At 32.3% G+C, this 51,615-nt stretch overlaps 1 protein-coding gene and 1 long non-coding RNA gene across 5 annotated transcripts; both read left to right on the top strand.

Annotated features, from left to right (window-relative positions):
• The first annotated feature begins 1,045 nt into the window (after positions 1-1,045).
• On the top strand, positions 1,046-42,470 carry LOC148300163 (uncharacterized). 2 transcript variants are annotated; one of them, XM_088275162.1, is made up of 13 exons: positions 1,046-1,501; positions 2,765-3,915; positions 5,213-5,339; positions 33,462-33,665; positions 34,164-34,512; positions 35,509-35,728; positions 36,204-36,387; positions 37,038-37,165; positions 37,351-37,533; positions 38,114-38,441; positions 38,763-38,894; positions 38,977-41,580; positions 41,673-42,470. In XM_088275162.1, exons 1-13 carry the CDS (start codon positions 1,476-1,478, stop codon positions 41,830-41,832), a joined length of 5,796 nt encoding a protein of 1,931 aa, XP_088131288.1. In that variant the 5' UTR covers positions 1,046-1,475; the 3' UTR covers positions 41,833-42,470. The 2 variants fall into 2 exon arrangements, with proteins under 2 accessions (XP_088131288.1, XP_088131289.1); XM_088275163.1 differs by lacking the exons at positions 1,046-1,501; positions 2,765-3,915; positions 5,213-5,339 and adding an exon at positions 26,898-27,038.
• A 1,448-nt stretch (positions 42,471-43,918) lies between these two features.
• LOC148300162 (uncharacterized) lies at positions 43,919-45,597 on the top strand. 3 transcript variants are annotated; one of them, XR_015838968.1, is made up of 3 exons: positions 43,919-44,218; positions 44,516-44,646; positions 45,284-45,597. It is a non-coding gene; the product is annotated as an uncharacterized LOC148300162 (long non-coding RNA). The 3 variants fall into 3 exon arrangements; XR_015838970.1 differs by having other exon boundaries at positions 43,925-44,386; positions 44,516-44,959; XR_015838969.1 differs by having other exon boundaries at positions 43,940-44,386.
• Positions 45,598-51,615: the final 6,018 nt, after the last annotated feature.

Raw genomic sequence — 51,615 nt, 5'->3', positions numbered from 1 at the left:
GACCTGGCGTTTGGATGGTTTCAGCGATCAATATATACTTTTGTGTAAAGTTCACCATTCTGCATTTTTAAACATCCGAATTGAGTTATTTTTCGAAAGATGTACATATGCAATGCTGTTGGCTTCCTTTCGTATGTTAGCTGTAATTTTTGATGTGGAATCTTCTTTCCCATAGTAAAAAGATAGACGCTTTGTCTCATTTAAGACATCTATGATATAAGTACCATAAATAATATATTGATGTATCATTTGTATGGTAAGTAATTGAGTACCTATATTTAATAAAATGTTTAAGTAATAATTTAATTTCATTGTAGTAAAAATCTGTTTTAATAGTTTTTCTCTTATTAAATAGTATCATAAATCTGTTCATATTAATAATTTTGTAATGATTTTCAATATTTAAAAAATAAATTATTCACAGTTGTTTCATTCTTCACACACCGTTACCATGTTCGGTACTACGAACGAGTACATAGAAACGTCAATAACATAATTATAGTTCCTACTTCCATGGCGAAAATGGGATCCATCATCAATTATTATTCCGCCTTTTTCCCATTTTGCCTGAAGCGTGTTCGTTGTAACAATTATCTGAATAACAAAACGAACTCCAAACTCCACTTCAAGAGACTGCCATAATAATCGACATTCTTATATGTATCTTATTAATTTGATAAGGTTTGTAAATCTAGAAATTTTTAGTTTTAATTACAAAATCCTTCTCAGTGTAATATTGTCTTTTCTACGTATCATTTTAGAGATTTTTTTGATGATCCTTGATTTTTGCGTGAATATCGCTATTGTAATTCGATCTCCGTGTCTTAATGGTTTCTTGTCTGCTTTTTTTTCTTTCTTTTGTCACACTTTTTTCGGATCGAGTTTAACGACATGCGAGATGGTTCTTCCTCTTCCTCTGGGCAGTGCAAATCGCAGCCAGAACAGGATGAGACATAAGATGGCTCAACACTAGAGGTCGGATAACTGTATTTCCATATCGGAGCGTCCGGCGCTTCCTCATCTGGAGAAGTACCTACTCAGGATCAATTCGAGTCAAACTGCTGTTTAGATAAGTCGCATCTCTATTTCAAGTTCAAGTTCAGAATAAGAACGCGGACAAAGAAGTGAACGTCACGGACGCCGAATTTTGACGTTTGGCTTGGCGGGAAATCACGTACTATTTTGACATTTCTCTCGGCGGGGAAATTTGCAAATTGAACGTTTTATCTTCCGTTTCGTTTAATTATTTAACATTATTGTAAAGAGAAAATGCAAATATATAATTTCTCTTCTTGCGAAAAAATGTCAAACAGTTAGTTTGTTTATAAATCAATTATTCAAATGGTTTAAGCTTGATTATTCAGTTAACAGATTGCGCAATGTTTAACGTAATTTTTGTTGAAGTAAGCAGATGATGTAATTAGTATTTTAATTTTAAAAAAACTAAAAGATTTGTGAAATAGTTGTGTGGCATTATGGATCTGTTTTGTATTTTAAAATGGTGAGTAAATTATTTAAAAATGTCCACATAAGTCTTGTTTTTCTCAAATGTTACGTATTTCTTTCGTGGATAATATTTTCCTCACACATATATCGTTAAAAAGTAAGTGATATGTCAATATACTCTATGGAGAAAGTCAAAATCTGCATAATTTCTACACACAAAATTAATTTTTAAATGTAAATAAATGACAAGATGTGTCAAATATTTTCTTATTGTTGGTTTTTATTTATTTTTGGTTTGATTAATCTTTAAAATTCTTAATGTGTTTTTTTTTGTCTTAATAACAGTTTTTTAACAAGATATTTCTTAAGCTTTGAAGGATAAAAATTGAATTAATATTTTCATAAAAACACTTCGTATCGTTGTTAATAAACATGTCGATCATGATAAACAAACATTTCGATGTACTGAATAAAAAAATGTAAAGGGGGTAAAAAAGACTGCACTTTATATTTACTTTTAGGTTTCTATTCTTTTTGGTATTTCTTAATATAAAAAATGTGTTTATCAAATAAAACACAAGATTTTTTAAAACATGTTATGCAGTTTTTTCTGACTTTATATGGGCGGGTACATGTGTGTGTGTGTGTGTGTGTGGGGGAGAGAAATAAATGAAAAAAAAAACAAACATATCACACACAAATATTTATGTACATATGCACACACGTATAGAGATACATATTCATACATCGATTCGATTATAAAATATTGTGACTGATTTAAAAAATAAACGAAAATGCAAGAAGGAAATAAAAAAGTATAACATCGAAGTGTTATACCTATACAAAAAAGAAAATTAAAAAATTAATGAAAAAAAAGTATTCTTTTTCAAAAAAGTAAGGTTTTTAGCCGGTTTTCCGCTATGTCAAATTCAACGTATTTATTTGACTTAAGCGTTGTGAATCTCAAAGGTTTGTAGTTTAGTAGCTGACATTAGATTTTAACGTCTCTTTTTTAAATATTATCTATCTTAAGTATTTCCCCCTTTTATAAATCATACTACTATAATAAATTTGAAAATACCAACACCAAAAAATAAAATAAAGGTTTCATTTAAAAATGGTACCACATTTTAAAATGAAAATAAATATCCCATTTATATATTGATATGTCATCCGAGGGTGAATAATTTAGCGTATTTAATAAAATGTGTAAATAATTATTTTATTTTACTGAAAATCAGTTTCAATCGTATTTCTCTTCCTAAATCTTCATATTATTATTGAAATGTAGTAATATTCGTTTTTTTCTTTCTTCCAGTTCACCACTCTTCAGGATCGCTACGCTGTTTGCTGCCTTTCTTCTCACTTTCCCTCCAGCAATCGGCACGTCTATCCAGCATCCTGACGCACCAACACTCTCTCCTTACTCCGACCCCGACATCTCCAATCCTTCGTCGCACCAGAGCGACACTAAAACAGAAAGTACCACAGACGACCAAAGTAAATTAAGTCAAAAGCAGAAGTTGCAACACGCTGGTGGCAATCTTTATACTCAGTCAACCACAGAGAGAATTGGCGATGATTTTTCTACCGGAAAAGATTTGACACCAAGTTTCGTAACCACACCTAGCGTAATATTAACGGAAGATTACACAACACAAAAAATACCGAACGAAATCGTTCGACGATTTACAGTTGCAGAAGATAAAACCGAAGGTACCGCTTCAGAAACCGATACATTTTATCCATCTCGCTCCGTTCCGACAGATGATGACGCGCCAATTAAAGCGAAAGAAAATCCACATCACGCAATGCTCAATGGTACGCGACATGTTTCCTCATCTGAGAGAAATGAAAATGGCGTTTTTTCCTCTAGTTATAAATCCCACGATGACACAACTGACAAAAATTATATTACAACAAAACGAGGTGAAAAAACATCGAGACCTGATACGGATATTAGCAATGTCACAATACTTCAATATTGGACAACTCTCTCCAGTGATGTACGAAGCAATGAACACACCGAGAGACCGAAAAATAATAAAAACGATATTAAAAACATAACTAATTTATTTAGAATAGTTAAGGATAATAAGCATTTGATTGGACATTTGATAACTCAGGCGTCTACGATTGTTTCAGCAGATGATGATCAAACAACTAACGCTAGTTTAGATAAGAAAACGCCTAAAAATAATACAAATGAACAAATAATAAAATCACCTGACGAGACATTTAGAAATATCACACCATCTCCAAATATTGTAAATAAAAATAATGGTGATTCATTAATGTCTAAGGAATTTGGAAAAATTGATAATTTTAAGTCTAATGGATCCAAACAAGATTCAACTACTTATAATTCTACCATAACTGAAGACAAGAACGTTCTCGAAGCAATTGACTATGGTTTGAATAAAATGAATCAACTCTACGGTGTTCAAGAACCGATGCTGTACAATTTAGGTAAGTTAACAAATCTCAGCAAACGGTAATTTTTGTGTATTTTTTTAACCGGTATACTAAATATTACTAACGATAAAAAGTACGAATATAAATTGTGCAATAATTTAACATGTACGTACTACATTAGATTATTATAAATTATTACATGGTTTTCTGCATTTTTCAAACACAGCTTTGAAAAACTAATTTAAATATTTACCTTACGTTTTAACTTTAAAATAAGTTTGTTGGAATAAAGTCGCTTTTACTGAGTGAGAAGTAGTTATAAAATGAACGAAAATGTGGAGGAAGATCATATATATATTTTTTTAAAACCCTGTTAAGCAAATATTTCCTTTATCCACATTAAGTGTGGGTTGGACAATACTAAGCACCATATATGACCATGCCAGACATTGAACTTAGGATTTTATTTCAAACGATACTTCTAGCTATAGGACTCAGTCAGATTCTTCTCGATGAAGGATTACTTACATATTTTGTATGTTAAAAGCATTGTTAACTTTGTGGTATGGTAATATAACACTCTCTTTATCATCCATCGTTTACTTTGTGTAATAATTTAAATGTTTTTAAGTGATATTACACACAGTGAACGATGATGTGTTTTTTTTTTATTATTTATTTTTTAATATGGTTACAAAAGTTTTTTTTTAATAATTCAAACTAATTTGTAGACATTTCTTCTTTTACAATCTTAAAATTGATAGCGCAGTTCCCTCCAATAAAGAGACTTAGCTCTTGTGCTTGGAGAGGGACTTACACATATTATTTATTGCTTATGTTTGTTGGTTATATAATTTATTTTTATTATAAAAATTTTAGTATTTTTTTCGTTCTTTCTTAGATTAACATTAACATATAACATATAATCTTTCTTAGATTAACTTATACAATTTATTAAATTTGTTTTTTAGCGTTTTAATGTCTTCATTTTTTTATATCTGTAGGAAAATGATTGAAAAGTTCAATTTCGACCCAACATGACATTGGGTCGGAATTGAAATTTTCTCTACATTTAAATATTATAAACTTTATAAAATTAAACAACTTTGTTTTAACCACTTTTGTATTATAAGTACACTTTAACCTACCGGTTTTGACAAGAACCTTGTCATCATCGGGGTTTATTAAATTCTAAAACATTAAAATACTCATAATTAATTACATTCCCTTACCAAAAACTAAATCCTCAGTTGGATTTAGTTTTTGGTAAGGGAAAAATGTGCCACAAATTATCTGCGAAAAACATTCAAGAAATTAAATAATATAATCCATTTGTATGGTACTTTTCCAGGATTATGGCTGGAGCCAGACAACCCTGCCCGTTACGTGGCCACATTCAACTGGCAGTCGGAGGAGGCGAGGAACCTCTCCATGTATGGATATGCAGCACTGCAGGCCTCCAAACACCTCAAGGACAAGTAAGATCTTTTTATTATTATAACTAACGTTTGAAGCATTTACTTTGTGATTTTGTACTTCCACTTTGTTATAAAATCGGTATAATTTAATTATGACGTCGACCGGTTTTGAAGCAAATAGCTTCTTCATCTATACTCATTAATACGACAAAATATATACGTAATACTTTCCTTCAAATGGGACCGATGTCAATCTTCCACCAGCGATTACAAGATGTAATGAGTAAGATGATCTAGAGAAAAGAAAAACCTAAAAAGCATTTGTTTTGTTAATCATTTCCTCAATATTATTTTCGAATTAATCACAGAGAAATTTCACGAAAATGGAGCATAATATACAATGAAAAATTATTATTTATTATGACTGTTTTTGCACAAATATGTTCGCCTCCGTGGTGTAATAGTCAGCATGTTTAGCTTCCGTGCTGGAGGTCCCGGGTTCGATTCCCAGGGAGGGTGAAAATAATTATTAGTGATTTTACGCTGTAATATATATTTAATATATTACCCTGGACTGGTTCTTGAAGCGCAAGAATGATCACCTTGACTTCATGTAAGTAACTATCAAGATAACACTGCATAAACTCGATGCAGTGCCCTATGCATCATTGGTCACGGATAAGGGTTAAAAGTAAAAAGTTTTTGCACAGATAAATGATTTATAGTGTTTAGTTTTCTATTATTTAAACACGGTTTTTTCAAGCGGAAAAATTATTTTAAAAAAGTAGACACATAATATAAAAAAAGTCACAAAAAAAATTAACGGATGGAAAAATCAATCATTTGAATATTCGTTTTCGTTTTCATATAGCGCCTAACCCACTTAATAAAACAACCATGAAGCATTGTAAAAACAATGAATTAAATAAAAATAATATATTAGATCAATAGAAAAAATGCAAGCGATGAAAATGTATAATAATGGAAGAAATTTCAATGAATTATTATGAAACTGATTGTTATTTAAGTGGGAAATCACCGGCCAGAAAATTGAAGCGTATTAGAATAGATAGCTACAGAAAATATTTACTCGCATTGATAGCTTTGCGTCTATCCAATGCATTATATGATTGAGTGAAAAGTATTTATTTATGCATATTATATGGTATTTCAATGTAATTCTATCCATATTTTAATGTCCGTCCACGGTTGAAATCATATGAAACCGATACCTACAAGACGTTAGCAAAAACTACTTATGCGATATTTACTACTTTCATTTTATCAATTTCAATTCAATCATTTTATTTGTTTTAAATATATTGTATTTGAGAGTGTTTATTAACGGGCGTATCGGTGTAATCAATATCCTTCAACAAACCAAAATATTATATTTTCTTACTTTAACTATAAGGAAATTATATTAATTTAAAATGTATCGATATTTAACATGTTTAATAGATGCTATTAGCCGAAACCTTTTTTAAAACAATAAAAAAATCCATAATTAATTTTACAATTTCCCAGTCTGAGGTCTACCCAACTACGCCAGTGCGCCTGTAATGTTTTGATGGTATATAAGTTGGTTTTTAAAATTATATATTAACTCACTGGTTTTTAAAATGAACCTTATGTTATTTTTTACCAGCTTTAGAATCACTGGTATATAAAATTAACTTTAAACTCAATGTTTACAAAGTTAACCTTATATTATTTTAGACCAGCTTTAGACTCACTGGTATATAAAAGTGACCATACACCCACAGGTTTACGAAATAAACCTTTTATTATTTTAGACGAGGTTTAATCGTAGTATATGTACATTGTGGTATTGGTATATTAAGGCAAGATATTTTAAAATAAATAAAGTAATAACAAAAATCATGAAATAAATACGTATGTTGGGAAAAAAACTAGTTGTATGTAAAACTATTTAGCAGATTAGCGAGATAATCAATTGATTAAATGACCAAAAATTAATTATTTTTTAAATTCACAAACAGCAACTTACTAGATTATGTATGGATTAATAACTTTTAACCCTGCACGTTGATTTCGTGAGAAATGAAGAGAAATCTGTGACAGTGTAATTTCGCTTAATTTATATATTATTTTAAAGATGTTTTCTTTTTCATTGTTTGAAAAACAAGAGACATAACCATAGAGAAAGTGTTACGCACAAATTGCATAACGTATTGTTAACTTATTTTTTCCACGCTCCATAGATAAACGTTTTATTATTCTTCTTAAGAAAAGAGGTAGCAGCTTTCTTTATTACGAAAATGCGTAAGTTATAAAACGTGTTATAGAGGTAACGATGAATTACCGTGAAAATGAATATATTTTTTTAATAAATTTAAGCTTTTTAATAAGTGCACAATACAATGATTTGTATTTTTTTATTTCGGCTAAAATACATAATCTAAAATGATGTAGGTGATTTATACTCCAAAATTTATTTAATATTACCTTAGACTGGTCCCTGAAGCGCAGGAGTGATCACCTTGCCTTTATGTAAGTAACGATCATGATAACACTGGGTCAAAACGATGCAGTGCCCTATGCTCCATTGGGCTGCACCCAAGATAAGGATTAGAAATACCTGAAGCGTAAGACTGATTACCTTGCCTTGCCTAATAATTAACACTCAAATTAACATTGCTTCAATTTGATGCAGTGCCCTTTGCAGCATTAATTAACCTTTTGGTATTTATCATCTACCAAATTGAATGTTCCTAAAAATAAATTTATGTTATTTAACCTTATTTTTTTCTCTTTATACGTAGGATTAGAAAATAAACATACGAGTACAAACGGAAATTCCCTGAAAAAATATTACAAAACTGCTCCGTACAAAAAAAGTATCTTATTTTTTTCTAATATTATCATTATTATCCATAAATATCAATACAAATATATTTTAATTAAAACCATTAACAGCTCGTGTTGCCTTTCATTGCCATTTTTACAATTTTCCGTTTTTTGCAATCACTCAAGAAGTAGATATGCTTTACACAACAATTAAAGTAAGATAATGAAAAACAATCAGTTACGCTCAAGATTAACAAACTCTCAACAAAATGGTCAGTCATTAATCAGAGAACTCTATTGCCGAGTCAGTTGGACTCATTCTGTCAAGATTAATTTCCTGTGAGAAAAGTATTCAAAACAGTCATAGAAAAAACTGTCTACCTAATTATATACATTCGTTCAGTATGTGACAATGAATGAGACATGGATCCATCACTGAGGATGGCAACCGGCGAGAGTCGCCCAAACTGACCAAAATCCATATCGCTCACTCCTTTCAAGAATATCATAAATCAAAAATCGTCAATTTTTAGTTGTGCATGTTTTTGGAATGCCCAGAAAATATACTATATTCCAGCAAAAGAGGCATATTTTTAACTTAATATTTACCCGCTACAGGGCAGAAAGTGCTGTTTTTTGCATTTTTAAGAAAAGGTATTGTTTAATTATTTTTTTAAATATTGAAAATATTTTTTAAATTGAGAAAAAACCTTCAGGTTTTACCTAAAAAGATCTGTTGCACAGTAAAAAGTTCAATAAGTGGCTTGATATTTATTTTTAAAACATTGTATCATATTTTTAAACTTTTAAAATGTTCTCCTGAAAAATCAAGTTTTTTGATTTATGACGTTCTTGAAAAGAGTGGGCGATATGTCAACTTGAATGCGCACGGTATACCTATTGAAAAAAAATAGTAAATATAAATATACAAAAAAATATATAAATTACTCGTAAATTCACTTATTCAACTACAAATTACAATATATTTTACAACAAAAATAATATTTTTCACATCCCTTATACCCTGAGAAAAGAGGAATCATTAATAACAACAATTGATAAAACCTATTTTGATTTCCTAACCGTATTTAATCTTGTAGGTATTTTAGAAGGTTAGATGGTAAAAATAATCACTTGAAGGGTTTTAAGGTAATTGTTTTCAAGATGTAAAAAGCAATTCAACTGGAAAGTGTAGAATTCCCTCTTTTATTTTCTTTAGAGCGCCAATTATGTTTTCTTTTATTTTCTTTTTTTGTGTGTTTAGTGAGAGGAAGACTCGTGTTTAAGTTGATAGACAATGGTTGACAAGTTACGGGAAAGGAAACCATTTTAGAGTAGATAGATACGCCCGCACATAACAGGTATGCTTTTATACAATGATGAGAACCGAGCATTAATTTAGTTTAGAAAGTATTTACTATTCTCCATTCTCGTATGGCATGCTAAGCGCTACGTTTTGTGTAAGCATTACATTAGTAGAAATCATTATACAAAGGAACACGATTTTACGTTATTTTCTTTAGAAACGATCCATTTGACGAATTCGATTATCTTTTTTTTTTCACACGTATGAGAATATATGAACGAGAGAAACGCCTCAAGCTCCGAGTCAATCCTATTCAAACAAGTACATAGTAGGCACAAAAGATCTATATTTTATTATAAAATATATTTTTGATGACCCTTGTACTTTGATAAAGAATTTTTATCATTCAACATCTCGGAGAATCCAACAAATTTATTAATATACAACATTTTGAGTGTGTCCAAATACTTGTTCACAAAATCTGGATTATCTCCAGTTATTATCATATTATTTTTTGACATGTCATCAAAGATGAAGAAGAATATGGAAATCTGGGCATTTACGGGGCTAACGACCGTCATAGGTTTCTGCTCAATAAAAAGCTTCATTTCACCTCACCAATATATATCTCTAGTGAAGTTCTAGTGATTCAAGAATAATGTTTCAAAATTGGTTCATATATATATGTAGAACTTCCAAGAATTTGAGTAGTGTGGTTGTCAATAATGGGTAGAATTGGTGAATGTTACACGTGTGTAAAGTGATCACTTAAACCAGCCTATGACGGTCGTCAGCCCCGTAAATGCCCAGAATTCCATATTCTTCTTCATCTTTGATGAGATGTCGAAAAAAACAAACAAAAAAAAGATTTATTTTAATAATTAAAATATAAGTTTGTTTTAAAATCACCATAATTATTTATATTGATTTGAAAACAATGTTACATTTTAATTATAAACAAATATTGGTTTAAAAACAAGGCAGTGTGTAATCAAAGTAGGTATCAATTTCAATAACATCTGCGTAATGTATTATAGCTGTTCCCAATATATTTCTAACCAACCCATTTGAAAATAGGACGCTGACATTCATTTCATACAGTTGACATTGAAAAATGACAGTTAATTAAAAAATCTTTTTGAAAAAAAGTGAAAAGTCTTTAGAGAAAAGTGAACTCACAATACCAAGATGAAATATAACTTGGTATTGTAAGATGAAATATAACTTGACTCCACTGAACTGCATTCAATGCTTTCATTTCTTTTACTGACAGCCACATCTTTTATTGTAGGATTCATTCTTTTTTGATTGTCAAGTTTAAAAACAAAACAATGGTAATTTGGAATTGAATGCATTTTCTCTTACAATTATTTTCTCATGTTTTTTTTTTTATTATACTCGCTTTAATTTACTTTTTATTTTCAATTTTAAAGATTGTACTTTCTCATGGTTTATGTTTATTATGTACAACAGAAATATGTATGTCGTTATCCACCATATTATTCAAGGTAAGTTGTGAAAAATTATATGCGAATTTTTCTCGTTTAAATTAAATAAACTATTAGGTGTATATTGACATCTCAACAAAGATAAAGAAGAATATAGAAGTCATGCATAGATGAAAAACTAGCTTACGAAAATTTCATAGGCTGGTTGGCTGGGTGCTAAAATTCACAATTCTACTCGTGGTTGCTACCACACTAGTTTTGAATAACTTTAGAGATTTAAGATTTTGAACAAACGAACATTTATGTTTTATTTTTATAGAAAGAAAAAAAACGCATGCATTTGAATCCAACGTTATGTCGAATTTATAACAATCATAAGTTGACTTTAGGAGATATATCATTTTGAACAAACAAACACTTAATTATTTTTTTTTTGTATATTAAAAGCATTGATAACATTGTGGTATGGTAATAAAACACTCTCCATATCATCCATTGTTTACAATGTATACTTGTTTACTTCTTTATACAAATGTCAAATCGTAATAATCTTATTTTAATGACCTGATGATGGAATAATTTTCCGAAACCGGTAGTCACAAATAAGTGTTTATAAAAGTTGTATTACATAAAGTAAACAATGGATGATAAGGAAAGCGTTTCACTTACATTTTTGTTTATATTGATTACCCTGGACTGGTAACTGAAGCGCAGAATTGATCACCTTGCTTTCATGTAAACAGCACTCAATACAGCAGTACCCTATACACTATTAGGTGCGGATAAGGGTAAAGGAAGAAGAATAACTTGAAAGTAATATAAATAACCATATATATAACTTGAAAGTCAAAAAATTCCCCACGTTTGGGCACTAGAAAAACATTTTTATATAACACATATATCGGTGTATGTCCTCCTAACATCACGAGAAAACTTTACAGTGCCAACTCGCTTGGCGAATCCGAACGCTCGGTAATCTGAAACGCTTTGTAATCCGAACGATTTGACGGCTTTGATGACGTCGAGTAGCTAATGCCAGTTTAAAAAATTCCACCTTCTCAAGTCGTGAAAGCTTTCGACATAGCATCAACTGGGCTGAAGAAGTCGTCCAGAACACTGAGGAATTTACGGTTTTGAGACGAATGCGTGATTTGTCCCTTGAACACTAGTTAGGTTCGTTATTTCATAAGAGCATTTTCATTAACTGATGTTTTCTTTTTTCTCTCATTTTTCTCAAAACGCTCTGTAATCTGAACGAGCATGATTTACGTTTAGATTTTTTTAAACGTTTCAAAAAATAAGAAGTAGTAAAAAAGTATTTTGAAAAATAGTACGACGACATTAAAATCAAATTAAGTATTTGATTTTTTTTCATTGAAGTTTCCCATTGTCGATATGGTAATGACCGTGAACGGAGTTGTCACCGATCATAAATTATTTACGTATAATCTATTGTCGGGTCCAAAGTGTCGGCTTTTTGTTATGCAGCGAGATGTGGTCCGCCGAGAATCGGGGACGACCAAAAAACGAGATGGAATAAGAAAGTCGACTGGTGAGATACAAGAAGCCTCGCATAAGGTACTGGCATAAGCGCAAAAGGAGAAAGCTATCGGGACTCGGTACTGATGGTATGATACAAATAAACTGATACGTAAAACAGTTTTCAGTTTGCTTTTGCGGCAAAAAATGGAAACTTCTTATTGAACTTTAAAAACTTTTTTTGCAATCGGTGACCGTGTCTTCAAACCCGACTAATATTTTTTGTTGTTTACCTTTTTGCATATTTATTTGTTACAAATCTTATATTAACATGTACTATCATTTGCCATTAACTTTGTGGAATGTACTGGTGGTATAATATAAATAAACCGAAAGGTAAATCAGGTTTCAATTTTCAATTGCAACATTAAAATGGTGAATTCGTCTTGAACTTTAAAAACGTTTTTTTTATAATTGGCAACCGTGTCTTTAAAACTCGACATTAGACATTATTTTCGATTATTTTTTTTTATATAATACATATTTCGTTGTGAGAAATTATATATTATTTATTGATTTGACAAAAACTTCGTGGAAAAACATTTTATTTACTATAAATGCTCTAATATATGTTTTTTTAAGTACATGCGTAAAATATGCTTATGAGTTGATTAATCACAATATTTTTAGTGTGTCCAAATCCTTGTTCACAAGTTTGGGATTCTCTACTTAGGAGTTATTTATATTAACATCTCTACACACATGAAGAAGAATATGGATGTCTGGGTTAGCGGCCTATCGTAGGCTTGTTTAAGTGATCACTTTACACAAGTGTAACATTTGCTATTCTACCCGTGATTGACGACCACCAACATTGAGTTCGCTTTTAAGCTACTCAGCTTAAGTATAAAGTGATACTTTTCATCTATGTTGTGAGTTTATGAATGTAAACACGACTAGTTTCTAAAACTACAGATTTACTCATCGGAAACAAGTGAACAGCAGTGATAAAAGAGTTTGTATTTTTACCTGTTGATAGGGGTATTTGTAGTCCTCGCAACTAGTCGTTTTTCATTAATAAACATAAAAATGATCTTATAGTATTTTTTTTATATTTGAGCGACAGATCAAAATAAAGCGTGATAAATGTTTTTTTTTATATATTTTACTTCATTATTACATTTCATTTAAAGTAAAATGCTCCTAAATTACTATTATTATATTATTTTTTGACATCTCATCAAAGATGAAGAAGAATATGGAAGTCTGGGCATTTACGGGGCTTACGACCGTCATAGGCTGGTTTGAGTGATCACTTTACACACGTGTAACATTCACCAATTCTACCCATTATTGACAACCACACTACTCAAATTCTTGGATGTTCTATATATATGAACCAATTTAGAAACCTTGTTCATGAATCACTAAAACTTCACTAGAGACATCTATTGGTGAGATGTAAAGAAGCTTTTTATTAAGCAGAAACTCTTATATTATTACTATTTTTATTATTTACTTGACTCTTATCCGCACCCAATGATGTATAGGCCACCCCAATGATTCAATACAAAACGTTAATAAAAATATTTTCACAACAAAAAAATAATGCTAATATTTATTTAAACCCCTCGAAAGTTGAACCATTGTGTAACACACTTACAATACCATTATTCACGATGATAAATATTATTTGTAAAATAACTTACTGGTTAAAAATAATTATAAAAATTAATTCTACTAAATTTGCAGTCTTGTCTTAATTGGGCAATTTATTAAACATCGAATAATAAAATGAACATAACACTATTCGTTAATATATGCATACATACAATTAATTATTTTTTTGTAGAATGTAAGAATTAGGTAATGGATACACAATGGTGCAGATTTATTTTTTTGATAGCATACTAACTTGTATTTAAAAATAATAATGTTTAATATAACTAGCACAATTAATTGTGCAGTTATCAATAATTTTCTAATAGTATTCGAGGTTACACGGCAGGTGTCAATCACGCCGTATTATTGGCCAGCGGTTCTCAATTTATGGTTCGTGGAATCTTCATTACGATGAGGGACTTTAAAAATATCTGGAAATTAAATGGCGTAGTTGGATGGACGCTTGACTGCGAAACTAGCGTCGCGGGTTCGATTCCCGCCAAGTGCAAAATAAAATCAATTAATTTATTTTCAATTGATCTGGGTGTTTGCGATGTATTTTAACATTTACTTTCCCTACCCTGAAGCAATTGTGCGCCTCCGTGGTGTAATGGTCAGCGTGTTTAGCTACCGTGCTGGAGGTCCCGGGTTCGATTCCCAGGGGGGGGTGAAAATAAATATTAGTGATTTAACACTGTATATTTATTTAATATTACCCTGGACTGGTTCCTGAAGCTCAAGAGTGATCACCTTGGCTTCATGTAAGTAATGATCAAGATAACACTGCGTCAATTCGATGCAGTGCCCTATGCACCATTAGGTGCGAATAAGGGTTATAATAATCCTGCAGCAAGGCTCTTAAAATAAAATCTTTTTAATGACTTTTTTTCTTAATTATTTTTTTCTATTACTTGATCAATTAGTGTTAACTCGTTAAGCTTTTTTTTAAATATCGTTTTAATTATTCATTTTAATTTTAATTTAATAATATGAAAGAATTCTTTAAAATTTCTTTGAGTTTACTCTCATTTAAGTTAATATCCTGATTTTGTATTTGATAAACCCATAATAAATTTTAGAATTAAATGAAGTCCTTAATCTGGTTTTTATAAAATACGTCAATAAAATGAAATGCAAGACCTATCATTTAAATAATTCATTCGACAAATTACATCGAAAATAAGATAAAACTTACTTTGTAAACAAATAAACTCTGATTATGTCGGCATTGAATTCAATTCAATTCAATTTCGCAAGCCGCAAAACTCACAGCGGAGAAAATGTAGTACTTCAAGTAAGTTTTGTGAGAGCTAAAACACAAGAAATTGATCTGAAAATACCCGTTTAGTTCTAGAAAACAAGATGAGAGCAATGTGAGACTATTTCATGCCGAGTTGTGCTAATGATTTCATCGGATTTGAAGCTCATTCTGCTGAAGTCACGAATAACAAATTGAAATTGGAAACAAATCGTGTTTCAAAGAAATACATTTCGTCGATCTAATTGAGAGCATTATTTGTATCGAATACAAAAAATTGCATTCCTTTTTTCATATATTCATTTAAAACCTTTACTAATCATAATGGGAAAATTACAAAGAATGTTTTTGAAATCTGAAAAAAATGCGTTTAAAATGGTTTACATTTCACTTTGATTATTTATATCTAACCACACATTTCTGTGGCTTGTTTTAGTTAAATAAAAAATAAATAAAATGGAATAAACGCATTTCTAAAATGTTTTATTTCACAATCCTTGTAAGGCATTGAAAATATTATAAATCTATGAAACAACAATGTAGGTAATCGAAAATATTGAAAACGTTTAATGACTGCAGGTATCAATAGAATCACGTGAGTTTCTGTCACATTTAACAGATGGCGCTGCCATTGCGGTCAAAAAAGTGTTTTAAAAACATGTTTTTACCTAAAAAGACGTGAAAATTCCAATGGAACGTTGTGTCCAAATTTCAAAGCAATCAGTGTATAACTTTTGGAGATTAATTATGTTGAACAAACGAACGTGTATTTTTTTATGGATTTAGATTAATATTGCGCATTGACAACCCTCCATACACAAGACCATTGGTCTATATCAAATCCACGAACAGCAAAAAAAAAACATTTGCATATAATCTCAACAAACTTTTTTTCTATTAAATATTAATATTTCAAGTGGTGAATTCGTTAAGTAATTATATTTAATATCTCTACTTCACTATAGATCTCTTTATTTTAATAATGATAAATTGGTATGTGTGGTAACATTGATAAGTTTGACCTTAAGTCGTATCCCGCCGGAACATCCGGCACCCAGTTCCACGCGGCTCCCATTGCCTCATAACACATGTATATTAAATTGATAAACCAAATTCACGCATTCTATTTATCTCAGGAAATACAAACGCCATTTTAAGTAACATCAAACTATAGTACCTAACTTCTTATCGCGTGAAAACTGTATTCATCAAACCATACGCAACGGATACATATGAGTAAACCGCTGAACTTTCAAGCGACGTTTTACAAATAAACAAAAATAAACAAGTAAAAATGACTAACCACAAATTAAATGCTTTAAATATTAATAATATGGAGAATATAAAAATATATTTATAGATTTGGCGTTTAATTTGTAGGACTTAATTTAAATTTATATATTTAATGTTAAAATCAAACACGGACTTTTAGAGTCTACTAAATTGTATTTTATCGTTAAAAACACATTTAAATACAATTTGTGACAATTGTTTCGCCTTGTTATGGCATTTTCAAACTAATGTCATTACATTGTGTCGGGTTTTGATCCCATGATTAGTGTCGCGGACTCTTGAGTTTCTCGGTTCGAACCCACTCTACCACAATTTGATACATATTTCTAAATGAGCCGCTTAGGCTCACAGAAATCGTATGAAATAGAAGTATTTTTGTAAATAATAAAAACACAAATATTTATCTGTTTATTCAAAATATTAAGATCTTCGGTAAATAGCCGAGTAGCGGCGCGATATAAGCTTAAAAACGCGAAATACCTCCGAATTTTCCACCTGCTTTTAACGAACTCTTTTTTTTTAATATAATTAGGTTGACTTTAAAAATCAGTATTTGATTTTAACATTTAACACATAAAAAAGAAGCTTTATGCGAATCTTAACCCAAAAGTAAAGGGTAAAGATATAAATTTTGTTCAAACGTAAACGTTAATTTAAATTAGTTTTAATCATCGTCGCCAATATTGGTACATATTTTACATCTATTTTCTTTATGAGCGAGGGAAAGCAGAGTAGATACTGTGCAAGTCCTACGTACACCGATAGTATAAGAACGAGTGAAAGCTTTCATTTAATAAGAAAGTAGAACATCTGTTATTGATCACTTTCTCGAAAGCTCACCATAGAACAAAACAAATCGATTCTATAAAATACTTATTGTTGATTTTTTATGTCTCATAAAAATGAAAAATAAAGATATGACATCCGTTTTTCTTTTTAATTTAATCATCTGTCATTGTTTCCCCACATCAATTAATTAATTACCTATCGTTGTCACTTTCTTTTTAAAAAGAGATATTTTGTGAATTAAAAATGTTTTTTTTCATAATTGATTCTGGAAATAATAACGTATTCAGGAAACGATTTAAAGATTTTGTTTTTAACACGAAGTATCTTAATTTTTAATGATGTCGTCGTATTAATATGTGAAGTATCTGGGTATTAACAGGGCTTATGAGCTGTCGTAAACTAGTTAAAAGATCACTTTACACACGTGCAACATTCACCATTCTACCCATGATTGACAACCACACAACTCAAATTTTCGCAACTCCTAGGAGTTATCTAGATATATGACTAATTTCATGACACATTTACTGTACTTTCATCTTATATCTATGAGTTCCAAAAATTTGAGTAGTATGGTTGCCAATTATGGGTAGAATAGTAAATATTGCACGTGTGTAAAGTGATCTTATAACTAGCTCACCACAGCTCATAAGCCCTGTTAATCCCAGACTTCCATATTCTTATTCATCTATGTGTTTAAAAGGAATTATTGTTGTTATGGTTCTACTTCGTGAAAAACTTAGAAATATGGGGTGTGAGCCAACTACATATATATGGTCACACTGGTCACCAAGAAAATGCGATTCAGTTGGCTAAGCCATGTATTCCGCATACCTTCCAAAAACCCCATCAGGATGGTGAGAATTTTCCAAAAATACCTCAGAATCTACTATAATGGAAAATTTTAGTTTCGCAATGAATATCCTAAAATATTAAAAATAAAAATAAATATATAAAACCCTTATCCGCACCCCAATGGTGCATAGGGCACTACGTCATATAAACGCAGTGTTATCTTGATCATTTACACATGAAGGAAAGGTGATCAGCCCTCCGCTTCAGGTACCAGTCCAGGGTAATATTGAATAAATATGACAGTGAAAAAATCATTTATATTTATTTTACCCCCCTTGGGAATCGAACCCGGGACCTCCAGAACGGTAGCCGAGCGTGCTGACCATTACACTACGGAGGCAGACTAAAATATTACTCAATAATATTATGTATTTCTTAAATATTCGTACATGTATATTAAATCAATTTAAAACTATCCTCTTTTTAACATTTTTGATGAATATTACTTTTTTTATAACACACGCTTGTTCAAAAATGTATATAAGTATTTAATATTTTCAAATATTCTCCAAAATTGAATTAAATATCATATTATTAGCTGCAATAACCGTGAAAGTCTAACACTACTTGCCATCACGCTAAACCCAACGAGGTCACAATCTGAAGTTTATAGAGTGAAAGGCTCATAGATAAATATGTTTATTATTATCTATTTGCAGATATACTGTCCTAACGACAGAACAAAATCTATTTCAGAACATCTAAGTAAACAATAAGGTAACTTTTTGTTTATTCAGGTGTTTTGAAATGGGTTCTATCATTTAATTTTTCACTTACAAAATATTAAGTCCTAAGTCAATAAGACCTGTGTTGGTTGGGGAAAAAACACAAAATTAAAATAAAATGAATTTTATGATAAATGTAAAATAAGTTTATTGTTAAAATGTTTAAATGTATTTATTTATATAAAAAAAAGTATTTTAAACCGTATAAAAATCATACTCGTACAAAAAAATTATTTATAATAAATATCAAAGGAATGCACGAAGAAGTAACAATATAATATGAAACAAAATACATAATATATTTTTTTATTTAAATAAGACGTTGAGTTGTGGTCCCATAGTTAGCGTCGCGCTTTAAAGCTTTAGATTCTGGGTTCAAACCCACTCTACCACAATTCAATACCTATTTTTTATAATGAGCCGCTTAGGTCACGAAACTACAATAGTTTTGTGTCGTGTTGTGGTCCCGTGGTTAGTGTCGCGGACTCTTGAGTCAGATTTTCTGTATTCGAACCCACTTTATTGGATACCTATTTTTTTCTAATAATGAGCCACTTAGGCTCACAGAAATAGTATGAAATTGAAGTATTTTTGTAAATAATTAAAACTGAAATTAAATTAAAAATTAATTTAATGAATTTATTTTTTAAATTAAAGTACAAAATTAAGAAATGTGTACATACATAACAAAACATTTGTGTATACATGTTTTGTTATGTGTAAACAAATGTGTAAAAATTTATTGTAGGCGTATAAATGTCACCTTGAAAAGGTACCTACCCACTCAGTTACTTTGAACAACTGACCTAAAAATGACTTTGGACTTTGAGAGGATCAAAATCACTCAAATTATTATCAATAATCACTCAAACTATTCAAGGATTTAATAATAATAATTTTAAATAATTTTTTTATGGTAAAACTTACTTTTTCAATCAAACACCGTGATTTTTTTAAACGTAGCTTTAAAAACATTTTAGTAGAAAGCGGGGCAGTTCTTAATAGGCGCATTGTAAAAAATATTGTTTTTCGATGAGTTTGCATTTCCTGCGTCAAATTTCTTGTCGATCAGGCATAAATTATTAACTTTCTATGATGGCGCCATTCTAGATAAATCTGTGTATTTCATATTCCGTTGTAAGCACCTCTTAATTTTTAAACGGGTTCTATTCTCTAAGAAAAATGTGTAATAAAATGAAACAAATAAAAAATAATGATTTAACGGATATTCTTCTACCACATAACTTCTTCATATTTGTATAATACTAAAATTCATACACTCTGTAGTGCAGTGAATAGTGCTTTGGTTACTATACATAACTTCTTAGATTCGATTTCCGATCGGGTCTAAATAAACATTATTTACGAGTTTATTTTCACTCTTATAAAAATAAATTTAATATTAAATTGATCATGAAATGTAGAACTTAAGTAAATAAAAGAGTGAGTTACAGAATCGCTCCATGTATTTATGGTTTGTGACGTACCTAATAAATTTCCGATCAATCCTACCGAATTAAGCTCACCGATAGGTACCCGACATTAAAAAAACTCAGCACACATTTTGTCCCATTTTGGAACTAGTTGAGAGACTTTTTGTACATTGAAATTTATAATGACGACTGGTTTTTTGTAAACGAAAACGAAAACATCTGAAATGTTGCTAACACTCCGACGCCGATGGGCGTAATACACAGCGAGATACGAACGATAGCAATGTACTCGTATCTAATAGACACACAATTTATTATTACTATTGTAATACTTATCAGAATTATGTTATAAAGATATTTTGACCTTATTATTCTGAGGAATATTAAACTTATTTACATTTTAAAGAACATTGACTGATTTATCAATTAAACTTCTTTTAGAGAACATATGTACATGGCGGGCTTATTTCTAAGAAGAATATTTTCCAACCAACCAAATTTAAAAGTAATTAATCACATATATCACGACAATAAATAACATATTTACTCTTGTTTCCACGTTTCAAGCTTCGATTATACATATATATATATATATATATATATATATATATATATATATTATTATATATATATATATATATATATATATATATAAATATATATATATATATATATATATATATATATATATATATATATATATATATATATATATATATATTTATATATATATATATATATATATATATATATATATATATATATATATATATATATATATATATATATATATATATATATTTATATATATATATATATATATATATATAAATATATATATATATATATATATATATATATATATATATATATATATATATATATATATACATATATATATATATATATATATATATATATATATATATATATATATATATATATATATATATATATATATATAAATATAAATATATTTATTTAAATACATGTATAAATATATTGCGCAAGCTGAAGCGCAAGATTCCTTGCCTTCATGAAAGTAACGTTGGAAAATAACACTGCGTCAATACGAATTGGTTACGAATAAAGGTTAGAAGAAAAAGAAGAAATGTACGGTCAATTAAAAATTTTGATTGTAAAATCTAAAACATTTCAATTAACAATATACGAAATGTGTTAAATGTGTTAAAATTGTACACATCAACTCACTCTCAATTCCAGATTCATTCCACATTTTTTAACTAACAGAATGCCTATCGGCTTGACTTGGGAAGATATACATAATAAGAGATGAATAACTTTATTTATCGGAATAAATAACGCAAATAATAACTAACGGCGTGTCAGAATAAATAATAAATAACTTTATGTATTTAATTAATACATTGTGCCAACAGAGGGTTAACATCCATTTGACTTGGAGTCAAACCGTGATCAAGTGATTACAATTATAAATTCAGATAGTTGTTTGTTATTTTTATAATAAAATTCAGTTTGTCACGGACTGTATGCTCAATTTGTCATGCTCTCCTGATAATAAAAAATGGCATAAACGGGTTTTTTAAGCATGTATATTAATAAGCGATGGATATTTATGTCTTTATAAAACGTTTCTAATTCCAATAGTCTAATTAACATTCTCTTTCAATCAAATATAATAATATTATCGTGATTAAAATAGTTAATCTAAAGTAGAGTGAGTCGTGTTTCAGAAATATTTTCGTACAGCTAGTTTTATTTAAAAACAAAACATTCTTTCCCCACTCTGTTAAAATGTGTCTCCATCAGCAGGTGGTATCTAAGTGTTTAAAACTTGATAAAAAACGATTCATTGTATTTATAAGTGTGATTCTTTTTCGATTAATTTATTTCTTTATAACCGCTAGGGAGAATGAATTCAGCATGATTTCTAAGCGGTACAAAGTCGAAATAGAAGACTGATATCGTTTTTACATGCAACGTCATTGTAAGTTATTTTATTAGTTGAATTAATTAAAAGCATGTCTTTTTACTACTTTAGGTATTTATTAGGTGCATTTGAAAGTGCCGTTTTTTTGTTGCTAAATGTAACCATTTTTTTCGATATCAAAGGGAAAAAATACATTTATCAAAATAATTACCGTCGCTAACTACTACTTTCGCCCATTTTTCTGGCAATGAACGGGATATGTGCTGGAAGAAGTCATGGTTATTTAAGGAAATCCATTATTGGACTGTCCAATTTTGAACTTCTTTGTAGGAACCAATGCGAAGTAAAATAATATCCCATATGAAATATTGTTTTATACCATCGGTGTACAGTCCTAAAATATCCAGCGTCGGTGACGTTTTTTTATATTAATTTTTCAAACGCAGTAACACATTCTATAAATAATAATTATCTGCTCTGTTTTAAAAGTGAGTAAGTAGATACCTGTTTTTTTTAATGCCTGGCTGCTAACGTGCGTTCTCATTAACCGATATGAATGGACATATTATTATTATATTCAAAACGTTCGAATTGCAGCTGTTTCCCGCCAATCAAAGCCGTGAACTTGAAACTCGAAAACGAACGTGAAAGTAGTTCAAATATCGAATTTTCAAACATAAAAAAGAACGTTGAAAAAATCAAATCGAATAATCGAACGCTGCGGTTTTAGAATAAAAAGTAGAAAAAGCGAATAGCTTTTTCATAAACCTACTTTCAACGGTGACTTATTGAAACATTATTTGTCATTTTTAGTCTTATTTGACAAAAAATTAGAAAACAATGACATCGCGCCAAAATTATTTTCTATATTACCCTGTATATTTTCCTAAATAAACATGTGAATAAATTGTTGTTTGCAAGACATAAAATGCATCTCATAAATATACAATTCAATATGCCAATGTCAGCTTAGAATCCTCCTCGGCATTTTCGCATTTTTGTATCCATTTTTAAATTTTGTCTTATTTCTTCAATAAATATGGCCTTGCCTTTTATTTATTCAATTATTCAATAAAATCTAGCTTATAAATGATTACTGTTGAAGATAAGTCGAAAATTTAAATGATCAAATCAAATATCAATAACTGTAAACGAAAAACGCAGTGTTAATTTGTGTATTGTATGTTGACCTTATTAAAATAAATATAATTCATTTTATTTACAGTCACACCTTTTTTTTAAGCCCTCCTAAATTCTTATCTCTATTTTCTTATCTTGTTATAATAAAATAATTCTTTATCCTTTTAAAAAAACACACGTTTTATTATATTATCTTGTGTCGTATTTGCGGTTCTTGTAATATTTATTTTTCAAATCCATATTACGCAAGAATTCAACAGCATGAATATTTTTTAAATGTAGTAATAAAATAATATAATATAACTTAACTGACATTTCTAGATCGGTATTTTAGGGATAAGTTTCTTTACGGACTCGAATGAAAAAGAGTTTAATTTAATATATCCTAAAGACATACTTATAAATTATTTTGAATACACAAATACAATACAAAACAGTATTGACAAAATTAAATATACTTAGGAAACTGATAAAAATTCAACATTTTCCTTTAGAAATTAAAAATGTAAAAGACACAAACACTCCAAAAAAGAAACTTTACGAAGACTATAAGCATATACAGACTATATAACAATGATAAAAAACTAAACAAGATAACTTCCTTTGCACCGCATAAAAATATATGTTCCCCAGTCACACATTTTTTTGATGTTTAAATAACATGTTAATATCAACAACAACAAAAAGAGTCCCTCTCCAAGCACAAGAGCTAAGTGTCTTTTTTGGAGAGGCTCAGCGCAACTAAAATTACAAGATTGTGTAATAAAGTATAAATGTTTAAAAAATGTCATTATAAAACACTCTCCTTATTATCCATTGTTCACTTAGTGTAATACCACTTTTATAAACACTTTTTCCTGACTACCGGTTTCGGAAAATCATACCATCATCAGGTCATTAAAATAAAATTATTACGATTCGACATTTGTATAAAAATAAAATTTTGAAAGAAAAAAAGAAGGCAAATGAAAAGATAAAGAAGAAAAATGTGATCATACATATTTTTTAATGAATTAAAAATTAAAGTCAACAAGACAGCCTACTCAACTGAATTCCCTTTTCTTGACGTCAGCGTCGGTTGTAACCACGGGTGGCTGCCATCTGCGCCTTATTTCCTGGTTTCTCACAAAGTCAAACGAACTCAAGGATAAAATTCGTCATAGATATATACTATCAAAGATATATGACAGCTCTGGGCCCTTGTAAGTTGTACCATGCTTCACAGCCGTATAAAATAATATGTAAGTATAATCCAGGCATTGATTGAGCGGTACTTGGTCTTCAATGAGTACAAATCCGATCTCCAGACAGTCTTCGGCTGTCCAAACTTAAAACACAGTAAGGGACATTTTTTGTAGTACGTTTTTTTTGCATTTTTGGACTAAGTAGAATCTACTTAGCCCAAAAATTAAAAAAAAAGTACTACAAAAAAAATGTCCCTTACTGTGTTTTGAGTTTGGACAGCCGTCTTCATACTGTTGAATGTGGTGCTTCAAATCTTAAATGCACATTTTCTATATTGTGATGGTCAGCACGCTTGGCTACGTACCGTGGAGGTCCCAGGTTCAATTCCCTGGGAGGGGTCAAATAAATGTATGTGATTTTTCACTCTAATATTTATTAAATATTACCCTGGACTAGTGCCTGAAGCGGAGGGCTGATCGCCTTTCCTTCGTATGTTAACGATCACGATAACATTACGTTTATATGATGCAGTGCCCTATGCAACATAGAGTGCGGATAAGGGTTTGAGGAAGAATTTTCTGTAATGTACGCTCCCAACTTGAAACTCTCGAATCTTTTGATGAGCTATGCTAAGCTTAAAATAGAAGACATAATTTGAAATAAAAGAAATAAAATGGAACAAAAGTGCCTTACCTTTTACAAATTATTTTGGAAAAGGGGATATTTTCTTATCATAAACATTTCTCACTTTGGTATAACAGAAATTTAAATTCTACTAGACAAAACGTCAAACTGTTCATAAAACATCGCTCGCTATTTTCCGCTCGTTTTTATAAGAAATTCAAATCAATTAATCAAACACATCATCAAATCTTTGTTCAAAAGGCATTGCATTTGTGTCTTATTACTTGGTATTTTTCCAACCGACCGGACAGTTTAATTGTAGTAATCAGATTATTGTTATAGTAATTGAACGGCATTACTTATCCATAAAAGTTTCAGTCGTCTGTTAATGTTCAGGCTGTTTGTGTATCGCTTCATATCGTCTATGGTACGTTGGACTGGCAAACACTTTCTACGTGCGACATGAAAATAAACACTCAAAGAATGAATCCGCAACCATTGATTGATGAAACTATTAAAACGGTTTAATCCCTTGGTCGTCAAACTGCGGCCCGCGGCAATAAAATATCCGTATCCGAATTCGATATAAAAAATGATTCGGATAATTGCGGATGTTACTCTAAATTACATTTTCAATTGACATGACGCGATATTAATATTTGTTTTGAGTTAAGACAGAGATTATCTTTGATTGTTTTAGCACTGCGACTAACTTTATTTTTACAATATTTTGAGTAATTAAAATCTCGATAGAGACAAAGAATATTTTAAATTTATTTCAGGGAATAGCATCAAGTGGCCACTTAAATCAGCCAATGACAGGTCATAAGCCCTGTAAATGCCTAGATAGGGGTAGGGGTTGGCTAGGAGTATGTATAGGAGCTTCGAGCTGGAACCTAGCATGTAACAGTCGGCTATCGTACATAATACCCAATTCATAAGTGTGCGGCCCGCAGTGATACCTCACATTGCCCCATGTAACCCTTGACTAGAAAAGTGTGACGACCGCTGGTTTAATCGCATTTACCTTTAGTTATGTCTTTCATCTGGGCATTTGAACTTACATGATCCATAATCCATAAAATATATTCCATTCCTATATCGAATGATGCTTCCACAAGGGTTACAATCTCAGTAATTTTGTTTTATTACTTTTATTGTTTTGTATCTTTTGTTTTGTTTTTTTGTGATCAACTTCAGTATTTTTTGTGAACTAAGCACATCTTCTTACATTTTTAAAGATATAAACTAAAAATGCTTCAAATCCTTGTACATAATAGGCAAGGAAAATTTTCTATGGCAACTAACAAATATATTTTTTTAAACCTCAGTAATGATGAGTGAGTCGGAGAAGAAGACAAGAATATCGAATGATATAGGATTGGAATAAATTTGATGTTCAGAACTGATCACCTTAATGTGGTTTTTCATCACGTTAACACTGTGTTGATCCGTAGAGGTGCCGTATGCACTATTGGGTACAAATAAAGTTAGAGAGAAAACGTATGATATGTGTTAGGTACCTAAGTGTTTTACTTAAAATAATTTAGATTTTCGTTCATTTGGCAATTTCAAACGCGATTTTCCACGGGTACCTACTCGTCAGTGAATTCATACTAATGATTGCCGACACCTGTCGTACGCAGGCTTCGCGTGGCACGATGCCTTGTATTTAAAAGATGCACCGTTTTCGATTTCATCAGTAGGCCGCCTTTGGCCATTGAGTGAAGTCGTCTGCGGATAGCTAGTGTCGCCAGTATCATGGTTTATACAATGCAGAGCGGTGCCTTGCTTGAAATGCCGGGAAAACGTGGCGGGAAATTCTTTATTGATGAAAAGGTAAATCTTCTTCAAATACTTCTCGGAAAATCAAACAAATCTTTATTAAATAACTTGTGCATTTTAATTTTATAAAGAACATTCCATATTCCTAGTATTTTAGGCATTTGTTCAAATTCCTTTGTTCATAATATTTAAAAAAAAAAACGTTTAAAATATCCATATTATAAATATTTTTTTATAAATTTTTCTTGTTTTATAACCATCACCAAAATTAAACACGTTTTAACCACTATTTTTTTTTTTTAAATTTAAGTATTGTTTTAAGTTTTTTTATAAAGTTATATTTATCGAGAAGCCGTGAAGAAATAAATTTAAATTAAAAATTATTTCAATTTAAAATATTTTTACTCATGAAAAAAAAACACGTGTTTTTAAAATCGCATGTTGAAGAAACCCCATTTTGAGGTTATTTTTTTTTTACAACTTTTGACAATAATTTTTAAATATTATTCAACACATAACATATTCGAGATAATTTATTTGATTAAAAATATTTTTATTCCTTAAAAAAAAAACTCGTGTTTTTGAAACCGCGTGTTGAAAAAACCGCGTTTTTCTTAAGTTAGGTATTTTCAAAATAACTACGTTTAATAATATTTAAATATTAATGGTGATTGAAGTTTTACTTTACATTTTACAATTTTATAAAGAAAAACTTATATTTAAATAAATATATGTTTGTTCTTTTTTGTAAATATAATTCGTATTTTTAATAAACCTACCTAACAAACAGTCTAAAATTGTAACACATTTCCTCGATCTAAATTTTGAAAATTTTATAATTTTAAATATAAATAGCAGAAAATAAAACAATAAAGTATTGTTTAAAGCCTGTATTCATCTACTTAAAAAATAAGAACACTTTTTAAAGACTTATTAATTCTACTCTCAAGTTTTTTCTTTCGTATAAAATTCTGGTTTACTACATTTTTTTACACTTATTTTTTAGAACATCGTCCTTGTAATCCTGTCTTAAGGTTGCGATATTATTCCAACCGAACAGCCAAACGATTATTTTAATTTGTGTACCTGAGCTGGGTGCAACATAACATAACATTATATGTGAATTTTCTTGCTTTATTTTATCCACAGTGTGTTATTTGCATGTTTAATTTCATTTGATGTGCTAACATATACGGAAAAATAATGACCAGATATATTTTTTATACTCTGATGAGTATAATAAAATCATTTTTGAAATTCAGTATGTATAATACCGCAGTACATCTTACCTGTTTTTAGAAAAAAATATTAAAATGAAAAACCTTGTTCTGAACAAACCTGTTTTGAGTTCTTAAAATGTTTTTTTAATAAAACTCAATATTTTCTCGGCATTTTAGTATAATCTCCAAATGGCAGATACGTAAAGTAACATAATCTTGAATTAGAAAAAAAAAGTTATATCAATAAAGCATTATTAAATATTTTAGAGCAACAATTGAATAAAAAATCTAACCACATTTACTATGTATTGTCGATATCGCTGCTTTACCTAACGCAGTACCCTATGCACCGTTTATAACGGAATTATATATATATATATATATATATATATATATATATATATATATATATATATATATATATATATATATATGTATATATATATATATATATTTATATATATATATATATATATATATATATATATATATATATATATATATATATATATATATATATATATATATATATATATAATTTTTTTTTGTATGGTTTAAACCCTTATCCGCACCCCAATGGTGCATAGGGCACTACGTCATATAAACGCAGTGTTATCTTGATCATTTACACATGAAGGAAAGGTGATCAGCCCTCCGCTTCAGGTACCAGTCCAGGGTAATATTGAATAAATATGACAGTGAAAAAATCACTTATATTTATTTACCCCCCTTGGGAATCGAACCCGGGACCTCCAGAACGGTAGCCGAGCGTGCTGACCATTACAATACGGAGGCAGACCTTTACACTATATATATATATATATATATATATATATATATATATATATATATATATATATATATATATATATATATATATATATATATATATATATATGTGTGTGGTGTGTGTGTGTGTGTGTGTGTGTGTGTGTGTGTGTGTGTGTGTGTGTGTGTGTGTAACGTAAAACAGTAACATTTATATGATGTCCACATTTTTTGTACTTTTAAATTTACAGAATAAAATAAAATAAAATTCATATGTTTAAAGTCAATAATTAATTTCAACGGTATTTCTCTTTTTTTTAATAAAATAAAAATAAACGTTGTCCAAAATTCAATTTTACAAAAGAAAAATAAAATATTTCCGTCTCCCAAAAAGACGAGACTATTTTTTTATTCATCGTATTTTTTCAGTGCCATTGTACTCATTTATTTTTAATCTAAATTATTACAAATAACCGATTTGATTCTTAAGACGTTAATTACAGAATAGCAAATATTATCCAATTAACATAGCGATTAAGATAATTATGAAAACTTTTGAAAACAGAGTAATTAAATATATGTTTATACATAAACGTAAACGTATATTTATATACGTAGATAACCCAATTAGACGTACGATTGTTAATTTAAGCTCCAATAATTTCCTGGAAAATTAAACAAAATAATTTAATATATTATTTCAATTTATTTTCTTGTGAGTTTGCCAGGCCAACCATATCGCAGTCTTTTATTTATTATACTTTTTGCGCGATATATGTATGCAAAAGTGGCGTTTGTGGATAGAAAAGTTATAAATAAATTCTGTAGTAGGGCGAAGAATGGATTACTCATATGCATGGTATTGAAAAGTTTGTGAAATGTCGCTAAAAGCAGTTCATTAAAGTTCCCGTAGTCACTACATTCCCGTTTCTAGCACGTAATCGTCAGCAGGGTACGTTAACTCCGCGGTAACACTGAGACGGCACGGTAACAGGGGTCGCAATTTTGACTCTTGCAGTCGAAAAATGACAGGCGCCGTGGCGTAGTTTGGTAGACGCTCGACTGCGAAACTGGCGTCGCACGTTCGATTCCCTCCAATTGCAAATTGAATTCAAGAAAGATTTATTTTCAATTCATCCGGGTGTTTGTGATCTAATTTTCACTCCTACCTTCCATATCCTTACTATGTCTTTGCAGGTTGTTCCTTTAAAAAAAAATAAAAATAAAAACGCCACGAATTGTTCGTTTTTCTTGCAGATTTATGTTATTTTTCATATGGATTTATCAACCAAATAAAAATACAACATAATACATAGTTTGTTAAATAACGAACCACATTTTTTATAATGTCTGTTTTTCTTTCACAAAACATAGTATCATTTTAATAATTTATTCAAACTTTGATCAACGGTAGCACGATGATTAGTTTAGTACTTTTCGATCATAAGGTAAACATAATAAGATTTACAATAATTAAAGAAAACACTTTGTTTTTTACCACTTGAGTTTTTATTAAAGACTACATGTTTCAGAAGTTAAACTTCCATCATTCAGGTCTGTATAATAACTATACTATACTGTATAATAACTGTTTTCTTTAATTATTGTAATATGTCTTACCACAAAGTTAATGCCGAAACAATAAATAAAATAATAAGATTTCGTTGTAGCTGTACATTAAGTAGTTATAATGTGTAACCAATCGCTAAATCTGCTTCCTGTAACTGATCAGGAATGCCACAAATCTCACCGCCGCCATAGACAAATCCATCTCTTCATTACAATCCACATCCACTTTCTCTCATATTTTTCTCTTTCATGCTTTTCATCGCGTGGTTCATCTAGTACGCTCATTAATAATAATTAATCTGCGGTAATTTCTCCTAAGTCCGCGTGTTGTCCAGTCGCAGGCGATGGTGGGTAATTTGTTTGCTTGTGAAGATTCTTGTCTGGAAAAAAACTCATCGGGTATGCAAAACACGACACATTTACAAGTGAAAGTCATTTGAGCCGTAACACACTCTCACTAGTTGGAAGCATGTATTGTATGGTACTTTATAGAGACATATGGGCGTACGATATTATTATTACTATTTAATGTATTAGATACTGGATTGTTCACCCTACGGATGATATGTCAATATTATCGTCTTTTTTGATCTTTTTTTTTCTAAAAAAATATGTAATTAAGTTTATAAGAGAAATGTTGAGTAACAAAAAAGACAATAATAAATTAAATTTCATCCCATTGATTTTTTGGCATTCATTTTAAAATATATTGATAATAGTCCTATATTAACATTTATCCACCTCCATGGTGTAATGATTAGCTACCTTGCTGAAGGTTCCGGGTTTGGTTCCCAGGTGTAGGGTAATTTTTTTAGTGATTTTACACTATAATATTTATTTAATATTATCCTGGACTAATCCCTGAACCACCTTGCGAGATCACCTTGCCTTCACGCAAGTAACGATCAAGATAACACTGCGTCAATACGATGCAGTGCCTTATGCACCATTGGGTACGGATAAGGGTTAGAAGAAGAAGAATTATTAACGGGATCCTATGTCTGTAATCTTTATTTTATAGTTAAATATGAGAAAGAGAGAGGAATTTATTAGTTATCATTTTTTATATGACTCTAATAACGAATGTACCTGCCTGTTATTTTTTTTAAGAACGAGACACGAGTGTAAAGAGAAATTTGTATCGGCGTATTTTATTTCCTATTTCACATATCCGCAGATGTGAAAACCAGAAAACCAGTTGTACTGACTTCTGAAATGTCCATTTAGCAGCCGGCAGCTAGTTGAGTGGGCAGATGTAGATGCTGCGTGACCATAAACTTGTGAAAGTCACTCGGATATGGCGATCCGTCCGATTCCGTACTGGTTTCTTATGGCGCAGCTCGCATGGGGGAATGCCGTGCGCCGTACACACTGCGACCGACGTCATGTGAAATGTTATGAATTAATGCTATCAATATTCAAGTCATATTAGAAAGTGTACAAATGTATGCATTGACAGCTGGTTAAATAACTATCGGATACAAAAATCTAATACGCGATTCTAACGTGTAATTTTCCTTCCTTTATTGTATGTATATTATGGAGCTTATTCATGAATATGTGCATAATAATTTTTGTCGAGTTAATAAATTTTAGTAAAGGACTTTGGGAACAATCATAATACTAAGATTTTTTATTGCTGAAGTTCAACATAGATGAAAAAAATGTAAAACATCGCAAAAAAAATGAGTTAGGTACAATAAAACCACAGATGTCAACTATTATTAGTTTTTTTTAAACATTTAAGAATAGTTTTTTTTTTATAAAAATTAGACTGTTTCTAAAGTCTACTATATTTTTTCCACATTCCTTGTTCTTCAAACCCTTATCCGCACCCCAACGGTGCATAGGGCACTGCATCATATAAACTCTTTGTTATTTCGATCATTAACACATGAAGGAAATGTGATCAGCCTTCCGCTTCAGGTACCAGTCCAGGGTAATATTGAAGGAATATTAGAGCGAAAAAATCACTTATATTTATTTGACCCCCCCATGGGAATCGAACCCGGGACCTTCAGAACGGTAGCCGAGCGTGCTGACCATTACAATACGGAGGCAGACATTCCTTATAGTTGTTATATGTACCTATGTATGTTATATCGCTCACTCCTTTCAAGAACGTCATAAATCAAAAATCATCAATTTTCAGTTGTGCATGTTTTCGGAATGCCTAGAAAATGTACTATATCCCAGCAAAAGAGCCATATTTTTAACTTAATATTTACCCGCTACAGGGCGGAAAGTGTTGTTTTTGCATTTTGAAGAAAAGGTATTGTTTAATTATTTTTTTGAATGTTTAAAATATTTTTCAAATGGAGAAAAAATCTTCAGGTTTTACCAAAAAGATCTGTTGCACAGTAAAAAGTTCAATAAGGGGCTTGATATTTATTTTTAATACATTGTTTTATACTTTTAAATTTTAAAAACGTTCTCCTGAAAAATCAAGTTTTTTGATTTATGACGTTCTTGAAAGGAGTGAGCGATATGGTTAGAATCAATATTAAAATTATTTTTAAAAAATTGTTCTCACACATGCTTACACTGACTTACACACGAATACACACTTACATACTAGTATTTGTGTTTAATATTGTATGGTTTTTGTGTTTTTATTTTGCTTGCTTTGATACTTTTTTTATTATTTTCTAATTTAGATTATTAGGTACGCATACACAATGAAACTGAATAGAGGATATGCTAGTTAATTTTGAATAGGGTTGCCATTCATCGCGTTACATCAAGACATGTCATGGTTATCGACAGTATTATCCCGGATATGTTCGGATATTTTTTTTAAATTCTAAAAACAAGGAGCGTAAATTATCATCCGCTCTTATCTACAAATCTTGAAAACCCTGAAAAATATTGGTTTGGTAATCTGATTTATGTATTTATTTTATTTTTCTTTTGTCAACAGATTCCCCGATGAACTAGAAAGCCGCATCACACCGGATGAAGAACTCAATGATGATGATGATGATGATGAAGACGATGATAGTGATGATGAAAGCGAAAGTAGAATAAGGCCTCCGCGCCCGCCGCCTCCCACAGTTCGGGAATCTCCGCTCAGGCAACAGTGTCCCCTCAGGGGTGATCCGAGATGTCCTCCCGCTTCGAAAAGGTAAAAAATAATAATAAATTTAATTTGTAGTTAGGATTGAAATCTTTTTCCTTTACTGAGATATTCATTATCCAAATAGCCACAAAATTTTATTAATTTGATACAGGTGTTGGCAAAAAGCATAATTTTAAGTTAACTTTAAACTCGCTTTTCTCAAAACGACTGCTTTTAACTTGCGGCTATTTTTTTTTTTGTTTTTTAAAGAGAAATATTTGTGTTTTTATTATTTACACAAATGTTTCAATTTCATACTATTTCTGTGAGCCTAAGCGGCTTAGAAATAGGTATCAAATTGTGGTAGAGTGGGTTCGAGCCGAGAAACTCTGACTTAAGAGTCCGCGACACTAACCACGGGACCACAACCCGACACTGCCCCACATTTTGCCTTCGCACATTAGAGTAGACTCTAAAAATCGGTGTTTGATTTTAATATTTACAATATAAATCATGGAGTTCCTCAAATTAAACTCCAAAATGATAAAAATATTTTGCCGTCAGATATCGCACGCACGACGGCACGTGCAACAACGCGCGCCGGCCGCGCTGGGGCGCCGCGCTGTCGGCCGTGCAGCGCTTCCTGCCAGCGCACTACGCGGACGGCGTGCAGGAGGTGCGGCTGGCGCGCGGCGGGCGGCGGCTGCCGTCGGCGCGCGCCGTGAGCGCGGCCGTGCACGCGGGCCCGTCCGCGGCGCGGGAGCCGCGCGGCAGCGTCACGCACATGCTCATGCAGTGGGGGCAGTTCCTCGACCACGACGTCACGTCGTCCTCCCAGGCGCGCGGCTTCAACGGCTCCGTGCCCAAGTGCTGCGGGAGCGGCGGCAGGGAGTTCATACCGAGGGAATTGCTGGTGAGCACTCACTCTACATTCACTATCACTTTTTATTTTTAAATAATGTTTAAAATATTATTTTTTGACATATATAGAACTTCCAAGAATTTGAGTAGTTTGGTTGTCAAAAATGGGTAGAATTGGTGAATGCTATGACGGTCGTCTGCCCCGTAAATGCCCAGACTTCCCATATTCTTCTTCATCTTTGATGAGATGTCAAAAAATAATATGAAAATAACTCCTGTAATTGGAGATAATCCAGATTTTGTGAACAAGTATTTGGACACACTCAAAAAGTTGTAAATGTTCAAAATGACTCACAGCAACACCAAACCGATTTTCAACAGAGAAGTTCATTGTTTTTTGACATCTCAGCATAGATAAAAAAGAATCATAGACATGGAAGTCTGGGTATTTTCACAGGGCTTATAACCTGTCATAGGCTGGTTTAAGTGAATGTTACAAGTCTGAAAAGTGATCAGTCATAAACCCCCTAAACGCCCAGACTTACATATTCTTCGGTATCTATGTTGAGATGTCAAACAATAATATGAAAAATATCTCCTTTAATTGGAGATAATCCAGATTTGTGTCAAGTATTTGGACACACTCAAAATGTTGTAGAGAAGTTCAATATTATAATACACGAAGATAAATATAATACCGATAAAATCAACTAAGTTTGGAGTTAGATCCTTACAATATATTGCCTTTACCCAAATTAACCAGCTGCCTGACGTATATAAAATAGAACCCAATCAGGGATCCAAAATGAACAAACTGAAAAAATACTTTATGGAACATATTTTTTACTTTAAACATACTTCTTAGATTATGTTTTTTTATATGCCTATTTACTGTACTTTTATTGCTTCATATTATACATTTTGCCCCGTGTTTTCTTGTTGGTTACTTTCTTATCTGTTTTTCAGACTTACTTATCTTAACCCTATGGAGTTAAGTCGTTGCCTATAACTGACAATCAAATATTAATAGCCTTTTGTTCTCCGCCAGCATCCTGAATGTCTGCCAATATCCGTGCACGAAGAGGACCCCTTCTACGGGCCGAGAGGAATCCGCTGCCTGGACTTCATCCGCTCCAGTCCGGCCCCTCGGGCTGGCTGTGAGCTCGGATACAGGGAGCAGATGAACCAAGTGACCGCCTATATAGACGCATCTCCAATCTACAGCAGCTCAGCTAAACAGTCTGATAAACTCAGGATATTTAGAAATGGTAAATTTTTACTTTCACTTTGAAAGCATACTATTTTTAAATAATGTGTCTTTTAAGGTGGGGACTGACCGGAGCATTTCGTCGTAACGGAACATTCCCATCGAGCATCCGAATATCAGATGGAGTACTCAGAACGAGCTCGGCTCGCTGTACTGACTATACGAATGCTCACATCGTAACGTGTTATGTTATAACATGATATAGTATTTATTATTTCATTCATTTAAACCCTTATCCGCACCCCAATGGTGCGTGGGGCACTGCACCATACAAACGCAGTGTTATCTTGATCATTTACACATTAAGGAAAGGTGATCAGCCCTCCGCTTCAGGTACCAGTCCAGGGTAATATGGAATAAATATTACTGTGAAAAAATCACTTATATTTATTTGAGCCCCGACCCGGGACCTCCAGAACGGTAGCCGAGCGTGCTGACCGAAAACACTGAATACTGAATCTGTATCAAATTTCCAGGCATGTTACAATACGGCCGACTGCAATCGCGTCGTCCCATCCTTCCCCCAGAAGCCCGCGATACGGAAGCACTGTGTAGAGGAGGTGCTTTGGACGCTTCTTGCTTTAAAGCCGGAGATGGAAGGGTCAATGAACACCCGGGACTTGTAGCAATGCACATTGTCTGGCTTAGAAAACATAACAGGTATTATCTTCTATATAAATATGTATGTTTGTCACATCGTCCTAGTTTATATGAAAACAATTTTTAACCATATGCCATAATTATGTAAAGGGAGAAAAGCTGTAGAGATAAAAAATTTGTTGACTTCATTTTTTCCTGGCATTGGTCATGGAAACTCATAAGAATTGATGACTATTCACGATCATCTCAAAGTATTTTCCGGCATCATTCTGATGCTGACACCTGGTTTGACTTCACTGTGTTGTTTATCTGTAACTCTTCCCAATGTAAACTCTTTTTTATATTTCTTTTTTTTCAATGAGTTATAATTTTTGTCTAGCACAGAACTCAAACTACTGAAGCAAATAAGGAAACATTTTTACTATATAATTGTCTTCTAAAGTATTTTATAATGTTTTCTGAATCGCTTATTTAAATTGTGATAAATGGCATCTACATAAAATGGTTTTTGTTAATTACTTCCGTAAGAGAGCGAAAAAAGGGTGTATTTTTTTTATTATTTCAAAGCTAATGATGAAATTCATGCTGAAAATTTTAAAAATGATGAATTTTTAATTCCTCGTTCTGAATGCTTTTGTAAAAAAAAATAGATAGTATTTTATTCAATTTATAAATTGAATTTGTTTAAAATATTTCTTTTTAATACACAGGCTGGCTACAGAACTTTCTCACCTGAACCCTAATTGGAGCGATGAAAAGTTATATCAGGAAACAAGAAAAATTATTGGAGCATTTGTGCAGCATATTACTTATAAAGAATTTTTGCCCATCGTCTTAGGTACATATATTTCATTAAATATTTAAATACAACTTTATTCACAGATAAAATTTTACTTTCTTGGTTTATATAAGTTTTTATATTTGAGTATTTTAAAAATATTCTAGTATTACAAGTTACAAAGTAACGCAAAACTTTTGGTGCGGCCGAAATTGTATTGTATATTGTTTATTGTATATTTTCAGGGTCAGAAGTTATGCGCTTGTTTGATTTGGAATTACAAATAAAAGGATTTTACAATGGATATAATTCCAAAATAAATCCTAATCCAGCTAATGCATTTGGAGCCGCTGCATTTCGATTTGGCCACAGTCTCGTTCAAGACTCTTTCATGAGATATGACCGCTTTCACAGACCAATTGATAACAGTAAGTTGAATCGTTTACTCCCTACCACTTTCACTCTCAACAAAGAATTAGATGGGTTTAAAAAAAATTTCAAAAAATGCTATAGTAATCTACTTTTGATGATAAGATAATGATGAATTCCTGTCTGATATTATTTAAGATGATGATCTTATAATTCCTCGTTCTGAATGCTTTTCATCATTAACGAAATACCCACTACTTTATTTACATTCATATTTAATAGTTTCAAAAGTATAATGAATAGTAAATTTGCAGTATGTTCTAAATATGTACATTGAATCAATAATTATCACATTTTTTGTTTCAACATTTAAAGTTCTCTTCTACAAAGTTTAAGTGAACAATGTTGAAAGTATCTAATCCAAAATGGAATAATGTATTTTCACATATATTAATAGCGAAAAATTTCAATCGGTACTATAATTCACAATGAAGTCTGTAATGAGTATATCATTTTCAGATGTATTGTAATTAATTTATTTTCTAATTTTATTATTTATTTTATAAATATATCCACAAAAAAATTAATATCTTAATAAAAAAGTAAGGTAGGAATTAAATACATGATTTAAAATTTTAGATGTGCCTCTCCACGAAGAACTTACAAACCCTTCCAACATTTGGAGCTTCGGAGCAGTGGATCGACTCCTACTGGGTCTGACCAATCAACCATCGCAACGGAGAGACGAGTTTATATCACCAGAGCTCACAAACCATCTGTTTCAATCCGGTCGATTCACATTTGGTATGGACTTGGCTTCAATCAACATCCAAAGAGGAAGAGACCATGGCATTCCTCCTTACATCAATTGGAGAGAACCTTGTGGACTTACTCCGGTTGAAGATTGGTCAGATTTACTGAAGATAATGCCTCTTCGAGCTGTGCGGAGCCTAGAAGATGTTTACAGGTAAATATTTCACTTTTAAAGGATTCATCTGCATATTTTTTTGCAAGATCTCCACTTAACTTTGGCTTTCAAAGTCTTAAAAAAAACTCTACTTCTTTAAACTTTTGTCAATGTCACCCACCGGTCTTATCAAGAATACTTATTACTTTTTAAAATTACATTCTATTATCAATGGTGGAATGTTTGATTTGACAGGATTAAAAGCCTTTATTTATTTTTATATTTTACTTGTCTTGGCTGCACATCCCTTTATAATCATTCCTAACTTATCCTCAGGTTGCATCGGAACATAATAGTTAATTTGTGTCATTTTATTTACAGGGATGTAGATGATGTTGATTTATTTACTGGTGGGATGGCAGAACGCCCTGTCATAGGGGGCCTTGTAGGACCGACATTTGCTTGCATCATAGCTCAGCAGTTTTCTAACCTCAGAAGAGGAGATCGATTTTGGTAAACACCGTTGATTTTACCCGTAATATTATGTTAATTATATTCAACAGTTTAATAATTTAACTTGTTTATCTTTTTAAAGGTATGAAAATGGTGGGTTTCAATCATCATTCACCCCAGCTCAGCTACAACAAATAAGGAAAGTTACTCTCGCACAAATCCTTTGTCAGACTATGGAAAATGTTGAGACTCTTCAACCTTTTGTCTTCCTTCCCCCTGACGATTTTCGCAATGAACGAGTTCCCTGTGACAGTTTCCTATTTAACAACTTTGACCTGACCGCTTGGAAGGAACGCGACTTTGAGTTTGACAATGACATCAACAGTTTTGACCGAACGACTAGACAAACCACAGGACAACCAGACTTTAACCAGACTTTAAATAATTTACTCTCAGACTTATTTTCAAATAAAAATACAACCCCTGACAAGAAACCGACTGTTACCCCTAGCCCGATCCAACTTGACGATAAACTTGACATACCTATGAAAACCAAACCTACTAAACTGACAACGTCTCCCCGACCACCAAAACCTAAAACATCCAAAAATCCTTTTTTTACCAGACAAACTGTAAAAACCAAACCGACTTCACGAACTACTACTTTAAAGTTGGATGACAAACTGGATTTTAGCAAAACTTTGCTAGGTAAAAATATGACTGTTGAGACTGACGAAACTAACGTGACAAGAAGTAAACGGTCTTTGGACAATATTTCCAATACAACCTCTTCTAACCAAAAAGACAATCTTCTCAATCAACGTGCTTCTGAGGACAATGTCACACTAGATTCTAGAGAAGGGTTTGTAGATAAACTTCAGAGTGCTGTGAAAACTTACGGAACCATGCTGACTAACGATTTCCCTTTCTTTAGTAATCTATTTAGTAACAAACCAACTACGACAAGACCCCTTCGACCTGTAATTAAACCTCACGTAACTCTTTATCAACAAGACTATCAAACAACAGAAGAACCCGAAAAATACACTTACCTAATCAATATAGTTCCAAAGGCGACCACTCCAAAATATGAAAAAATCCAACAAACAATTAAAATCACAGTACAAGGACATCAACCAAACATACAATTCCCATCCATGAGTTCCTTTTCTTTTAACAAGAAACCAGTTTACAACCAAAACAAACTTGAATACCGCCCGGCTTCTGATTACAATAGACCAGATTCTGGATATAACAATCCCATTTCAGGCTATAATAGACCGATTTCTAACAATAATAGACCAATTTCTAACTATAATACACCAGATTCTGACTATAACGAACCCGTTTCAGGCTATAATAGACCAATATCTAACAATAATAGACCAACTTCTAACTATCATAAACCAATTTCCGACGATGACATACAATACAGCACAAATACCCCTAGTTATTTGAGACCGCAGTATATAAATAGCAGACCTCAGATATCCCAAGACCGCTACGACTTTGACCAAAATCCAGACCACCACTATAAACCAAATAATTACAGACCGACTTACGACTACACCACAGAAAACAACCCTTATGGGTTAGTGACGTTCAGTCATATTGAGACCACTAAACGACCTGACTTATTTAACAGACCCCGACCCCAATACGGATCAAATGACAATCAAAATGACGAGACAACGAGTAACTATGATCGACCAATTATTATATCTGCTGATGACAATTATGGTATCAATACAAGACCTATTCGTCCACAAACTTTAAGACCGATTAGTACAGGTATAACGATTTACATTGACAACAAACCCAAACCAAAACCAAAACCTCCCCAATCTGATGAAGACGTTAATATTAATGACGGATATTCGTCTACATCTTCAGACGATGAAAATGTTCCTCTTTTTACGAGACCTAACTATCAAAGACCTTTCTCCCAAAAACCAATAATAGACTATAAACCAGACCAATATGACAATACTGGACAAGACTCTGACGACCAAACTTACAACAGACCTTTACAAAGTGACCACGGACAGTTTTCATCCTGGAGACCTGATGATAATTACCAAGTGACTGAGAGTGACGATAATGATAATGGATATTCCATTGTGCACAAATCTAAACCAAACAACAACAGACAAACAACCCGACGCCCTTACAGACGTAAACCAGCTGTAGACATTAGTGTAGCTTCGGAGTATGGAGCTCACCACCATAGTGACATTCAAATAGTAATTGATTCTAATCAAAAATATAAAAATACTCCGAGGCCTAATACCAAACAGAGTCACCGAACAACCTCAAAATCAACAACAGTTCAACCGATTAAGCATTTTTACATCGGAAATGTTCTATATAAGTATCCACTGAATCGAGATGCCATGCAACATTATCTTTCCAGAAGTAAAAATGTATCTGAAGAAATATCAACAGACAGTGATACAATCATAAGAGAAAATTATAATAATGTCTGGAAACCTGACAAAATTGAACGCAGAAACTTTTTTGGAGACGACGATGGAAAGGGTGACTTAGAAAAAGACAATAAAGACAAAAGCTTAAATGATAACACATCAGTTAAAACTAATGACCCTGTGCAACGAAAAGATGATTCAAATATTGAATTAACACCATTGGTTGATAGAACAGTGCTTGATAATTCACCACCACAAGCAAAAGCAGCTGATAAAGCAAAAGATCATGTCTTTTTTGAAGTTATGCCCAGCGAGAATAGGTAAAAATTATACTACGTACTGTTTTTAAAAAAATGGCTACTTTTATTATATAATAACAAATTGTAATCATTTTCCTTTGCTTTAATTTTAGTCCAACAAGATGGGCATTTTACCATGAAAAACAGGAAGAAAATCCCGTTCTTAAACTGGCAATGCCGTCAATCCATTCAGACCCGATGGCATCTCATGAACTTCCAAGACCAATGTTTCACACTCCAAAAAATAAAATAAAGAAGCACAAAAATCCATAATAAACATGTTTCAAACCAATCTTTTTAATTTTACTATCATTGAAAGACCATTTTTACTATTGAAGTAGGAACTTAACTTAAAATTGATCTGACTTACAATCCCTAATATTTCTTATTTTAATGCTATCAAAGCAAAGTACCGATAAAGTTTATTAACTATTTAAAGTTTTGTTGTGGCAACCTTTTTAATAATGTAAATAATTATCTTGCCGAGAGTTTGAATCTTGTGTTATTATTACTCATTACTCTTTACCATTAGAAAAATAATTTGTAAAAGAAAATTGAGTAAAAATTGTATATAATGCAACTTTAAAAATGTCTGTAAATAATTTTTTCAAAATCATTAAAATTCATATTATAAATATATTTGTGACTAGAGGGATTTCTAAATGTTTTCAAAAATTGTATTTGTATTTATTTTATTAACTAAATCATATTTACCTTTATAAAACCTTTATGTATGTGTTATTTATTTTAAATATATTTTTATAACAATACAGTGTTTGGTAGGAGAAAAAAAACATTATCATTGAAATGCATTAAATATTTATATTTAATCAAAGGATATATTTATAAGGAGATATTAATATTTTTATTGCTGGCCTGAATTTATGAGTAAATTTTGTATAAATAATTTATTTTATTTTTATTTATTTCATCCCTATCATTGCGCTATATAGCGACATCACATGATTCCTGTTCCTTCCAATTTTTTGTATTTTTTATTAGAATTTGTGTATTAAAATTGTGTCATTGTAACATTCACGTATGCGAGAAGAACAAAGAGACGCAGTTCATCGACTTTAATTCGTTTACATTATCGTGTCCACCACATGTAACTCCTTTAAAATCATATATAAAGGGTGGAGGACAAATTTTTGTGTGCTCTGATTAGATATACCGTTAAACTTAATACGTCGCGCTTGCTCTTTGTCTATTGGCGTCGCTTTGTTCTTCTCGCCCTTATAACTTTTTAATTTTCGTAAAATAAATAATCGACATTCATTTCCATCTTCCTCATCATAAGTGTTCCAATACTGTTAGACGTTACAATTCCCTACTGACCAAATACTATCTTATTTGTATACTACTGGTTAAATATTGCAAATAAAATTCGTATAACTACCGAAACTCTTACTGATCACATTTCGCCAAAAAATCTGATAATAATTACCGTTACCACAGAAAACTATATTGTTTATTTAATTAAATGCATTCTTGATACTAACAAATAAATTTGCTTTTACCACTCAAACTTTTTCTAAATATGTGTGAGTAAATTTTACTTCAATAGATATTTCAAAGTGGTGCAAAAAATACTTTTTTACAGCTCGGTTTTAGAATACTTTCTGGAAAATGGTTAAGAATTTGGGTATTGTTTTCATCTTACATCAGTACCGTATAAATAACAATTTTATGCTACAAAGTGACCACAAAAACGCCATTTCTACAATTTGTAACTTCACTCACACCTCTCTATTTTTTTTGTACAAGTATTAATTTTAATTATATATTGCCTCAAACAATTATTATATTGAAAACTAAAAAATTGACCCTTATAAAATGGTGCTAAGGGCTTTGCATTAATTAAACTAATTGATGCAGTGTTAACTTGATCATTAATACACAAATGCAAAGTAATCCGCCTAGTTCCTCAGATGACAGCCAAAACAATTTAACATTATACGTTAATATTTATAATCTTCATGTTCATAATATTTTCTAAAGACAAATAAGTCTTTCAATTGCATTAAACAAAGTAATAAAAATTTCATTATTATCTTTATTTCACTTTTACAACCACTAATAAATAAGTGAGTGCCTGTAGTATGAATAGATAAGAACTTCTTTTTCTTCAAACCCTCATCCGCACCCAATGGTGCATAGGGCACTGAATCATATAAACGCAGTGTTATCTTGATCGTTAACATAAGAAGGAAAGGTCATCAATCTTCCACTTCAGGTACCAGTCCCAGGGTAGTTTTGAATAAATATTATTGTGGAAAGAATCACTTATATTTGTTTGACCCTTCCCTGAAAATCGAACCCGGGACCTCCAGTACGGTAGCCGAGTATGCTGACCATTATGCTGGTCACTCACGACGAGGAAAATAGTAGATTTTGTTACATTTTCTCTGGTTTTGTAACGTTCAAGTACGAATTTTGGAAAGACGAAAGATTTCACTGCCAACCTGGCGATGTGACGCGAAATCGAATACCTACAGCGCCATCATTAGTATATGATATTTGTATATAAGCTTCGTTCGAGTCTGGCCGGGCGACCGTCATGAATTCATTGCACAAACTAATTTATATAATTCATTGTAAACGATAAATGACACGCCGGGTGATCTCGTGTTGAAAATAACTATTATGTATTGGAAATGTGAGTACTTCATTATTGGTAAGGCGTTTCCTCTCATTCCGCCGTTTGCTAAACAGCTGTCAAACAAATTACGCAAGAAATTTGTCTCGACTGCTGCTCAAATAAGCGCTAATTAGAAGAAATATGTATTCTATAACCTCCCGAATGACCCCATCAACAGCATTGCAGGTAATCAACTGTTTTTGTTGTTGTTTTTCATGCCTGAAAAACTGTGCAATCTTCTTTGTGTGAAATGTCATTCTGACAGTCCGTTGACAGCGAGTCTGTTTTTATTATCGTTTTTATGTTATATTTTAGGTAAAGTACGGACAACCGACTCTGAGCTGTCGGCAGAGCCACCTGGGAAATTTCGGAACATTGTCGGGATGGCAGAAGCCGAGTTTAAATATCCTTTAAAGAAAATACCCTGCGTGTCCAGCGCTCAAGAGGTGAACGATTAAATGTTATTTGAAGCCCACCTTTCATAAAGAGTTACACTAATCGCGCCATATCATCCGAGCATGGACTCGTAAGAAAGAAGCCAAACATAATTACAAGTACATTTATTGTCATATAATGTTGTTTATTGCAATATATGCATATAAAATAAGATTCAACAAACACAAAAGATGTCATTCAAAAATAACTACAGCACGTGGCGTATAGATTTTGAAATGGTTTTCCAGTTTTACTTATACAGTTACAAATGTCAATTTACTAGTGGGTGCAATGCTTGGCCATGTTTTGTTCACAAAGAAATAGGTATGGATGATAATTAATAAATAATATTGGATATATGATGTAAGAAGACCAGCCCGCCGAAGCTTGCAATCGCAATACCGGACTGGACTCTTGATGCTGACAAATTTTCAGCCCCCATCTGTGCTCCACGAGCAGTTTTATGATGAGGTTGGAACTCTTCATATCAGCCCCTCCGGGAAGCCTGCCACTGTATACCTTATAAGACCATCTCAGTGTATACTGGTGTCTGATATCCTCATAATCGGAGATCGCTCAGTGGGTCGTAATGCTCGCAATTATTTTTCAAACATAAAAACTAATTCTGTAACTTTGTTACCTTTTCAGACGATGCAAGATGCAACTATTGGCAAATGACTTGTCGCGGCAGAAGGGTTCCATTTCCCCCATTGTGTTGGCGCTTTGGACAGTTTCATTTCCTAGCGCTGGATCAGAATATATAAACTACAGAGGACGATTCGGCATTGTTTTATTTGGATGTGTAGCCAGTAATTACTGTTTTAGTGTTTGCAGATATGTATAGGCAGATAGATGATATAACCATGAAACGTGTGTTATTGCACAATTTTCTTGGGAGTTATTCATCGTGACTAATATATGTATACTCTCCCCCCTGAAAATAAACATATTATGCTCTTAAATATGTTTTTATTTTGTTCATTAATGACCGAGATCCTTGAAAAGTATCATCCTATCCCGCTCTCTGTGATCTTACAACATTGACCTTAATTTTTTACAGAAATGCAATCTAAAGTAACTAACTGACCATCACGCCGCTTCCGCAGGGATAGGCAGAGAGAATAGAACACCACACCACGCTACTCTTGTCTTTGTACACATTCTTCTTTACGCATCCCCTCACACATCCTCCTCCCAACCCTTATCCGCACCCCAAAGGTGCATAGGGCACTGCATTATATAGAAGCAGTGTTATCTTGATCGTTAAATACACGAAGGAAAGGTGATCAGCCTTTCGCTTCAGGTACCAGTCCAGGGTCATATTAAATATATATTTGACTGAAAAATCAATAATATTTATTGCGACCCTCTTGGGAATCAAACCCGGGACCTCCAGCATGGTAGCCTAGAGCGCTAACCGCTACACTATGGAGGCGGACCTCATACATACCCGCCGATTATTCGGATTCCTGAATTGACCACTTTCAATTATTTTAAATACTTGATCATGCCAAGTTTTGCCCGGTCATCCTCTGCTCATGTTCCCAACAAGATTCGCCTCATAAATTTCTTTTACAGTCCTTTCTTCACTCGTTCGTTTAGATCTTTTATAACTAACTAACTAACCATCACGCCGCTTCAGGCAGAGAGTATAGAACGCCACACCACTCTGTCTTTGCAAACATTCTTCGCCTCTTCCACGTTCATGCATCTCCTCATACATACCCGCCGATTACTACGACTCCCAACCTGACCACTTTCAACTATTTGGCATACCTGATCGTGCCATGTTTTTCTTGGTCTTTCTCGGCTCCTTTTCCCCATTACATTCGCCTCATAAATTTGTTTTACCGTTCTTTCCTCACTCATTCGTTCCACATGTCCAAACCATCTCAACGCACCTTTCTTAATTTTATTGATAATGGTTATCTCCGCTTTGCATTCCTTCCTTATTTCACTATTCGAACATCTATCATGCATCGTTTTGTCGCACATTCTTCTGAGAGATTGCATTTCGACTGCACTCAGTCTACTTTCATCCTTCTTTTGCCAACTCCATGTTTTACTTCCATACATTAGAGTTGGAACCAGGACTCCGTTGCGCACTGCCAGTTTAGCTTCCGCTGATAGGTTTTTATTTGCCATAACTGATATTATTAGAGGGTATTTCTTTTTCATCGACAATTTTAATGACTTCCTTTAATCTGACTCTATCGAATGCTTTAGTAAGACCTGCAAAGCAGAGGTAAGCTGTCTTATTGAACTCTCTTGCTTTTTTAACTATTTGTCTAACAACAAATATGTTGATATTATTTATGTCCGAGTTCACTCGGTTTCTCACCGTCACATATTTAGCATATTCTTCTGGTGACGGTGAGCTTCTGTATTTCAGATGGTTTTTCTTCGGCGAGTTCCTTGACTTCATCAGTACACCATTTTATCAATAATGATTATCTCAGCCCTGCATTCTTTCCTTCTTTCACCATTCGAACATCTATCATACATATTTTTGCCTCACATACAAATAATGTAAATAAAAATAAAAATAATAGCACAACCTGGCTGAACGGTGGAATACGCGTGAATAGCCAATAAATAAAAAAAAGACATTCATAACAACAGCAATGGGGGCGCGAGATAGAGACAGGCATGAATTAGAAAGAGATAGAAAGGCATTCGCCGGAGCTAGCGATTGAGTTTGGCTTAGTCCCCAGAACCAAAGATCAAAGACGAATATCTATTTACTTATATTTCTTCTTTTTTTATGGCTGTTCACGCTTCTAGCCAATGCGAGTTATTTTTTATTTATATATTATTATTTTACACTTTTTACAATTTTAAAAAAGATAATTGTTTGAGTTTTTATTATTTACAAAAAAAAACTTCAATTTCATACTATTTCTGTGAGCCTAAGCGGCTCATTATTAGAAAGTGGTATCAAATTGTGGTAAAGTGGGTTCGAACCGAAAAACTTTGATTAAAAAATCCGAAACACTAACCACGGGACCACAACCCGATACGATTTGAATTCAAATGCAATTCGCCGCGCCGCACATAGGGGCAAGATGACTCGAAAACAACAAAAGCGCGGTCGTGCGGAACAGCTTTTGAAGATAGTTCTGAACGATGCAATCGCCGCAGAATTGAAAATCTAGGGAACTCCACTCTACTTTCACAACTAGGTTATGCAACGACAATGAATCTGAAAGCTTCTGGATAGCCAGTTGCATCCAAATTATTAGCAGAAATAAAAATTATTGCAAACAAGTTTGGGAGGTTAATAAGGTTGAGATGTTAGTGGAAAATGGAATGCTAATGCTGGAGAGGTCTGAAAGGAAGCCGTCATTAACTCTAGAACACTACCCTCAACTTTATAGGCATGAATACTACCGTGGGGTACCTGAGTACCCCGTAGATATTTATGAGTTAGAAATAAAACTATAAATTTATCAATTAATTTCTTGTATTTACTCAAATGTACTATTACTTAGGCCTACAAACAAAACAAATTGAAATAATTTTTAAAATTTTTGTTTGCAAAGATTGCATATTTTTATTTGATGGGTGCACAAATATGACGACGACAAGAGGAGCACGCGGTCCTCGATTTCCTATCTTTTATATGCGGACAGAAGCAGCAGCGATCAGGTTTGGTATCTCGAGGGACTGGTTCAGCAATGTCCATTTCATTTTTTAAAATACCATGTATAGATTTCCTTATATCCCGGGGCAAACATGGCCATTGTAATTTTTCTTGCATATACGGTGTTATAAGAGATTTTGCCATTTCCTTAAAAAATAGACGTCTTTTCGGAATGAGTTTCTTGTCTGGACTTCTTGACATAGTATAAAAAATCCAGGAGTTTACTCCTACTGTATTTAAGAGGGTATAGAAAATACACAAAGGCTATCTTCTCGTTTTTTCTAGACGTAGAATACTTTTTACTCATCTGGTCAAAAACATCTACCCACATTTTATTTTATTATAAAATGCTATAATTTCTGGCAGTAGTACTTTATTTTCTTCATTGATACGATACCACGAATGTCATCTTCATCGCCACTATCAGCGTATTTGCAAGCAACAAGAGTGGAGTAGTGATTTTGAGAATTAACACCAGGCTCTTCTAAAAGCTAAAATCTTGAATGAGGTCATCCAGTTCATCATCTGAAGCACCTCTAGTATTCATCTCCTCATTATCCAAATCTTCTAAAAACACTGCTTTTTCACCATCAGTTCTAAGACGTCGATTTGATCTATGAGACAAATGACTAACAAAAACGTAAATTACTTGTCATGGAAAATAACAAACTTATAAACATATGTAAAAAGAATAATAAAAACACGATTTTAAGTGATAATAAAAACATAATATACCTAATAAAAGAGTTAAATATTTATTTCAAGAATAATATTTAATAAAACTTACCAATAAATAACAAAGTTCAGCCGCCTTCGAATTTGAAAAAACTTTGACAACTACTACCGTGGGGTTCTAGAGTACCCCGGAACACCCGCCCACACGTCTGTACCTGCGCGACACTTCGATGGACAGTTCGTCGCAGTAACTAATAATTAGAGATTAGCTTGAATGGCGCAAGTGTGGATACGATATTTTTTTAAATACTGGGTTTTTAAAATCCTGTGGGGTACTCCAGTACCCATGGTAGCGTTTAAGAGTTAAACGGGTGCCCAATGAAATAAGATCTAGGTCTCCAATTAATGCCCTGCAAGTGCAGGCCTCTGACGCCCCCTCGGAATTATTAACTATCATTTTTTTAAATCAGAATATTATATTTTTTAGTCGAAAATTTTAAGATAAATTTATATGTCAAGTATTGTCTTCTCAATCCAATTCCATTTTCTACTAACATCTCAATCTCATCGACCTCCCCTAACAAACAAAATTAATTGAAAATCATTTGTAAATGTGTATGAAATATATTAAATAACTCACTAAACAAACCAACTTAATAATGAAACTAACCCCAATTACAGGAAAACAAACGATTTCAATTCAAATCGTATCGGGTTGTGGTCCCGTGGTTAGTGTTTCGGATTTTTTAATCAAAGTTTTTCGGTTCGAACCCACTTTACCACAATTTGATACCACTTTCTAATAATGAGCCGCTTAGGCTCACAGAAATAGTATGAAATTGAAGTTTTTTTTTGTAAATAATAAAAACTCAAACAATTATCTTTTTTAAAATTGTAAAAAGTGTAAAATAATAATATATAAATAAAAAATAACTCGCATTGGCTAGAAGCGTGAACAGCCATAAAAAAAGAAGAAATATAAGTAAATAGATATTCGTCTTTGATCTTTGGTTCTGGGGACTAAGCCAAACTCAATCGCTAGCTCCGGCGAATGCCTTTCTATCTCTTTCTAATTCATGCCTGTCTCTATCTCGCGCCCCCATTGCTGTTGTTATGAATGTCTTTTTTTTATTTATTGGCTATTCACGCGTATTCCACCGTTCAGCCAGGTTGTGCTATTATTTTTATTTTTATTTACATTATTTGTATGTGAGGCAAAAATATGTATGATAGATGTTCGAATGGTGAAAGAAGGAAAGAATGCAGGGCTGAGATAATCATTATTGATAAAATGGTGTACTGATGAAGTCAAGGAACTCGCCGAAGAAAAACCATCTGAAATACAGAAGCTCACCGTCACCAGAAGAATATGCTAAATATGTGACGGTGAGAAACCGAGTGAACTCGGACATAAATAATATCAACATATTTGTTGTTAGACAAATAGTTAAAAAAGCAAGAGAGTTCAATAAGACAGCTTACCTCTGCTTTGCAGGTCTTACTAAAGCATTCGATAGAGTCAGATTAAAGGAAGTCATTAAAATTGTCGATGAAAAAGAAATACCCTCTAATAATATCAGTTATGGCAAATAAAAACCTATCAGCGGAAGCTAAACTGGCAGTGCGCAACGGAGTCCTGGTTCCAACTCTAATGTATGGAAGTAAAACATGGAGTTGGCAAAAGAAGGATGAAAGTAGACTGAGTGCAGTCGAAATGCAATCTCTCAGAAGAATGTGCGACAAAACGATGCATGATAGATGTTCGAATAGTGAAATAAGGAAGGAATGCAAAGCGGAGATAACCATTATCAATAAAATTAAGAAAGGTGCGTTGAGATGGTTTGGACATGTGGAACGAATGAGTGAGGAAAGAACGGTAAAACAAATTTATGAGGCGAATGTAATGGGGAAAAGGAGCCGAGAAAGACCAAGAAAAACATGGCACGATCAGGTATGCCAAATAGTTGAAAGTGGTCAGGTTGGGAGTCGTAGTAATCGGCGGGTATGTATGAGGAGATGCATGAACGTGGAAGAGGCGAAGAATGTTTGCAAAGACAGAGTGGTGTGGCGTTCTATACTCTCTGCCTGAAGCGGCGTGATGGTTAGTTAGTTAGTTATAAAAGATCTAAACGAACGAGTGAAGAAAGGACTGTAAAAGAAATTTATGAGGCGAATCTTGTTGGGAACATGAGCAGAGGATGACCGGGCAAAACTTGGCATGATCAAGTATTTAAAATAATTGAAAGTGGTCAATTCAGGAATCCGAATAATCGGCGGGTATGTATGAGGTCCGCCTCCATAGTGTAGCGGTTAGCGCTCTAGGCTACCATGCTGGAGGTCCCGGGTTTGATTCCCAAGAGGGTCGCAATAAATATTATTGATTTTTCAGTCAAATATATATTTAATATGACCCTGGACTGGTACCTGAAGCGAAAGGCTGATCACCTTTCCTTCGTGTATTTAACGATCAAGATAACACTGCTTCTATATAATGCAGTGCCCTATGCACCTTTGGGGTGCGGATAAGGGTTGGGAGGAGGATGTGTGAGGGGATGCGTAAAGAAGAATGTGTACAAAGACAAGAGTAGCGTGGTGTGGTGTTCTATTCTCTCTGCCTATCCCTGCGGAAGCGGCGTGATGGTCAGTTAGTTACTTTAGATTG

Source organism: Brachycentrus maculatus, unplaced genomic scaffold (genome assembly GCF_059751285.1).
Source record: "Brachycentrus maculatus isolate JH-2025_06_01 unplaced genomic scaffold, ASM5975128v1 h1tg000808l, whole genome shotgun sequence".
NCBI classification, from domain to species: Eukaryota; Metazoa; Arthropoda; class Insecta; order Trichoptera; family Brachycentridae; genus Brachycentrus; species Brachycentrus maculatus.
Note: the sequence above shows the minus strand (reverse complement) of the source record. Positions and strands in the feature narration are given on the sequence as shown.

Excerpts from the sequence above, each read along its gene's own strand:
- LOC148300163 (XM_088275162.1), top strand. The coding sequence starts at position 1,476 with ATGGATCTGTTTTGTATTTTAAAATG. Across the intron at positions 35,729-36,203 it reads ACTCAGGATATTTAGAAATG|GCATGTTACAATACGGCCGA; the intron begins GTAAATTTTTAC and ends TCAAATTTCCAG. Across the intron at positions 37,534-38,113 it reads TCACAGACCAATTGATAACA|ATGTGCCTCTCCACGAAGAA; the intron begins GTAAGTTGAATC and ends TTAAAATTTTAG.